The sequence below is a fragment of the Lolium rigidum genome, chromosome 5 (genome assembly GCF_022539505.1).
Source record: "Lolium rigidum isolate FL_2022 chromosome 5, APGP_CSIRO_Lrig_0.1, whole genome shotgun sequence".
Classification (NCBI taxonomy): Eukaryota; Viridiplantae; Streptophyta; class Magnoliopsida; order Poales; family Poaceae; genus Lolium; species Lolium rigidum.
The window spans coordinates 149,875,408-149,930,020 of NC_061512.1; the positions used below are offsets into that span (position 1 = coordinate 149,875,408).

Sequence of the window (54,613 nt, forward strand, 5' to 3'; positions counted from 1 at the left end):
GTTCCATAAGCCGATACGCGGAACAGAAACGCTGCGCTCGCGCCTCGCGCCCGGCGTCCTTGCCCAGGCGGTTTCCAGCTCTCCTGCCGCCGCCGCCCGACTGCTGACCGCCAACGCTGCGAGCCTGCGACGATCTGCTGCCAGGGCCTGTCTCGCTGCCGCTGCTGCCCTGCCTGGTCCGCTGGCCGCCGCAGTCCCAGTCCCCCTGCATCGAATCTGCATAGAAGGTAAGAAAAGAACGCCGGCTGGCCGCCACCGTTCTCCTTGAAATTTAACTATCAGCTCTAATCCAGATGGCGAAGGATGAAAAATCTACAGGTAGTGCTAATTTTCGAATGCATGCAAAATATCAAATAGTCCTCAAAAGTAGTGAATATCTCAATACAATAAAAATAAAAAATATTTGATTATAAGTATAACCTAAAAAACATACCAATAATGCTAACTCAACAAAGAAAGCTTTACATTTTCTTAAAAAATATGATGTAATTCAAATAATCAAGACGTTTGATTATCCCTTCGTTCGATGCGCAACTCGATTTTGATTATTTTTGTTGCTAGAAAATTTCTTTCAATTGTTGATGTCGTCACGGTAAACCCTATGTCATCTTAATGGAGTAATAACGCTGGTCGGAGAAGTATTACTTGTCTTTAAAACATCTAATTTTTTTCAATTCTATAAGTATGTATAATGAATAACTCAAGTTTATCTTGTATATACTAGGGTACATTCAATGATAAATCTCTGTAATACAAGCAATATTATTCACATTGAATCTAGAATACGAGTTTATATTTGGAGGTAAAAATAGTCTATGTTTTTTTGCCTCCGTAACGATTTTGCGCAGTGTTTTTACCGAAACACGCATAAATTTCACATACGGAGTCCGTTTTCGATGTATGACCACTCAAAATTTTCAGAAAAACATGCGCATATAAGTGTATTCACCAAAAATCAAGGTAAGTTGGGTGCCCTACCTAGCCCTACTGAGAGCTCCGCCCCTGCTCTAATCCGTGTTCTAAATTTTGATTAATTGTTGTTCTTATTTGTAGGAGCTAGGTTACCTGATCATGGCGCCCGAATCCGGTGCTAAAAAAAAGAAGGAAACAGCAAGAAGAAAAATTAATTGAATCACAGAGAGGGTCTATGTTTAAATTTTTGAAGAGCAACACTAGCACTTCAAGCAATCCAGATGAGTTGGCGCTAGTTGTTGTGGGGGAACAGAATAATGTTGATGTAGAAGATGATGTCGGTACAGAGGACGACGTTCAGGTTAATGCGGATAGTGACAATGTGACTGATCATCACGATAAATCTGCTAGTGTTGATGATGAACCAGTTCCAGTTAGTGTGGATATTTATGACCCGGCAAATTGGGCTACTCTTGGTAACAAAGAAAGGGACATGTTAGTGGAGAAGGGTCCTATCCGCGAAGAGAATATAACTTTTCGTTCAGATGCTAAGAAGAGACATTTTTCATATTCGCATTATAATAGACAGATGAGCAATGGAGAGGTACGTGATCGAAGATGGCTAGTTTATTCAAGAAGTGTTGACAAAGTGTTCTGCTTTTCATGTAAGTTGTTCAATCCTATCAACTGCAAGAGTTCTTTGGCGCATGATGGGTTTTGTGATTGGAAACATATCACCAACATACTCAAAGAACATGAAGTTAGTGCCGATCATATGACAAGCATGATTTCTTGGAACGAATTGAGAAGTAGACTGAGCAAACATGAAACAATTGACAAGGAGTTGCAGCATGAGATCACAAAACAGAAGGAGCGCTTGAGGCAAGTTTTACTAAGAATAGTTGCTATTGTGAATTTTTTTGGTAAACGCAGTTTGGCATTCAGAGGATCCAGTGAGAAACTTTATGATGATCATAATGGTAATTTCTTAGCTTGTGTAAAAATGATTGCAGAATTTGATATGGTAATGCAAGACCACATTAGATGGATTCAAAGCAAAGAGATTCATTATCATTATCTTAGTCATAAAATTCAGAATGAGTTGATTTCTCTTATGGCTTCAAGCATTACAAGCACCATTCTAAAGGTAGTTAAGAAGGCCAAACATTTCTCGGTTATTCTTGATTGTACCCCGTATGTGAGTCACCGGGAGCAAATGAGTTTGTTGGTCCGATGTGTTAATACGTCCGATGCGCATGTAAAAATTGAGGAGTACTTTCTTGGTTTCTTGGTAGTGAATGACACATCCGGTGAAGGGCTTTTCAATGTAATCGTTGAATCCATCAAGTCACATGGTCTTCTTATTGATGATATTAGGGGTCAAGGTTATGATAATGGCTCTAATATGAAAGGAAAGAACAAAGGAGTGCGAATAGGTTGATCAAGGTAAATCCAAGAGCTTTGTACATGTCATGTGCTTGCCACAGTCTTAATCTTACTCTTTGTGATATGGCTAAATCTTGTGGTAAGGTTGTTTCTTTCTTTGGTATCGTGCAACGGATCTATGTTTTATTTTCTGGGTCTACCAAAAGATGGAAAGTGTTGCTTGACCACGTGGAAGGTTTAACTCGTAAAGTCTTTGTCTAATACTCGTTGGGAAAGTCGGATCAAAAGTGTCGCCGCAATAAGATTTCAAGCTCCTCGCTTAAGGTCTGCTCTTCTTTCGTTAAGTGAAGATGTTGATACTGAATCCAAGGATAGGAGTGATGCAAATAATTTATTTAAAGTTCTTGGTAGCTTTGAATTTATATTTGGTATGGTTATTTGGCATGATATATTATTTGCAGTAAACACGATCGAGCAAGAAGTTGCAATCAGCATCCATGTGCATTGATTCTACAATTCAACAAATAGAAGATATGCACACTCACTTTGAGACATATAGAAATGAAGGATTTGATGTTGCTTTGGAGACTGCCAAGGATATTGCATCCGGGCTAGGTGTAGAGCAATCATTCCGTGTAAAGCATCATGCTTCGAGGAAAAAGCAATTTGATGAAACCGAATGCGAGGAAGCAATCTTTCAAACCGAGGAGGATTTTAAATTAACTATTTTTTGGTTATGGTCGATATGGCGACTGATACGTCTCAAACGTATCTATAATTTCTTATGTTCCATGCTACTTTTATGATGATACTCACATGTTTTATACACATTATATGTTATTATTATGCATTTTCCAGCACTAACCTATTGACGAGATGCCGAAGAGCCGCTGTCGTTTTCTCGCTGTTTTTGGTTTCGTAAATCCTAGTAAGGAAATATTCTCTGAATTGGACGAAATCAACGCCGTGGGCCTATTTTTCCACGAAGCTTCCGTAAGACCGAGGGAGATACGAAGTGGGGCCACGGGCGCCGCCACACTAGGGCGGCGCGGCCTAGAGGGGCCCCGCACGGCCCTAGCGTGTGGGGCCCCCGTGATTCCTCCGACTCCGCCCTTCCGCCTACTTAAAGCCTTCGTCGCGAATACCCCAGCACCGAGAGCCACGATACGGAAAACCTTCCGCAGATGCCGCCGCCGCCAATCCCATCTCGGGGATTCAGGAGATCGCCTCCGCACCCTGCCGGAGAGGGGAATCATCTCCCGGAGGTCTCTTCATCGCCATGATCGCCTCCGGATCGATGTGTGAGTAGTCCACCCCTGGACTATGGGTCCATAGCAGTAGCTAGATGGTTGTCTTCTCCTCGTTGTGCTATCATGTTAGATCTTGTGAGCTGCCTATCATGATCAAGATCATCTATTTGTAATGCTACATGTTGTGTTTGTTGGGATCCGATGAATATTGAATACTATGTCAAGTTGATTATCAATCTATCATATATGTTGTTTATGTTCTTGTATGCTCTCCGTTGCTAGTAGAGGCTCTGGCCAAGTTGATACTTGTAACTCCAAGAGGGAGTATTTATGCTCGATAGTGGATTCATGCCTCCATTGAATCTGGGCAGTGACAGAAAGTTCTGAGGTTGTGGATGTGTTATTGCCACTAGGGATAAAACATCGATGCTTTGTCTAAGGATATTTGTGTTGAATACATTACGCACCATACTTAATGCAATTGTCTGTTGTTGCAACTTAATACTGGAGGGGGTTCGGATGATAACCTGAAGGTGGACTTTTTAGGCATAGATGCATGCTGGATAGCGGTCTATGTACTTTGTCGTAATGCCCTGATTAAATCTCATAGTACTCATCATGATATATGATGTGCATTATTATGCCTTCTTTATTTGTCAATTGCCCAACCGTAATTTGTTCACCCAACATCTCGTTTATCTTATGGGAGAGACACCACTAGTGAACTGTGGACCCCGGTCTAATTATTTACATCCGAAATACAATCTATCGCAATTGTTCTTTATCGTTCTTCGCAAACAACCATCATCATCCACACTATACATCTAATTCTTTGTTTACAAGCAAGCTCGGTGAGATTGACAACCTCACCGTTACGTTGGGGCAAAGTACTTTGATTGTGTTGTGCAGAGTTCCACGTTGGCGCCGAATCCCCGGTGTTGCGCCGCACTACACTCCGCCACCAACAACCTTCACGTGCTCCTTGACTCCTACCGGTTCGATAACCTTGGTTTCTCATCGAGGGAAAACTTACTGCTCGTGCGCATCACACCTTCCTCTTGGGGTTCCCAACGGACGTGTCGACTACGCGCCATCAAGATCTGTTTTCCGGCGCCGTTGCCGGGGAGGTAAGGTAAAGGTATTCACATCCTCCGACTACTAAGCTATTTCCTAGTCTTGTTGCCGGTGTGTGAGTGCTCGAAGCTATTTCCTTTAGATCCTACAATTGCATCTTTTTGTTTCTTGTTTACACTAGTTAGGCTTAATGGAAAACAAAAAAAATATTAGAGATCTTTATAGTATCTATCTTGAGTTAGGACATGAGGTGTTTGAAGAGAAAATTTAAAAACCTATGGAACTTTATATGCATGATAATGCCAATGTTATTAGTATGAATGCTTTGAACACCATTGTTGCTAATGCTATGGAAGAATTTAAGCTTGGGGAAGCTGGTTTTGATGAGCATGATATTTTTAGTCCCCCAAGCATGGAGGAATTTTTTTTCTTTGATGATACTTTGCCTCCTATTTATGATGATTATAATGATAGTGGTCTTCTCGGTGCCGCCTACTATGGAGGATAAATTTAATTATGATTACAATATGCCTCCTATATTTGATGATAGCTACTTTGTTGAATTTGCTCTCACTACAATTAATAAGAATGACTATGCTTATGTTGGGAGTAGTAATCATTTTATGCATGAGACTATTGATAAGAATGCTTTATGTGATAGTTATATTGTTGAGTTTGTTCATGATGCTACTGAAAGTTATTATGAGAGAGGGAAACATGGTTATATGCATCTTAATAATATTAAGTTTTCCCTCTTTATGCTGAAAATTTTGAAGTTACTTGTGTTTTATCTTCCTATGCTTGTCACTTTGTTCTACATGAATTTATTTGTGTACAAGATTCCTTTTCATAGGAAGTGGGTTAGGCTTAAATTTGTTTCATACTTGCTTTTTGATGCTCTCTTTGCTTCAACTCTCATCCTTATGTGAGCATCATTAAAATTGCTGAGCGCATCTTAATGGCTATAAAGAAAGCACTTCTTGGGAGATAACCCATGCTTTTATTTTGCTACTGTTTTGTTGTGTCTTGGAAGTTGTTACTACTGTAGCAACCTCTCCTTATCTTTATTTTATTGCATTTTTGTGCCAAGTAAAGTCTTTGATAGTAAAGTCAATACTAGATTTGGATTACTGCGCAGAAATAGATTTCTTACTGTCACGAAATTGAGCAGCCCCTTCTGTAGGTAACTCAGAAAAATCTGCCAATTTACGTGCGTGATCCTCAGATATGTACGCAACTTTCATTCAATTTGGGCATTTTCGATTCTGCCTTTTATTTCGCATTGCCTGTTTTGCTATGTTTGATGGATTTCTTTGTTCCATTAACTTTCGGTAGCTTTGTGCAATGTCCGTAAGTGTTAAGAATGATTATGTCACCTCTCGAATATATGAATTTTCAATTATGCACTAACCCTCTATTGAGATTGTTTTGAGTTTGGTGTGGAGGAAGTTTTCAAGGGTCAAGAGAGGAGGATGATACAATATGATCAAGAAGAGTGAAAAGTCTAAGCTTGGGGATGCCCTCCTGGTTCATCCCTGCATATTTCAAGAAGACTCAAGCATCTAAGCTTGGGGATGCCCAAGGCATCCCCTTCTTCATCGACAACTTATCAGGTCACCTCTAGTGAAACTATATTTTTATTCCGTCACATCTTATGTGCTTTACTTGGAGCGTCTCTGTGCTTTTATTTTCGTTTTGTTATTTTCATTCTCTCGAATAAATTCATGCTTGTGTGGGAGAGAGACACGCTCCGCTGTTGCATATGAACACCTGGTGTTCTTAGCTTTATTCTTAATGTTCATGGCGAAGGTTGAAACTCGCTTCGTTCATTGTTATATGGTTGGAAACGGAAAATGTCGCATGTGGTAATTGGTATAATGTCTTGAATAATTTGATACTTGGCAATTGTTGTGCTCATATAGATCATGTTTAAGCTCTTGCATCATGTACTTTGCACTCATTAATGAAGAACTACATAGAGCTTGTTAAAATTTGGTTTGCATGATTGATCTCTAGAGTCTAGATATTTTCTCGGTTAAGGTGTTTGAACAATAAGGAGACGATGTAAAGTCTTATAATACTTACAATATGTTCATATGTGAGTCTTGCTGCACCATTTTATACTTGAGTTTGCTTCAAACAACCTTGCTAGCCTAGCCTTGTATTGAGAGGAATTTTTCTCGTGCATCCAAATCCTTGAGCCAAAAACCATGCCATTTGTGTCCACCATACCTACCTACTACATGGTATTTCTCCGCCATTCCAAAGTACATTACTTGAGTGCTACCTTTAAAATTCTATCCTTTGTCTTTGCAAGTATATAGCTCATGGGAAAATAGCCTTAAAACTATTGTGGTGAAGAATATGTAGCTATGCATCTTATTTCTTAATAAGTTGCTTGTTGAGCGGTAACCATGTTTCTAGGGATGTCATCAACTATTACACCTTTGTTGAATATCATGTGAGTTGCTATGCATGTTCGTCTTGTCTGAAGTAAGGGCGATTTTCATGATCATATGGTTTGAGTATGCATATTGTTAGAGAAGAACATTGGGCCGCTAACTAAAACCATGATTCATGGTGGAAGTTTCAGCTTTGGACAATTAATCCTCAATCTCTTATGAGAATTTTAACTCGTTGTTGAATGCTTATGCATTAAAGAGGAGTCCATTATCTCGTTGTCTATGTTGTCCCGATATGGATGTCTAAGTTGAGAATAATCAAAAGCGAGAAATCCAATGCGAGCTTTCTCCTTAGACCTTTGTACAGGCGGCATAGAGGTACCCCTTTGTGACACTTGGTTGAAACATATGTTATGGAATGATAATCCATGTTAATCCAAGCTAATTAGGACAAGGTGCGAGCACTATTGGTAATCTATGCATGAGGCTTGCAACTTATAAGATGTATTATGCATAACACATATGATTTATTACTACCGTTGAGAAAATTGTTTCTATGTTTTCAAAATGAAAAGCTCTAGCATAAATATAGTAATCCATGCTTCCCTCTGCGAAGGACCATTCTTCTACTTTTATGTTGAGTCAGTTCACCTACTTCTTTCTATCTTAGAAGCAAACACTTGTGTCAACTGTGCATTGATTCTTACATGTTTACTTATTGCACTTGTTATATTGCTTTATGTTGACAATTATCCATGAGATATACATGTTACAAGTTGAAAGCAATTGCTGAAACTTATATCTTCCTTTGTGTTGCTTCAACGCCTTTACTAAGAATCTATTGCTTTATGAGTTAACTCTTATGCAAGACTTATTGATGCTTGTCTTGAAAGTATTATTCATGAAAAGTCATTTGTTTACCCCGGTCCAATTCTTTACATCCGAAATACAATCTACCGCAATTGTTCTTTACCGTTCTTCGCAAACAACCATCATCATCCACACTATACATCTAATCCTTTGTTTACAGCAAGCCGGTGAGATTGACAACCTCACTCGTTACGTTAGGGCAAAGTACTTTGATTGTGTTGTGCAAGTTCCACGTTGGCGCCGGAATCACTGGTGTTGCGCCGCACTACACTCCGCCACCAACAACCTTCACGTGCTCCTTGACTCCTACTGGTTCGGTAACCTTGGTTTCTTACTGAGGGAAAACTTACTGTTGTGCGCATCACACCTTCCTCTTGGGGTTCCCAACGGACGTGTCGACTACGCGCCATCAGCGACCACATCTTTACAACGCAAATTTGAAGAACTCCGACTCATTTAAAAGTATATTTGGGTTTTTAATGAGTTCCAAATCCTTGAAGGCATTGGATGGTCCTCAACTCGAACAAAGTGCACTAAATTTGCAAAAACTTTTACTCGGTCGGGTAAATCTGGTAAACCTGATACATGTGATGTTGAGTTGAATGCACTTATTTCCGGGTTAAGTGTTATGAAGTTCACTTTGCCAGATACTGATACACCAATGTTTGCTATGGAGATTTTTGAGTTTGTCAGAGAAGCGGACTGTTATCCTAATATTTCTATCGCTTATCGGCTCTTATTTACTATGCCCGTGACTGTTGCATCAGCTGAAAGAAGCTTTTCAAAGTTGAAATTATTGAAGAACTATTTGAGATCTGTTATGTCTCAAGAGAGGTTAAATGGTTTGGCAACTCTATGCATCGAGAAGAAGTTAGTGGACGAGATTGATATTGATTCCATCGTCGATGACTTTGCTTCTAGGAATTGGCGCAGAAAATTTTAAGGTATCATGTAAACATTATTATTTTTATATGAATATTGCAACTAGATATACTTAAAGTATTTATTTTTCATCATCTCATACATGCGGGTAATTTTTTTATAGTAATTAGTAAGAGGGGCCCAAAATTTTAGTTTCGCCCCGGGCCTTCGAAATCTCAGGACCGGCCCTATCAATCCATGCCTCTTCGGTGTTAAACGAACGAGTCCTCAAAGTTTATTTTTCACCCCAAGCAATCTATGAACTCGTGAAGGTGAACGCTCGAACTACGGGGAGGATGTCTATGGTATTCCTGGGCTGGTTAACTTGTTTGGAACAGAATCCCGTGGTTTGACGTCAAGCTGAAGTTTTGCCATTTTCATTAACTAGATGACACCCCGAACGTTGCTGCCGAAATTCTTAGCAAGATCTAGGAACATTTCTGAGCAGTAAGACAGCAATGAAACAATTACCAAACATGCGGGAATACTAATAATAGCTTCATTACGCAGGTGTCTAAAAATCATAAAATTCAGTAAAAATAGAATGCTAAATGTACCAACAACAACAACTGATAGGCTCGGGCCATATCCAGTACACGGTTAAGCTAGGAATACGATTACGTGTAAAAGATGTGGCTTCTTGTGTTTCGCACAACAATCATTAGTGGATGGTGCCGGTTTCTGATACATGCTTCCTGCAAGAGGAGACATGCCTATCATCAACAATGACAAAGACAATGAGAAATGCAACCGTAAACATCACGCATTATATGTGTCAAAACTCAAGAACTGATTTTGAGTGAAGACTTACTGGACATGGACAAAGCAAGTGTCATGGATATGCTAACTAGATATACCATGGTAGGACCTCGAATGCGTAAGCCCGTGTGACCCGCAGATGGTGGTGAGGCATATGGCCCAACCGAGCGGCCCGGATGCCGAAAATCAGCAAAGGTGGGATCTTGTCTCCGGAACGGATCCCACCTTCGGGGTATGCCAACGACGTAGAGATCCCACCTTTAGGGACATAACAACACAACTCACTGTAATTGCGCACTTATTGCCTTATAGTGAATTATAGCAACACGTATGATCTCGCCGCTCTTGCGAGGTCTGAAGCTGGGTAACTCGTGTGATCTCATCCCGGTGAATCCTCGCCCCATGGCTCCCCCCTCCCCTCCGTGAGGGACCCCTAACCAGAGTACCGTCGAATACGCAAACGACAGGCGGCGAGTAAACATGTCCTAGAAGATGAGATAGAAGTTACATGACTCCATTGCACAACTGCATGAAGAAGACTACCATGAATATTGCTTCTACATTTTGACAATTTTTTAAACACATGGCATACACCTGATTAAAGAAGAGTAGTTGCCTCCACTCCCATTGCTCTCGGTGAAGCCACTAACTCAACCAAATGTAGAAACCGTGGTAGATGAGAGTATGAGACATGGCGGAGAAGATCGCTTGCAAGCCGTTTCTCCCTAGGCGGTGCACAAGAGGTATTTGCCGGGCTAGATGCGCACCAACAAGTGTGCAATAGACCATCGTGGCAGTTGGGATGGTGTGGAGGTCGTACGCCTCCTGCCCTAAGTTGGGTTGAAGCGCCTATTCTCGTGCTCGCCATTTATCTCCACGTGCCATTTGTTGCAGTGCCGAGTGGAGGAACTGGATCGGTTTGCTTAAATGAAGGGAAGCCGAGGGAGGAAGGGGAAGCCGAAGCTGCCTTGTCGATGGGAAGACGAAGTGATTGGAAACATGGAGGACATTGGTGCCTTCCGTTACCAATGAAGGACTTTCGGTGGGGCCACAAACATGAAGTATTGATGCCTTCAATTACTAATCCTTCTTGAATCATGCTGCCTTTACACAATTTTTTTTTATATATAATCAAGCATGCATGCAATCAGCTGGTTGAATTGTGGTGTGTGTCCACCTCATGACGCTGGATGAAGTTGCAGAATGCAGACCATAGATTTCAAATCAGATGGATGAAATTATTGGGATGATGTGGCTGCACCAGATTTCATCTTGCAAACATTAAATGCTTGTTAGTGGGGATGAATTACATAGATATTACAGATATGGAATGAGTTTCATTGAAGATGGTGCCAGATTTGTCGGGGGATTAGAGTAGAATATGCTAAAAACATGCATGCACATTTTTTCTTTTGTTCTCCTACTATGGACTGTAACAACTATTTCTTTTGCCATTTTCTAGAGGAGTCGAGTTTGTGTGTGTGTCTTGCCTAGTGTCCTTTGGCAATTTTCTAGAGGGCTCGTTTTTGTGCATATGTCTGGTGTCTCTAGTTTGACCACAATACAACGTCATTTGTAAAAATAATGTTTCCCACCGTTTTGGAACAAGTATATAAGTACACTCTCTAGCTTTTCTTTGAGTTAGCTAGGATTTGGCTACTTTCAAAATTATTTAATTTCATCATTTCATACTTTGTCACCAGGTTTTTTTTACTAAACTTAGTGCAGCCAAAATAACGTCCAAGACTAAGCAATCTTCTTGGCATCGAGTGCACACCCCTACCAAACCACAATCAACTAGACTTCATCATATTTCGAAGTAAGTTTAGGATGAGGTTTCACATCCGCTGAAGCTATGTTTAGAATATAAAAGTAGACCATCGACAAATAATTTTATTTTACAAGGTTTAGAATATAAAGTTAGAGCACCCCTCCCCCAGGGCCGGTCCTATGTTTTCAAGGGCCCGGGGCGAAACAACAATTTAGGGCCCTAAGTACAACTATTAAAATTATTATTAAATATTGTTAATATATAATAACTATTAAGAGTAAATATGAAAATTATATTCAAACAAATAATTTTATAAAAATTTATAGATATTTGGTTAGATTATCAATATATACATATACGTGCTAGTTGACTTATTTTTTTCACTACTTGATGCATGTGGCCAGCTACGCCGTCTATGAATTTATTGAAGTCTTTTCTAAGCAACTCAGTCTCTTGCCTTTTGACGTGACATTTGTTGCAACTATAGAGCCATCAATTAGTCGCTTCCGCTCTTGTCTAGAAAACAATTGAACACTGCTGACTTCCAATAAAGAAAAAAATGTATTCGTACCTATTTATTTAAGTGAATTCAATTGTTCTGGATTCACGTGTATTTATATGCTAAAACATGTTTATAAGTGAATTCAGAGAAATCTATATCATTTAATTTGGGACAGACAAAGTATTAGAAATCAACACCCGGCAAAAAAGGAAATGCGTCATTTTTGTATTGAAGAGAAAAATGCGTAGATTGAGAGAATCCGGAAGCTTGATTCCCTGGATTGGTCGGTCTAGCCATGGGCCCCACTCCATTTAATCCCTTGTACTTTTTTTAGCGGAAAAGAAAGATTAATCCCTTGTACTTGGGTAAAGTGAAAAAAAAAACAAATTGACCAAACTAATAAGGCCCATCTAATCAAAGGAAAAAAGGCCCAAGATTAGTTCGCTCGTTAACGCTTCCTCTTGTTCCTCCGGTCAACTGTACAGTACGACGGAAAATTTTCCTCCTACCTCTCTAATGGCGCTGCATATGAATAACTAGATGGGACTTGGGGCCCCTTGGCTCCGGGGGCCCGGGGCGCCCGCCCCTCCCGCCCCCCCCCCTCGGGCCGGCCCTGCCCTCCCCCCTCCGAGTTCCTTTGCAAGCTCCGCCACTATTGTAGTGAGTTCGAAAATCGTGATAAAGTGTGCGAGAAGGAGAATATATTGTATTATTAGAAGAGAGGTATCTAAACAATCGAGAAGTAGCGAGAGGATCATACAATTACATCCACGACCTTAGGGGACTAGAAGGTCCCACCAGGATGAAGTACGCTCTTCTAAAGTTGGACATCCGTCGCTTATGGTTGTTAATTGTGATTTGGCAAAGTTTATTTGGCGTTGTATAAAGATAACCAAGAAATCATAACCATTTTATTTACACTTTGATTTTTTATAGGCTCATGAGAGAGTTTTCGTTGACATTTATGTGTCACACAATTTGGCTTGGCACCTTTTAGTTTTGATGCAATAAATATGGAAGGTATGTGCAAGAGTTAATCTCAGCAATATCCATTGTCATGGACTAGGGTTTTTAGGGAAAAGGGGGACACCGGTGGCTTCGTCGACGGGTTAGACAAAAAAAGGTATCCGACGTATATTGATGGTGGGCAAAGTCGCCGAAACAATTATGGTTACAACGGTTCTGCTATGAAACGAATATTGGATGCCCACTCCGACGGCTCCTCCTAGCCTTCAGATAGTAGGTTAGGTCCCGGAGGCCAACTCCGATCGGTTACAATTTACAATGTTGGTTTCTCTTTACAACGTTATTACTTGCCTATTTTATTTAGTTCATGGGCTTCGGATGCTTATGGACTTCAGGGGCTTCGGATACTCCTTCCTGGATCTACCAGAGATAGCCAATCTTGGGGACCAATATGATATCCCCATGTCAGTATGTATGTAAAAAATGATAAATGACTTTGCATCATACATCGAAAAAAAGATGAATGAATTTGCAACATACATACCTTCCATATTTATTGCATCAGAACTAAATGTGTCAAGCCAAATAGTACAAGATAAGTTCATTTTTGGGAATATTAAGCCAAGGGGAAGGACGTCCGTTGGAAAACCGAAAGGGCCCATACCGCCAGATTGCCTCACGGCTCGCTCGCCCGCCCATCCGATCCAATCTCTTTCTTTACTCGTCGTAGCCATTGCCTCTCCTCTTGACGAGGCGAACCAGAAATTCCACACGCCTCCTCGTGCTCGCTCGCTCGCGCGCCGCGTCAAAACCCTAGCCGCCTTCTGCCCGCAGCATGCACCGCGGCAACGACCGCTCCGGCGACCCCTCCGGCCCCGGGGCCGGCGGCCGCAGCGGCGGGGACGGCAGATTCGCGCGCGGGCCCTCACGCTGGTCTGGCGGCGGCGGCGGCGGGGGCGGGGGTAGCCCGGCCCACCGCTCCTCCTCCCGCGACGGCGGCGGCGGAGGCGGGAGGTTCCATCCGTACCGTGCGCCGTCTGAGTACGCCGTAGGCGTTAGTGGAACCGGAGGGTACAGAGGGGGCGGCGGCGGCGGCGGAGGCGACTTCGGTGAGGCGGATGGTGGGCAGAGGAACCGCTACGGCGGCGGAGGCGGAGGCCGTGGTGACTACTCAGGTTGGTTCAGAAACTTCTCTTCGGCGCTTTGACTTTATTTCTAGGTATTGCTGTGCTGTCTCTAGATTCGGAACTTTAGCTTGTTATTTTGGACCGCTGTGGAATAGGCGATGACATTGATTTTGCATGGCCTGTGGAGGATTGTACCTCGAATTCAGTCAGCTACTTTCAACTCGGCATAGCTGGCAAGTCAATGGTGGGGTGCGACAAAATTGCGCGTCCAAGTATGCACATCATGTATACGAACATGGCAAAACCACCCAACCTTGTTCATCAAGGGTGAACTTAGACCGGTCTTAGATGTATGTATGGTGTAATTTGCATGAGGCACGCAGCTGTGTTCCTTCTTTCGGTTAAATCACATAATGATATGGCCTAGGAGCGTATCTCATTCTGAAGCTTCAGACAAGCTATTGCAGTAAAATCAACTCCAGCTTGGTCATATCTGCTTCAGCTAAAACCCGAGTATCTGAATGTTGCGATTTCCCTCATATTATGCAGCTTATTTTTTCATTCACACCCATCCAATCAATTTAGTAAAACTGATGTTTGGTACAGATTCTGGTTATACTGTTTTATCTCATTGAACTCCAGTGGAGAAACGTTTGACCTTAGGCTTACAACCTTTCATCTTCGAGTTAATTGATTTTCCTGTGGAACATTTCCTGCAGATCACGACAACAAAAGCGGCCATGTTAAACTTTTTGTTGGATCAGTTCCGAGAACAGCAAGTGAAGACGATGTGAGTATAACTTTCACACGTAATGTAGTAGCTCCCCTTTCTTACCTGTAGATTTGTCAATACCTCTACTGTTCATTGCATGTTGATTTACCGTGCATAATCTCATGACTCGGAATGTTGCTTGGTTTTACAGTTATTTTAAGTTTGATCTTATTCATGAAACAATGTGAAGATTTGTAGAAGTCCCATAATTTAGCTTAGGAGATAAATGGGGCAATAGGATTTTTTTTTGCTAAGAAAATCTGATAATAGACTATCTACATTTTTTTAGAAAGCTAGCGTAAAGTTTTTAATTAGCTAAAGCTGTTTTTATCTAGCTAACGCTTATTTGCATAACTGATCTTTTTTTTTAAATCTCAGCTCCACTTGGAGCATTGTGCTTAGCCTTAATGTTATTTTGTCACAAGCTCACAAATTTGAAGATGAACGTAGTTGGGCCGTTTATTTACTTTTCTGTCTTTTCTCATTGACATTCTTTTGCTATGTTATTTCTTTTTCTCTTGTTGCTTATGCTTTTCTTTCTCTCGAGGATCGACATTTTTTTTTAATTTTGTTTGTGAAAGACCCTTCTTCTGTCTTCAGGTTCGACCTTTATTTGAGAATCATGGAGATGTTCTTGAAGTTGCTATGATCAGGGACAGGAAAACTGGCGAACAACAAGGTGAGCCAAAAGTATTTTTTCTTATTATATCAACATACCAGTATCTCTTTCTTTTCAGGTCTGAGAGTATCAGAAGCAACAAGGTTGCATGTTCTCTCAGTTAGATTTGGCGGTTGTTGATTTTTGTTAACTGCGCTCCCGTTCTGCTTACCTCCTCTGGGTTAGTAGAAGACAAGAAAGGGATCACCATACTGTCGACTGATCACTGTAACCTAACTAGACCATTCTGCTGCTAGATAAGGCAGCAGATTTGGACAAAACTTTGTTCAGGTCATAGCAATTATATGCATGTTCAATGTAGTTTGACCAGAAATAACTAAGGTTGCTGTTTCAATTTTCATCTATTTCGCTTGAATGTGATGCAGAAGACCAGTTAACCTTCTAATGAATTAAGGCCAACCTGTGATTCTTTTCCTTTCATGGTTTCAGCTTCTTTCTTTAATATACTTGTTATCATGAGTTGCACTGTATGGAATCCCTGGTTGAATCCCTCAATGCACAATTGGTTGCCTGGTTGGATGATGCTGTGTGGTGTTTTACTGACTTATCTAAATTGATGTGATGTTACTCGTTTTATGTTGGGATATTGTGGTTGCATGCCAAATCTGGAGCTGTCCTTTGATTGGCAATATTATGCCTTTGTTCAGTTCAACTATACTTGATCGCTCTGCTGCCAGCCGCTTGGTTGCCCTGAACAAAACGTATCTCCTGAGTTTTGGTTGTTTGGTTGTGCTACGCTGTGGCCCTGTGCAGTTTTGAATGTTTGTGTGTGACAGTGGAAAGTGGTTGATCCACTTACCGTTGGTAGTATTATCTGATACCGCTGAAGTCTGGCTTCTGATGGTTCTGCCGTTCTTGTTCTTTCACCTTACATTGTCGCACAACAGAAATCTTGGTTACTTGATTTTCTTTTGTACCATTACATTATGCTGACATGGACTACCAAAGTTATGCTCACTGTATGTGATTATGTACCCCGGCATAATTTATGTATGTCATTCACGTGGAGTCTTCCACCTGAACTGTTGGGCTCACAGGTTCATGCTGCGTGTAACTGTTGCATTCCGAATTAGCCACACAGATGATACAAATGCTATATCCTATGTGAAGTCCTTGGACTTGACCTGAGGTTGCTGCGTTCTTCGAAATGATTGGTGAAACATATGTCCTTATCTGGGAAAATTTGGGCTGAATCCTGTTTCTGGACCCTTGTCATATGTGTGTGTGTATGGGTTATATCAACACTCGGAGCTATTGGAGCTGTATGGCTGAGCAAAAGATTTCGCTTGAGCTATGATATTGTTGATATATTTTGATTACCATGCATGATTTGGTTGTCATCTTGAGTGTGTCGACTGACAGTTGTGTGTACACAAGTCTTGCTCATGTTATTAACGTACTGCAGCGTAGCTTTGGTTGACTGTGCTTTAGTGTTCAGCATGTAGTGGTATATTTGAGATGCTCTGCTGTGACAGGTTCTTATTATCCTTTGATGTATCAACTTGGTACACCATAAGAAATGGTTTGTACAATTGTGGGTGCCCCTTCACTGTATTTCTAGAATGTGAATATGGGCCAACCTTAGAAGTTTGTCTGGTTTTCCTAATGGCCTGCCTCTTATCTCATGGGAATTTAAGCTTCTTTGTAGCTGATACTGTCTACACGACTGAACAATTTCTGTGCACACACTGTAATTACGGTGGATTGGTTATACATGGTGCTTTATGTGAAGCACACGCTTCTCTTTATTGCGAGTAATTCACTTCATGTTTGTTCTTGTATTCTGGTGACGCCAGTAATGTTTCATCATGGGATCTGGTTTGTCTTCTGAAATCTTAGTGCACCTTGCAGTCAGCTGGAGCGTTGTAAAAATAACACTCGTGTTACGTCTGAAATTGTGCTTGATGTTGCAAAGTACAGCCCAATTGATACGTTGACTTGTCTACATGCTGTTGTATGTTTTTTCTTATTCAACGTTTCTGTGCTTGTTTTGTTGATTGACTTCTGCTTCTGGACATTGGAAGTGGTGGACACTGTTTTTCTTGGTCAATGTGATCTTGAGCTTTATTACCTGTTTGAAAACAACCTCCTTATTTCCTTCTCTTTACTAACTTTACTAGGTTTTTTTTATTGCATCTACATTATATCAAACCGAAACACGCAGAAAATTGTAATGCCTTGTGATGAAATCAATATGTTCGCATTTGCAGGCTGTTGCTTTGTTAAATATGCGACTTCCGAAGAGGCTGAGAGAGCCATAAGAGCTCTTCATAACCAGTGGACTATACCTGGGGTAACTAGTTTTTGTTGGCCATCTGTTTAATGTCATTCTTTTGTCTGCAAATTATTGAATGTATCTGTTTCTGTCAGGCGATGGGCCCTGTTCAGGTTAGATATGCCGACGGTGAAAAGGAGCGTCATGGTAATAATTCAGAGTACCTTTGTTACATATTAGCTTGCCTATTAGTGGCATTTGTGCCATTTCTCCAGTTATTGTCTTGCAACTATATTACAGAGTTTGTTTGCTATGATTTTTCAACATAATCCTTTTGACTGGCTGTTCAAAAAGCAATTAGCAAAAGGAAGCTTGCGATCCAGATTCAGCTGCACTGGATATAATGATATACCTGAATACATATCATGCCTTTTTTCACAGTAGCAGACTTCTCATATTCCTTTTTTCCATTGGTTCAACATCCATACGTTTGTCCTATTCAAACTAGTACTGACTGATAAGAATCTTAATTATTTTATTCCGAGCTTGGCTAAAGAAAATTATTGTGAGAACTAAGTTATGCTTGACTTGTATCTTCAGATCATTTCCTTGATTTACTTATTGATGATTAATTTTTTTGTCCACTAATTTGCTAGGGTCCATTGAGCACAAATTATTTGTCGCATCACTAAATAAGCAGGCAACTGCAAAGGAGATTGAAGAGGTAAGGGACCATTTCTTTTTTACTTGATAGAAGTTTTCTTGGTTGAAAGAATATCTTGGTGTGGGGAACTTCTCATCTATCTGTAACCATTGATGTTTTAGCAATTGCATATTAAATTGAATCTGCGCTCATTTTTTTAATAGATTTTTGCTCCTTTTGGTCACGTGGAAGATGTTTACATTATGAAAGATGGCATGAAGCAGAGCCGAGGTTTATAAGATTCCTTTCCCCGCTCCTTCAATCCACTTTTCTGTTCCAACTTCTGTTGTCACATATTGATAACTTGCAGGTTGTGGCTTTGTCAAATTCTCATCAAAAGAACCTGCACTTGCGGCCATGAATTCTCTTAGTGGGACTTACATAATGAGGGTAAATATTTGTGCCAAGCCGACAAATTGTGCATTTTGCCTTTTGAACTTACTGTATCCATTGTGTTGATAGGGGTGTGAACAACCATTAATAGTTCGATTTGCTGATCCTAAGCGGCCTAGACCTGGAGAATCAAGGTGGTTAAGAATGCATATTTGTTTTGCTTATATTCTAACTCTGCACTATTTCCCGTTGCTGCTGTCTGAATTATCTTGTTTGGTTAGGGGTGGCCCTGCATTTGGAGGTCCCGGTGTCAGTCCTCGATCTGATGCAGCACTTGTTATCAGGTTTGATTTCCTCTTATTTGAACCTTTAAATTGAAGAAGAATTGATTGGTACTAGATTGTAAGTGAAAATAATTTCATATGGTTAACCTGACTATGCGTGCGTTGAGTTTGTATTTCTGACTTGGGCTGCATTTTGCATGTTCTAACTTCTAAGTCAAGATTTAATGCGTATTTTGATTTGATGACAATAATCGCTGAATCTATCCAGTATTCCTCATGTATCACCTATGAAATATGACCTCATGTACAACTTAATAAAACCGTTAGTCCACTATAACTGTCGTTAATTACCAGTACCACACTTAGGGGGCTAGTTGTACTTTCAAATTGCCAAAAGCATTAAATAAATAGTACATGCAGTAATTCCTGAAAGAATTGCAAGAGTCAGATGATATGTATCAGAAGGTAAAGTGTAATGCTATGAATAACGTACTGTTGGATGATATAGAATTGTCGTTTCATGTTTTCTCGCTTTCTAGCTGATGCTCTAGTATAGTCTGTTAGACTAAGAATAATCCTACTTAAAGTCTTAAACCATTCAATTCATTGCTAATCATTTTCCGTACTTAGGCCGACTGCCAATCTTGATGAGCCTAGAGGTCGACATATGCCTCGTGACGCTTGGCACCCTTCAAGCCCAAGCTCAGTGGCATCTCATCAGTTTAATAACTATGGGTCGGACAATCCTATGGGCATAATGGGTGGCACTGGTACATCAGCAGCAGATAATGTACGGTACAAGCCAAACCTTTACTACACTGTTGCCTTTTCGTGGCCCATTTACTTACCTTTAATCATCATAGGGTGCTTTTCGGCCTCAGATGTTTCCTGGGAATGGTCAGACAGCTGTGCCGACGTCATCTCATATGGTACTGGCATATTACTTCTGATGTTTGTGGATTGCCTTTGATGGAAATTGTTCCATGTCCGTGGCCATGACAATTCTTACTTTGTAGGGCATAAACACTTCTTCATTACAAGGGCATCATCTAGGGGGGCAGCAGATCCCGCCCTTGCAAAAGCCACCTGGACCACCACACAATTTCTCTTTACAATTGCAGAATCAGCAGGGGCAGCATTCCTTGGTGCCTGGTTTGTTTGGCCAGAATGTACCATCTATGCAATTACCTGGCCAGCTTCCCACATCACAGCCATTGACGCAGCAGAATGCTTCTGCAGGCGCTCTACAAGCGCCTCCAGCCATACAGTCCAATCCCATGCAATCGGTTCCTGGACAACAGCAACTTCCGTCCAATGTGGCACCACAAATGATGCAACAACCAATCCAGCAGATACCATCACAAGCACCACAGTTGCTACTCCAACAGCAGGCAGCTATGCAGTCCAGTTATCAATCTTCGCAGCAGGCGATTTTTCAGCTTCAGCAACAGCTGCAGCTAATGCAACAGCAGCAGCAACACCAGCAGCAACCTAACCTCAATCAGCAGCAACCTAACCTCAATCAGCAGCAACATACACAGATTTCTAAGCAACAGGTAATTCCTAGGAACTAACCTAATGAGAAGATGCTTCTTTAATATCAGAATCCAAAATCATTTCTGCATGTTTATTTTTCTGTTCTGCTTCCTTTCCTTGCCACTGATGTTCTCCATCTGTCTTTTGTATTATGTGTTCACATTCAACACAAGTTCAAAGTTTTTGTGGACTGTGCAGGGACAGCCAAATCAATCCAGTACCCCTGGTGCTCCAGCTGCCATGATGCCGTCAAACATTAATGCAATTCCACAGCAGGTCAATTCACCTGCAGTTTCTTTAACTTGCAATTGGACGGAACATACCTCCCCCGAAGGTTTTAAATACTACTACAATAGTATTACTCGAGAGAGTAAGGTGAGGGATTAATACTTACCGTATCACTTATCATCTCGAAATTTGAGTTATTGGGATTTTTGTTCTCACGAGCTTTTGTGTTGTAGTGGGAGAAGCCTGAAGAGTATGTACTGTACGAGCAACAGCAACAGCAGCAGCATCAGAAACTTATTTTACTTCAACAGCACCAACAAAAGCTTGTTGCGCAGCAACTTCAGTCACCTCCTCAGGGTCAAACAATTCAATCTATGCAATCTATCCAACAACATCCTCAGTCACATCAAGGACATAACCAGATGCAGATGAAACATCAGGTGCCCATTCAGTTTCCTTAGTTGTAATTGTAGGGAATGTGAACTTCTCCATAAAAATAATAATATATGCTTCTGTGGTGCGTTGCATTTGTGTCCCACAGCACTTTAGATAACAATTAAGGAAATATGATCACATCTTTGTCCTTTCTAATTGTTGCCACAGTTGAAACTTTATTTCTGGGATCTGAATTTCAAAATTCTGTACAGGAATTAAACTATAATCAGTTGCAGGCAACTGGCAATATTGATCCCAATAGGATCCAGCAGGTATCTTTTGTAATATTTAGATTTAGACCGCACAATATCTTTGCATGGATTAAGAATTTCACTCAACATCATTTATTTTGGTGGCTTCATATTAGGGAATTCAAGCTGCTCAAGAGCGTTCATGGAAAAGTTGAGACTGCTGGTGAGCAATATTATCTGGTGCATTCACGTGATAAGCTAGCTATTTGTTTTCTTTGCAAACTACTCCCTCCGTTCTGAAATAGTCTACATTCTAGCCCCAAAATTTGTTCTCAAATACTCTACATTCTAGCTTTTAGTCAACAACAACACTAAAAATGAAGTGGCTTTGCACTCTTTATTGGACGTTGGTATTTTCAATGTAGTTTGGATTGGTTGTTGGCATATTTAAGTAGTACTAATAAATGCAATGCTAGTTTGTCTCATTTTTTCTAGAATGTAGACTAAATCAGAACGGAGGGAGTATCTGTTTGATGTTCTACCCTTCGAAATTTGCTGCTGATCAAAATTTACAATGGATCTATGGCATGTTAAGTAAAATAATCCCTCCGTTCCAAATTAATTGACACAGGTTTGTTTAGATATGCATGTATTCAGACAAATCTGCGTCAATTAATTTGGAACGGATGGGGATCCATTCAGGGAAAAAGTAGAGAACTGGAGGGATCTTAGCTTTACATTGCATTTTCTGTGTTGCGTTCTTGAGCAGATATTGCGCCAAAGCAGTTATGTGCGTCCTCAGGCATTTACATCTCCCATTGATTTTCTACCTTTGCAGGTGAATACATGTTGAGGTGTCAGTCAAGGCTCAGAAATGAGCTCCAGCCAAGCCTGCCGATTCCATGCGTGAGAGTGATGGCTCTTGCGGTCATTGTAACTGGATTTAGCTTAGATCGCAGCCTAGATCGTAGATCCCATCTGTGTAAAATATTTGCAGTCTAGGCCTTGTATCACTGTAACATTGCTGATTAGAATATCATTCCTGTATCTGTTTCCTCGCTTTTCTTTATGGCAGGATGTGCTGTCTCATTTACATTAATTTTTCCTCCACCTGTTATGTTGGAGCTGCGTGAATTGCTGGCTCGTTCTTTTTTTCTTCGGAACACTTGAGTTCTTTGAACAGCCAAATAGTGCTTGGAGAAGGGAACTCAGGCAACCATCTTTTTTATGTTCTATTCGTTCGCAAAACAAGGCCTATGTTGTTTCAGTAAGACAACAAACTAGTTGGGGAAACTAGTTGCGGAATATCCCCTCTCGACATGGACGGGCTAGGTTGGGTCTGCCATATATCTCGAGCCCAACAAAGCAATACCATACTTCATTTTGGTGAAGCTTGGCGGACAACCAAAGTTTCTGTAGATTCCTCCTAAGAGCATGTCTAATAGATCCCCTAAAAGGCTCAACTCCGTAAAATAACCGCATGTCTAATAGACCCCCTAAAAAGCTCAACTCCGTAAAATAACCGCCGATATACGGGGTAGAGTTCTACCTGGCCGTCTAGCAGACCCTGTAAATCATTCTCCCGTATCTAATTTTTTCAGTTTTGACTATGGGGCGGCTCCTCGCCCCCTACAAGTACGGGGTGGGAGGCTGAATACGCGCTGAACTTTCAGGAAATCGCAACTGCTTCCACCTCGTTGACTCTCCTGCACGCACCCAATCGCGCCAGTCGTGATCCTACACGCACCCAATCGCGCCATGCCCTGCACCGGCCTTCGGCCGCGCCCTGCCTGCGGAGTCCCACGCCTGCGACGCCCTCCGGTCCCGCATCCTGGTGCGCCACGCCGCTGTCGATCTGCAGTTGCGCGGGCGTGCTCCGCCATGGAGCCCCGCTGGTGCTCCCATATGCGCGCGTGGTGGGTCTCCCCTGCCTTCGGCGACCACGCCTGGGCGCGGCTGGTGTGCGCACGCGACCCGGGACCAAGCGACGGCTGCTGGCGCTCGTCCGCGCCTCGCGTCGGTCGCGGCAGGGGGCCGAGGCGGTGTCCCGCGACGGGGGCCGTGGCGGGCGGGGGCGGCCGGCCCACGGCCGGTGGCGGCGGCGGTCGGCCGGGGCGGGGCAGGGGCAGGGGCAGGGCTGGAGGAGGAAGGAGAGGAGGAAGAAGAGGAAAAAAAGAAAAAAAAATTAATTTAGAATATGCCCTTTTATAGTTTAGGGATACATGGTTTACTAGCTCAGACGAGTTTTCGGCCGATCGAAATTGAATACAGGGCCCTATACTCGTGTTATGCGGGGCAGGAATTTAGAGGATACATGCTCTGAACTGAAAACGATTTCCACCGAGAGGACATCCCATCTGCTTCCTTCGGTTTCTTCGGTTCCTCTCCTCCAAAGACAATGATCATTTACCACCGCACCAGGTCTCTCTCTCTCTCTCTCTATTACCACCGCACCAGGTCTCTCTCAGTCTCTCTCTCTGCAGATTTTCGCAAAATTGATCCGAAACAAACTTGAATCATTCAGATTATCAGCCAATTCTTTATCCGGTGATTTGAGTTCTCTCTGGAGTCATTGGAACTTGGAAGCGAAAAGATAACTTTTGTTGCTTACCCTCCTATGTACTGCAGTTGGAGATACCCAAAAGTGATCAGGCATGGAAGCAGGCGATGAGGAGAGACCCTTGCTGCATCCCATACCTCCCGATCTTGCACGGGCAAGTATAAACCAGAGTTCGATTTCATATACGCACTCTCTCAGTTGAACTTAGCTTTTACCCTATCGTCAATTCGTCATGCAGGATGGGGATATAAGCCATACTGGTGATGGAACAGTTGATGCTAATGGACTGCCTGCTGTTAAGACGAGCACAGGGAACTGGAGAGCATGCTTCTTCGTTTTAGGTACTGCTGCACAATTAACGCTCATCATTTTTCTTCTCGAAAAGATATCGGTGCTCAGTATTGTGCTCTTTGCTCTAGGTATCGAGTTCAGCGAATGCCTGGCCTTCTTCGCGATATCTAAGAACTTGGTCACCTACCTCACCAGCGTGCTCCAAGAAAGCAACGTCGACGCAGCAAGGAACGTGTCTACTTGGATCGGCACGACATTCTTCACGCCACTCGTCGGAGCTTTCTTGGCAGACACATATTTGGGGAGATACAAGACGATAGTGGTTTTCCTCTCGGTCTACGTCGTTGTAAGTGCATCAGAGAGTCCCGGGGGGCACCATCTCCCCTTTCTGAAGGAAAAGTGTGTGTCCAGCATTTCTGATCATTTTCGTTGCTAGGGGATGCTTGTGCTGACGGTTTCTGCAGCACTGCCATGGATGCTGCAATCCTCCAACCAAGTCCGCCGTGTCGCCGTCTACTTAGGACTCTATCTTACTGCCCTTGGCAACGGTGGCATCAAGCCCTGCACCTCTGCCTTCGGCGCCGACCAGTTCGACGTCTCCGACCCGGCGGAGCGCATGATGAAGGGCTCTTTCTTCAACTGGTACTACTTCTCGATCAACGTCGGCTCCCTTCTGTCGACCACCGTGCTAGTCTGGGTGCAGGACAATGTCGGCTGGGGAGTCGGCTTTGCGGTCCCTCTGCTCCTCATGAGCCTCGGCTTCGGGGTGTTCCTCGCCGGCAGGAGTGTGTACAGGTACAAGAGGCCAGGAGAGAGGAGCCCCATGGCAAGAGTCGCCCAAGTTGTTGTTGCCGCTACCAGGAATTGCCGTCTGGACTTGCCCGATGATTGCTCTGCCCTGCATCAGTTGCCTGCGCCATCAGAGGCTGCCTTCCAGGTTCAGCATACCAATCAGTTCAGGTAGGTTTGAAAGCTCATGTTACTTTTTATGTCTGGAAAATTTATTGTTGCACGGCGTGATGGTGGTGCACTTTCTTGGCGCTATATATATGCTACGAACAAATTGCATATCTTTTTTTTTTAGAAAATCAGTCCTTTGCTTTTATGAAGCAACCAAGTGTTTACCAACGTTTCACACCAGCTTTATTAGAAAGAAACTCAAACCTGGAGCGCAACTCCAGCAAACACCTCCAGGCACACAAGGGACAACCCCACTGACAACAACACTACAACGCAAAGGCACCAGGGCCAGCCTAACAAGATAAGAAACTACTGAACATCAGGAAGCTACACCTGAGCCACGAAACAACACAAGAAACCAATCCCTGAGACAGTCAAGAATAAAAAGACCGAAGCTGAGAACAAAAAAACTCCCATCCACACTAGGATAACAAAACCGAAAAAGGATCACTTAAGTATTTCTTCGATGGAGAAGACAGCAGCCGTTTCTTACATCGCCCCGTCCAGTGGAAAACCTCATGCATTCTAGGCTTCCCACCCAGATAATAATTTTTTCTCCACTTTAAAAATTAAACTCCATGGCCCAATTTGCATCCTAATCTCTGAGACATTTCCTCGGACCTCTGATACAGAAATTACAACAATTAGCTACTGAACCACCACCTTTATAACTATTAAGTAACTCCAACCATTTATAAAACCAGAACCCTTTGAAATCAGCAGACCTGTCTTTGGAGATAAAAATCGGTTTGATTTCTTCTTAATGCTTTCCTCTCCAGATTTTTGGACAAGGCTGCCATTGTCCCACCACCGACGTCGGACAAGAAAGGCCAGTGGAGGCTATGCACGGTGTCTCAGGTGGAGGAGGTGAAGAAGCTGCTGCGGCTGTGCCCCGTGTGGGCATCCTTGGTGGTGTTCTTCATGGCCACGTCGCAGATGTCATCGACCTTGATCGAGCAGGGCATGGCGATGGACAACCGCCTGGGCGCGTTCGCCGTGCCGCCGGCCTCTATGGCTGGCTTCGACGTGCTCGCCACGCTCGTACTGATCCCAGTCTACGAGGCCGTGCTGGTGCCCCTGGCCCGGCGGGCCACCGGCGAGGACCGGGGCCTCTCGCAGCCACGGCGCATCGGCGTCGGCCTCGCGCTGTCCGCGCTCGCCATGGCCTACTCGGCGCTGCTCGAGAGTAAGCGGCGGCTCGCGGCCGGCGCGGTGAGCATCGTGTGGCAGGCGCCGGCGTACGCCGGGCTGGGCGCCGGGGAGATGTTCGCGGTCATCGGCATGCTCGAGCTCTTCTACGACCGGGCCCCGGACGGCATGAGGAGCCTTTTTTTCGATAAAGGATGCTTTATTACTTCAAGAAGCAATTACATCCAGATCTCCGCGATAACTAGTGACGCACACAGCCGCTTGTTTGTCTCAAGTCACCAAAGTTACATAAAACAAAAAGAGGCGAAATACATATCTGAACGATGAATTATATAACGCCTAAGAGCTAGGTGGAGCTTCTATCCGTAGACTATGCTGCCACCCATGTAGGGAAAAAGTATCCCTCGCCGTATCCTCCAACCGTGTACAGACCTCCGTAAACAGGTCTCGGTTCTCCTCCCGCTGAACAGGCATGAGGAGCCTGTGCACCGCGCTCGCGCAGCTAGCTGTCGCAGTGGGGAACTACCTCAACTCGGCTGCACTGGGCGCCGTGGCGTTCGCCGGGTGGATCCCTGAGGACCTCGACAAGGGCCACCTGGACTACTTCTTCTGGGTGATGGCGGTGCTCGGCGTCTTGAATCTTTTGCAGTTCTTGCTCTACTCCTCCGTTCCGGCCATGAGGCACAGCAGTGGTAGCACAACTTCCTGATGTTAAGAGCCAGATAGATCCGCATACACGCACACACACACACACACACACACACACACACACACACACACACACACTCTAGCAGCAGCTATTACAAGGATTTGATAGGCAATTTGGATACAAGATGAAGAAGCAGAAAGAGTACGAGGCATCAAATCCGAGGTGGGAGAGAAGAGCCGCCTGATCCCAATGGATAGCATTGTCTTCTCCCTCCTATACTAGTAGTGCACATGTAATGCACGTGTAACATTAGGATGAATCTACATAAGCCATCTTTCTCAAGCACGATCGACAACAAATAGGCCAGATTAAAAGAACTGTTTGCATGCACACACAAATGTTATCTCACCCCGTTTTATTCAGCCTTCCGGAAAAGAAAAAGAAAGATATTTCCATCTATGCTTGATCTCTATCAAGACGTTTTCAAAAAACAAATATAACATATACTCCTTGATTCAGAAAAAGTACTGAAAGTAACATGTTATTGTTAATACATTTGATTCAGAAATGTATATCCTAAAGTTGGAAATAATTTGATTAGCTTTTTTTTTTTACAATTATGTTCCTGTAAAGGATTCACCTAAGAACAGATTACATCAAAAAAATAGTACTGAACAACATCTTAGAGAAAGGCTTGGAGAAGAATGGAGATAACAATATAACATCAGTAGTGAAAATTTAAATTTCCAAATTATAGCACAACAATCAAGTAGGCATCATGGATGAAATATCAGCACATGAACTTTGGTGTGCACGCACCTATATGCGAAGTCAAAACTTTTGAAATTATTAAAGATACATAGAAGTATGTACATAGCATACGGCCAAAGATAAGCTAGTCAATTATCATTGTCTTTTAAAATCAACGGTGATGCAGGGGTGTTTAAAAATAGAGTATTTTGCTAAAAAAATCACGCCGGAGTCATCTATAGTATCATTAGATAATCTAACAGAAATTATAAACTTACAGAAACATGCGTCTAACCCAAACAATCGACATTGCCTATCCAAAAGCATGGAAAACATGTAAAACAATTGAAAGTATGTCAATATTACAGCACATTTCTCTGAAAAACTGAAGCTAGCAAATGTCATATCAACAGAGGAAGCTAATGCAGCGGTAGAAAACCTGGGACAGACAACTCAATGCAAAATGGTTTGGTGCAACAGGTAGAGATGGTACTTTTGTCTAGCTGAAAACATGGGGTAAAAGACCACTTGAATGGAGCATCAAGAACAACCGGCAATGCACACACATCCAAATAAAAAACCATTTGAAAATATATGCATCAATATAAGAATAATCAGGCAGAAGGGAATTCATCACCATGGTAACAGAAATGGCAATGGAAGGAACAAGAACCTGTGTACCAGATTATAAACCCAATATTGGTACCGATTCCGCAGAATCGCAAACCTGCAGAGAGACACTGCAGCGGTTCATTAGATGGAAATCTTGTTTACTCGTTGAGAGTAAAATATGAAAAGAAAGGGCAATGAACTAAATTAAGTTCCTTATGAGAATAGAACAACTATGCAGGCGTCCAAACAATTTAACCTGGACATAACCAAGTATTCGATCGTGCACACCCATGTTTTTATTCCGATCGTTTGGTTTTGAAGGGAGGGGCACGAAGCTCCGTTCTTTCTTGCCTTCAGGTGATTTTTTGGTCCATGGGGCTATCCAATTGATCATTACATAGATTTTCATGAAATTACAAAGATTAGAGTGACTCACAAATGAGTCAACAATAATCTGTAGTGTCGGGTATAATGTTGGATTGGATCTCTCCAGTCCAGCTGACATGAAGTGCGAGAATAAGAAAATAAAAATACATTTATTGCTGTTAGTGATGTATAGACTCCTTTACTGTATATTTCTACTATATGAGGGATTTCCCTGCATATTGTATCTCCTGTACATGTACTGGCCTTTGGCCCACAAGTGAATACCAGTTGCTCATTCACAACATGGTATCAGAGCTACTGGTTTAGCTGTTTGCACGCTGCAACTCCGTGCTCGATCCGCGCCGCCGCCGATGATCTTTCTGGCCACCGCTGCTCCACTTTCTCCTTCCTCCCCCGTTCTTGCCGGGATCCATTTTCGTTGGTTTTGAGCTCCAAATCGAGCTCGGGCCGTCCCCGCCTCCGGCCAGCTCGCTCCGGCCTGCCACCGCCCCGGCTGGCCCCGTTCCCGGTCGTCCCTGACCCGGCCGGCCTCTTCACCGGCGTGCAGCAGCAGCTCCGGCCGGCCCCATCTCCGGCTAGCTCGCCCCGGCCGGCTCCGCCCCGGCCGGCTCTGCCTCCGGCCGGCCTTGCTCCGCCCCGGCTCGCCCCGCCCCTGTCCGATCTTGCTACAGCCGGTGCTGTCTCTGTCCAGTTTTGCCAGATCTAGATCTGGTTCAAAAAAAAAAATCATGGCGTCCTCCGCGTCTGGCTATGTCAGTATTCCTCGGTGCCCAGTGTCCTTTGACGGCACCAACTATGGGGAGTTTGCTGCCTTTATGCGCATCCACATGCGTGGTCTTCGGTTGTGGGGTGTTCTTACCGGCGAGGTCCCATGTCCGCCGCATCCCACTGCTCCTGTGCCTCCTACACCACCGCCGGCACCACAGGCCCCGGCTGATGATGCTCCTCGAGGCTGCTCGAGAGGCAGCCAGGTCTGCCGAGCTTGCTGGTGATGAGGCATACGGGCAGCATGTACTTGCTTGCTCAGAGACTCTTGGTTCCTATCGGGATAGTCTGGCGGCTTTTACTTAGTGGTGTGATGAGAATGCTAATGCTGCTACTATTCTTTCTCAGAGTATTCAGCCACAATTTGTTTCTGAGTTTATGGGTCTTGCCACCGTTGTCGAGCTGTGGTCTCACCTTCGGCAGCTGGGGATTCTCTCGTATTTATCCGTGTTGCGTCGGAGCATGGTCTTCAGCAGGGTGACTCTACTGTTGATGAGTTCTACACCCAGAGTACGGCGATTTGGCGCCAGCTTGACTCCCTTCGCAGTGCTGTCTGTGATGCGTGCCAGTGTTGCCGGACAGTACGTTCAGATATGGATTTTCAGAGGATCCATGAGTGATCTTGGTCCTCTTCGCTACTTTCTTGGGCTTGAGGTTTCCTCTACCTCCGATGGCTTCTATATCTCCCAGGAGAAGTATATTCAGGTCCTTCTCACTCGTGCCGCTCTTGGTGATGAGCGCACTGTCGAGACTCCTATGGAGCTCAATGTCCGTCTCCGTGTCACTGATGGAGATCCTCTTCCGGACCCGACTCGCTATCGTCACTTGGTTGGGAGCCTTGTCTACCTTGCTGTCACCCGTCCTGACATCTCCTACCCGGTCCACATTCCGAGTCGGCTCATGTCCGCTCCCACTAGTGTCCACTATAGTCATATCCTTCGTGTCCTCCGCTATATTCGTGGCACTATCTCCCGTCGTCTTTTCTTTCCTCGTTCCAGCCTCCTTACGCCTCCGGACCTACTCGAGATGCTACCTGGGCTAGTGATCCATCGGATCGCAAGTCTCTTTCTGCTTACTGTGTTTTTCTTGGTGGTTCTCTCATTGCTTGGAAGATCAAGAAGCAGGTTGCAGTCTCTCGTTCGAGTGTCGAGGCTGAGTTGTGAGCGATGGCTCTCTTGACGGCAGAGGTGACTTGGTTACGCTGGTTACTTGAGGACTTTGGTGTTTCTGCTGACGTACCGACTCCTCTTTTTATCAGACAGTACCGGTGCCATCAACATTGCGTGTGATCCGGTGAAGCACGAGCTCACCACAAACACATTGGTGTTGCATGTAGATCAGGTTATGGCTCTTCATTATGTGCCTTCCGAGCTGCAGCTTGCTGACTTCTGCACGAAGGCCCAGACTAGAGCACAACATGGGTTCTTTCTCTCCAAACTCAGTGTTGTTGTTCCACCATGAGTTTAAGGGGGGTGTTAGTGATGTATTGACCCCTTTACTATATATTCCCACTGTATGAGGGGCTTCCCTGCATATTGTATCTCATGTACATGTACTCGACCTTTGGCCCATAGTGAATACCAGTTGCTCATTCACAACAATTGCAAGAAGATAGAGTTACTTTTACTTGCAAATGATCGAAATTATTAATAGAACAATTTAAATAAAATGATTTTTTTTGATGAAGTAGTCTATGGGATCATTGTTAGGAATTTACGGTGATTGGGCTTCAAGGTGCAACGCGCCTTTGAGGAAATCTTCATGGCAGGGCGGTCGAGTAATAAGCCAATGAGGCAGTGTTAGAACTATGTCAGCGCGTGTTAGTTTTGGATTCGATGAAGCCGAGAAGTATGAAGCCCACACTTACAACGCTGGTCTCTAATACCATGTCGCGAAAGGAAACGTAGCTGCTTGCTTAAAATGCCATGATGCCAATGAGCTACAGGAAAATGTGGGCTGTGGCAATCGCAGGTAAGGCTGGACACGAGCTAGCTTGGTCCATGCTCGGTGCGAGCTGCACTTTAGCTCGCTCAAATTGAGCTCGGCTCGGTCTGGCTCGTTTGGCCAACGAGTTGGAAAATTAGGCTCGGCCCGAGCTTTGCACTAGCTCGGTCCAGCTCGCGAGCCTGGCCTACCCATTCTCTTCGCTCTGTTCTGCTCTTGAGACACTGACGAGTGGGCCCTTGTTCTCTGGTACCGGTGCAGTGCAGGGCTGCTGTCCGAGGCGACGCCGGTAAGTGCTCAGCGACGAAACGACGGAGGTTTGCAGGCCTGCATGATTCGGACTACAACTAGAAGGAGTTTTCATTTGCAGGGTATGGCTGACAGTGTTTGGAACACGAAAATAGTTTCGTTGAACACCTTGTTCGGACAGGATAATGACATATGTAATTTGACCAGTTCGTCAATCTAGCACCACAGTCAAGTTTCGAACTGTGAAGGACATGCTGTGGCGAAATAGTTTGTCATTCGGAGTTGTGAATTGCTGGGAACGCGAGCGGTATACATTTGTCCACGGTGACCGTGCATAGACAGCAGAAATGCGAACTTTCGGGCTGGACCGAGCCGAGCCGGCCGAGCCACGAGCTCGCCACGGTCCAGGAAATTGGGCTCGGCTCGGTCACTCCTTCTCGTGGGCCGAGCCCAACTCGGGGCGAACCGAGAAAAGCTCGGGCCGAGTCAAAAACTTGGCCCGAACGTCCACCCTTAATCGCAGGGGCACTCAACTCAACTAGTAATCAGTATTGCTAACAACAATAAACGCATCATCAAGTGATCTTCACGGCGTCCATGATCTTTTTGCCGTCGAGCTTGGTGGAGACGACGATCTTATAGAACTCCTCGACGCTGACGCTCCTGTAGCGCGGCTCCTGGTCGCGGACGACGTCCTCCAGCGGCCCGTACGTGCTGCCGTACTTGCCGCTGTGGAATGCGGCGATCGACATGCGGTCCTGGCGCAGGTTGACGACGGCCCTTTGCTCGACGCTCTTGTACTTGCCATTGGTGAAGACCTCGACGATGTCGCCGACGTTGGCGAGGAGTGCTCCGGGGAGCAGCAAGACAGGGAGTCAGCGACCGTTCCTCCTGATCTGCAGCCCGGCAACGGAGCCCACCTGTAGCAGCAGGGTGAGCCCCGTGGCGTCGGAGTGCGGCGACAGGCCGAACACCCGGTCCGCGTGAGGCTCCGGGCACCACGAGTAGTAGTTCATCCTCATGGCCTGCACCTCGGCGAGCCTCGTCATGTCCGTGGGGTCACGCACGCCCAGGTTCCCCGCCATGGCCCCGAGCAGCTCGCGGGCCACCCTCTGCACCTCCGCGGAGTAGCTCTCCAGGCAATCCCTGCAGCAGCAAACAAATGGACTGCAGCTATCACAATTGTGATACGCCAGCAGTTAGATGAAAATACTTACTTGAATGTGGATGGGTTGGATGGCCAGACTCTAGAGGCGGGTGTGGCGGTAGCTGGGCGGCTGCGTGACGAGGTAGAACATGTCGGCCCAGTCGAGCTTCTGCTCCTCGGAGACGACGGACGCCTGGCCGTACCCCTCGATGCCTCCAGGCTCCTGGGCGAGAGCTTTCTTCTCCGGCAGCGGGAGGGCGAAGAATCCCATGACGCCCCGCTTCATCTCCTCGACTCCTCCATGGTCTCCTCCGGAACCCCGTGGTTGACGACCTCGAAGAAGCCCCGGCCCTCGCAAGCCATGCGCAGCTTGGCGGCCTCCTTGGCCCGGCCTTCCTCCTCCTGACCGAAGAGCCGGGCGAAGTCGACGACAGGGACATGCTCCTGCTCTTCAGCAGGGGCGTCGGGGAGGGTGGGCTCAGGCCGCAGGTAGCGGTTTAGTTGCGAGTGTTCCAGTTTTCTAGTACTGCGTTTAGCTCTTGGTTTTCGATTTTTATTTTTTCAGAGCTAGTTAGTATTCTTTATTTATGTATGATTAGGTCTCTGGTTCATGTTGTTTTTCATCTCTGAGAGCTATTTTAAATAAGTTGATTGGTGTTGGAGATGAGTAAATGTTTAATGCCTATAGTGATGCAAAAGGAAGTTTGTCTAGACCGTGGCATAGAATTTGACATATCATGTTGGATGTTACTCTTGTCATATGCTTAGCATTTATTGTTTTAGCATGACTTGTCTCAAATAACTGATAGTGCATAATGTGTCATTTAAAGAATCATGTGTTGTTTCCATCATACAAAGCATAATATTGTGGTATTCTCCTTTGATGCTTTATTGGATTGACTTGGCACATACTTATACCATGTTATGACTACAACCAGTCAACTAAAGCCTCTATGATCCTTTAGTTTTGGACTTGTAATATCACTTATGCTTTGTTGATAATGTTTTGTCGGTATGCATGATTATGTCCATTATTGCTCTCTTAGTTGGTCGCTCCCGTTCTTTTGCTAGCCTCCGCATGCTCTAAGTATGAGCTCTACTCGTGCATCCAACCACCAATAATAAAGTTTGCCAATTGTGTCCACCATATCTACCTATTAGCATCATTGCTGTTCCAAGTATATTCATCATGCTTTTATTTATCTTCCAAATTAAATTTTTTCATGAGAAAATTAGTTAGTAAATCTCTCACGAACTTGATGGCACATTTACTTTCTTACACTTAATAAACTTGATCATTGTCAATATCTTATGAAGTTTATATGTTTGCAAATTGCAAGTTGGGAGTTAGCACAACCATGCTTTCATGGGAAACGCTTTCAACATTGCACTTATTCATATTTAGTTGATGTCATGTTCTTTTATTTATGGATGCATAGCAGTGCGAAATAAAATGAAAACTTGTAAGTCCATGAAGTTTGCATATATGTTAGAGAAACGCTTGGGCTGCTAATCTAAGCCATGCATCATTCATGGTGGAAATTTACAGACGAACCATAGTGAGAATTCCATGAAGTATTTTCAATAAAAAAGCTATAACCATAGTAAATAAAAAATTACTGAGAGGCTCATTGTCTGTTTGTCTTGTCATTTTGGCATGGGATTTCTCCTACAAGAATACTTCCATATCATCGGGCAAGAGGTACCCCGTTGGCGGTTCTCGATGATACAGGTATACTTACAATGACAAGAACTTATTTGGGACCTAAGTTGAGTAGCATGAGGTTTAGGTACTCGTATTCAAGGGGCATGAAATTTTCAACTTGTGATTTGTCAAGCATATAGCTCATATTTGTCTCAAATTAACTTTAACCATTCAAGATGCTTATGATAGGGGCAATGAGAGCTCAAAGCTAATAAGTATCATACTTTTTTGCAAGGTTCATAAAACTTGTTAATATTGCTTACTCTGCAAAGAGACTCTCTTTTACTATTATGTTGAGTCTTCATCTTCTACTTTATGCACCAATTAAGAGAGCATAGTTGTCATTCTTAGTGCAATGTGCATAGTCCCAAAATTATTATTGATTGATTCATGATTATAAATATTGCTTATTGTTAAATTACTTGTATCTAGTCACCCTCTGAACTTTAAAGGTGTCCTAGCATTTATGTTTTGCTACTTCATAAAGGACATGTTGAGTACCACTTCGCTATGTTTTCTCTATGCTCATAAACAAACAAGTTGCTTTCAATGCACTATTATTCATTATCATTTGTTTGAGTTACTCTTCATGTTATAACATAGTTGCTAAGTTCTATTGTTAGAATTATATCTATCATGCCTATGTTTAGAGCACTTTGATCCCAGATCACAATTCTTTACATGCTTGATCAAGATTGTGTTGGCTTCATGTCACATCAAAAACTATTTTGTTGCTATCACTTACCTACTCGAGGACGAGCAGGAGTTAGCTTGGGATGCTTGATATGCCTCAAACGTATCTATAATTTTTGATGCTCCATGCTTGTTTTACACCAATTCACATATGATTTCCTCATACTTCGTTGCACTTTTATACATTTTCTGGCACTAACCTATTGACAAGATGCCACGGTGCTAGTTTCCTGTTTTGTATTTCAGAAAAGTTGTACAGGAAATATTCTCGGAATTGGACGAAACAAAAGCCAAAGATCTTATTTTCCATAACAAAGATGAAGTCCGGAGGAGAGACGAAGGGGGGCCACAGGGTGGCCAGACCATGCCTAGGCGCGGCCTTGCCCTGGCCCATGCCTAGGGGTGGTGTGGGGCCACCTGGCCTCCACCGACCTCGCCCTTCCGCCTATAAGAATCCTCCCGACGCGAGAACCCTAAATCAAACGGCCTCCATCCACAAAAAGTTACGTAGCTCCGCCGCCGTTGTAGAGAAGATTCGGGGGACAGAAGTCTCTGTTCCAAGCACCCTGCCGGGACGGGGAATTGCCCCCGGAGCCATCTCCATCGACTCCACCGCCATCTTCATCGCCATTGCTGACTCCCATGATGAGGAGTGAGTAGTTCTCCCCCGAGGCTGAGGGCTTTACCGGTAGCTATGTGGTCTATCTATCTCTCCATGTATGATCTTTATGTGATCATGAGCTTTGTAATCTAGTTGAATAAGTAGATGTTATTCTTCAACTATTGTGCTACTCAAGTTATTTTATTATGTGATCTCCGGGGACACCTTGTCCAACGGTGTGAAGGTGACAGTGTGCACACCGTGTTTGTTTCTTATGCTTAATTTATAGAAATATTTATGAATTGTGGTGACTAGATAGTACCATCTTTATATGATCAAAGTGATAGCATGGGGTGTCCATATATTGGGAATGCGAACTTTGAGGAATGCTTATGCAGACCTACACAATGAATTTGTGTTTATTATCAAACCGGAGAGTGGTTAAGAGTAGCGTAGTGAAGTGATAATATCTATGTATTCAATTATGGTATCATTGTCGAGAGTGTCCACTAGTGAAAGTATGATCCCTAGGCCTTGTTTCCAAGCATTGAAACACCGTTTGCAACCAGTTCGCTACATTTTTTGCTTGCTGCCATTTTTATTTCAGATTGCAATTACTACTTACAATCATCCATATTACTTTTATTTCACTATCTCTTCGCCGAACTAGTGCACCTATACACCTGACAAGTGTATTGGGTGTGTCGGGGACACAAGAGACTTCTTGTATTGTAATTGTAGGGTTGCTCGAGAGGGATATATTTGACCTCTACCTCCCTGAGTTCGATAAACCTTGGGTGATCCACTTAAGGGAAACTTGTTGTTGTTCTACAAACCTTTGCACTTGGAGGCCCAACACTCTCTACAAGAATAGAAGCGTGCGTAGACATCAGTGATGACGGTCCCGATGAAGTCCAGCTCGATGGAGCTGGCGATGGCGACGATTTCCCCCCTCTGGGAAGGAATTTCCCCGGCAGATTTCAGCCTGCTGGAGAGCTTTTCCCTCTCTCCGGTTCTCCGCCCCGTAGTGGCGGCGGAACATTTCTCTGGTCGCTCCCCCAATCTTAGGTTTATCGGGGGGTTGAAATATGCGACGGGGCGATGTCAGAGGTGGCCAGCGTGGCCGTGGCTTGGCCCACGCCTAGGGGTGGTTTGGCCCCTTCCCGGCCCATCTCAGCCTCCCCTTCTGGCTTCCTCCGTCATCTGGAAAAATAGGATTTTCTGTATATTTTCTGGGGATTGTTGTTCTTCAGAAATAGGGTGTCTTGACGGTCCTTTTTCCAGCAGAATCCTGGCTCCGGTGGTTAATTCTCCAATAATCATCAAACATGCAAAAATAGATGGAATAACATAAGTATCACCTCTAAATATGAAATATATCAATGAATAACAGTAAATTATGATAAAAAATAGTGATGCAAATTGGATGTATCAACTCCCCCCAAGCCGAGACCTCGCTTGTCCCCAAGCGAAACTGAACTTAATAAACCAAGCCACGGGTTTATGGAGTGAAGTGTCGATAAAAAAACAGACAAGAAGCATCATACTTACCAATACATAAGTCATTATAGACAACAACTTCTTCTTATATAATTCAACTTGCAGTGAGTAAGGAGTCACTAAATAGAGGTGCATAGAGTAAATCATAATTGGTGATGGCAAACTTTTGTTCTTGGTCAGAGAAAAATTAAAAAATTGTACTTATCTTTCGAGCAGAGTCTTTATATTAGAGCTTATTGCAGAAATCACATGCTCAATCATTACAATCTCTTTTCAATCATAGATACCTTTGAACGTTATATTCATTCAGATAAAAGCATTGTGCTACACAAGGAAGAATAAAATATTTGATTGAATGCATCAACACACATAAATGATTGGATCACAACAACTCAAATGCTTGCTTGAGGTAGAGGGACATAGGTTTACTGACTCAACATAAAAGCAGAAGAAAGGCCCTGCGCAGAGGGAAGCAAGATTACTCATGTGCTAGAGCTTTTTTTTGTTTTGAATGCAATAGGAATGTTGAAAAAATATATTTTGAGAGGTATGCATGTCTATGTCAACGAATAGCATTAAATAATCTATTATTATTTCATATAGTGACCTCAAGAGCGGCTCCCATGTAGTTCTCCATTGCACACCATTATTTAGGATCTCACCAGTACATAATGTGCGGAGCATTATTTGTTTTATTTGTTTATTTTATTTTTTATTTGGGATGGGCACCCGGTTGCCTTGCTATTTTTGTAATATTAAGACTTAGCACATTATTCATGCTAGTCACGGAATGAAGTCATGAAAATATAATAAATCTTTCAATACTTCCTCATGAGCTAAGAACAAAACACAAAACATGTAGTAATGTTTGAAGGTTTAAAGTTAGCACACAAGCAATTCACTTTGGAGTGGCGGTGAAATACCACATATAGGTAGATATGGTGGACACAAATGGCATGAGTTTTTAGTTCAAGGTTTGGATGCACGAGAAGCATTCTCTCTCAGTACATGTATTTGGCTAGGAAGGTTGGGTAGCAAGCATAAGAGTCGAGCAAAACAAGCAAATATACATGTGATGGAAAACAATCATGCAATCTTCCTTGGAAGTACAAATGATTCAATCTTGAGAATACTAAGCTTATGAGCCAACAAGAAAGAAAGATAATGGAACAATATATCTACATGTATTTCTCTCTTTCTACTTAAGCCTCAAAGTAATGTTGCTACTGACGAGTGCTAAGTTTGCCAAGACCAACTAAAATTACTTGATGCTCCCAAAGTGATACCAATACTAACTGACAAGGTATTAACTTGTCAATGCCTACAGATTGTAGACTTGAGTTTCGTAAGAAGTAGAGGGCAAGTAGATCTCGAATGTTTCAGCCGACAAAGGTGTTTCGACTAAAGCTACGGTGGTTTCTGTTGACAATGAACTGATCCTTTTCTCTTCCCTCGGCTCTCCTTTATATAGGAGGCAGAGCCGAGGGATTTCGTGCCGTACAAGTTACAAACTGCGAGAAGGTTTATCGGGCCTTTCCCGTATTGTTACACATTTCCTAATACATCTCTATGTTCCTTATACGAGATTCTCTCGGGCTTCGGGCCTTCAATGCTTTGGGTCGTGGGCCTCCAGATAACCTCGGGTACTTTATTCGGCAGGCCCATTCGTCATGCCTATGTCAGTAGACCCCCCTCCCCCCCCGAGATTTTACTTGAATCGTAGAATCGAGTAAAATCTCCATCGTATAATTGAGTAATATATTTATACATCGTAGAGTCGAATATTTTGCTTAACATCTATTTTGTACAGGGATACTGGTAGATGGGGTTGGTTCATCTGACGGATCAGGTACCACTTAACTGCTCATGTGGCAAACCCGCATAAACCTACTTCAAGCTCAAGTCCCTGGACTTAAACTTGGGATACTGGCGTAATTCGACACGCGCCGCTTAAGGACTTATCGTGAACCGAATCACAGGTATGTTTTATCGAGTACCTAAGGCGTCCGCTAGGATTTTTCTTCGCATCTGTTGATACAGATAAAGTGGGAGAGCGCATTCGGGTGCGATACCCGCCACACAGGATAGATCCCGGGGACTTATCTTCATAAGCTCTTTCAAGTTACAGACATTCGGAGTTTTTACCGCGGCGGACGCGATCCGAGAATATATTGTCGAGTGCCTTTGTCGGCTCGTCGGAACAGTGAATTTCTTTGAGTTGTCTAATGAAAATATCTTGATCTCCCGATGGGAGTACATGACGAGTTATGCGTAACTCGAAGATGTACAACGAAAACTCTTCATATGCAATTCTATTTTGTCTTGTCATTCTCTTCTTTCTTCTTCCTCATATTTCATCGGGTGCGCGACCAGCGCTCCTGATGGGAGTAGCCCCCGAGGCTATAGCCGAGTGTTTACACTTGGTTGTAGGCTCAACTTTTGTTACTTCGAACAACTCTGTATTTTTTCTTTCGCCTCATCATCTTATCAGAAGTATAAACAATACTTCTGATAAGAGTAGCCCCCGAGTATATGAACAGATGCTTGCATCTGAATATAGGCTCTCGAAGTTTTCTTTTTAACCAGGCGCTTCTTTAGATCTCGAATTTTCCTTGTCGCTATATTTTGTTCCACCACTCAAAGTTTTCTTGAATGACGTCGTTGCTGACGACAGCCACGTATACCCACCTTGGGAAGCCACGACTCCTCGTCAACCCACCGGGTCGTGGGTCCAAAACTCTGCACCGTCAACACGTCGTGCAAGTGGGGCGCACACGCCCTCCGGAATTTCCGGCACGCGTGCAGTAACGTCCCTCCGATAGAAATTGGAGCGGTAAGACCATTTTACCCTTTGGACACGCGTAAGGTTCGGAACTCTCCCCCTTTTCATCCGACGGCTAGGAGAGGTCGCAGCTTTCCGCTCAAGACCACAAGCTTCTCGAAGAAGATGGGCCTGCTGAAGAAGGAGGCCATGAAGATGCCCAGAGACGAGAGTTCTGCTCATCCTCTCATTGGATTCCGGGTAACTTTCGTCGACTTCCTCACTCGCGGCCTTGTTGTTCATGTCCACGAATTCCTTCGTGGCTTGCTTTTTTATCTACGGGATCCAGCTGACCCCAAACTCTCTTCTCCACATGTCCATCTTTATCACACTCTATGAATGCTTTCTGGGCATCCACCCTCACTGGGGCCTCTGGAAACGCATTTTCCTCCTCCGACGCAACAACTCGAAGAACGTCATCTAGAACGTAGGTGGCATTTGCATCTGCGTCCGTCCCGATGTTGATTACTTTGACGTGAAGTTCACCGACTCCGTCCAAGGCTGGTGCAGGAAATGGCTTTACATCAAGGATGAGTCTTCTGCCGCCCAAGAATACAGTCTTGCGCCCTTTGACGCTACCGAACAAATTTGGAGGCGCAAATCCTGGGATGCAGAAGCTACAACCGAAGAAAAGGGGGCCACTGACGCTCTGCTTACCTGCATCCACGAACTTCAAAACACCAACGGGGTAGAACTATCGGGTGTGCAAAGTATTGCATATTTCCTTCGAATTCGAGTGCAGCCTCTGCATGCTCGCAAGAATCCCCTCTAGATGTATTCGAGTGCTGAAGATGCCGACCGGATTTCCGATGATCTTTCTGTGAAGGATTTGGAGAAACTCGTCCGCCGCTTCACACCCTTGAACAAAAACCATGAAGTCGCTTCATCCTATCGCGTGGAGCCATTTAGTGGTAGCCACGCCCTTCCCGAAGTAAGTGCTTTCTTTCGAGTTGTATTTCCTTTTTTTCGACTGCTGTTGTTTTTTCCTTTTGTGTATTGATTTTATTTTCTTCTCCTGTTTTGTAACTTGTAGAACCACCAAACTCTCTCCTCTCTTCCCCCACTACCTGAAGGTGGGGAAGTGGATGGGCGGGTCTTTGTTGCCGACGACTCGCAAGATCCTCCCTTCCTGAGAGTGAAACCGCAGGATCTCAAAGATCTGCGGGTTCTTCTGACAAAGACACAGAGTCAGAGAAAACTCGACTCTGCTCACTCCGTCTCTCCTCCTCCCGTCGCTTCTCCAGATGGGTGCAAGAGGAAAATACACGATGACGAAGATTCCGGCGCATCCAAACTCGCCGAACCAGCTGCCGAGGAATCTTCTCCGGATGACCAAGAGGCCTTCGACCCCTTCACCATGACCGGCGCTGTTAGCTCGTAAGTTGTTCTTTCTTGTTTTTTCCTATCTCATTTTATTTTGGTTCCTTTATATTTTTTTACCGCTATATTGACAGAGCTGACGAGGGGGAAGAAGAGGAAAAACCCGAAGCTCATGGGACAGCTCCCACGAGCACCTCCAACACGCTGGTTTTTTCTGAGGAACGGTGTGTTGGTTCAGAAGCCTCGCCTCCCCCGCAGCATAACTCAGAAGCACCGACTCCAGTGCCCAGCCCCCGAGCACCGAAGCTGAAGAAAGCGAAAACCAGGGCTGGTAGCACACAAGAGCTTGCTACTGGGACTACGTCGGGTACTCTCCTTGAGGATGTAAGTTTCCTTTCACTCCTTGTCTCCCTTTTTGTTTAGCCCGAAAGATTTTTCGTCCCCTGACGTTGTTTTTTTGTCTTGTCGATTTATTGCAGCCCTTGATGAAAGAGCTGGTAAACCTTGGCTCCCGATTTATCGGGTTCCGCGATGAGGCCGCCACTTTAAGAGGTAAAACTTTGCTGCCCTTGACATGTTACATATTACTATATTGATTCTGCATCCTCTAACCTTTTTCTTTCAGATGCACTTCGCCATGCCGAGGAACGCGTCGACAATCTGGAAGCCAAGCTCAAAGCCAGCGAGACAACTCGCAAGAAGGCTGAAAAGGATGCCACCGCTATCGAAGATCTTCGCCAAAGGCTTCAAGCCGCGGAAGACGCTTTGAGCAACAAAGAGGCCCAACAAGTCGAGCGCGAAAATAATATAGTGGTGCGCTTCGAAACGCAATCCCGGAGATTTTTGAGTAAGCCGTGCTTTCCTTTACCTTCTGCTTTTACTTGTTTTTAATTATTTTTCAGTAAGCAGTATATAATTTGAACCAAGAATCCGATGATCTTCTTCTGGATGCTCTCGATATTCTTGAGCTAAACTGCGACTTGGCGCGCAAGTGCATTTCTTCCATGCGGAATGCATTTAAGCAGGTCTTCCCCTAGTTCTTGCCGAAGGATACTCAACCGGAGATTTTCTCCCAGCTTGCCCAAGCATTTCTTGGAGAAAGATGATCCATCTTTGGCCTATCTTCAAGCTAGCTTGAAGATTGGAGTCGAGGGGACCATCTCCCTTGATCGCGCCAGCGGCCAAAAAGTCGACTGGGTGAAGGCTGGTTCTGCCAAGGGTTTGAACTTGGAGAAGTGGAAGGCTGTGGTGAAGGACGCCAAGGCTTTCTCGAAGAAACTCATCGCCTTCCTTAACCCAACGTCCTCCGCTTCTGCTAGCACCGCTTGGACGAAGGTCAAGTAGACCAACTCGCGTCTCTTTTTCTTTTTTCCTTTTTGTAGCTACTGCCACATTTTGTTGCTCCCGATGATTTGTATGGGCTCTCGAGGGGCCGTATTTTGTAAGGACTCGCTTTATGTAAATGTGCTGAATATGAATGAAAAGATGTGCCTTGCCGAATGATTGATGTCGATCTTTCTTGTCTTCCAGCTTGATTTTTGATAACTATACTAGAGCTTGACCTTCCAACGCTTCACCCTCTACTTCTCATTCTACGAGAGTTCCTGGCGGCGTTTCCTTAGATGTTTCATCGTGTGCTGAATCAACTCACCAAGAGATGGCCGATCTGCGACAATAGTTGTAAGCAATGAAGAAACATGTTGTAACATTTATGGATCAACCTCGCAAATCCTCGGATCGCGAGCAAGCTGCTCTTCGTCAAGCACAAGAGGCTCTTGAGTTGAAGGAATCAACGACTGCTAACGCCACACGATCTGCTCAACACGAGAGCTATATGCTTGACTTGATGACTGATGCAAGTCAGGATATGGCTGGTATGTTACTTTTATCTTGTTGATTCCTTGATATTCTTCGTATCCCTTCTTGCACTATATTGTTTTTTCCCTTATGTTGCTCATAGGCTCGTTTCTGGATGCTGCCGCCGAAGAACAAAGTGTAAACTCGCGAGTCGAAGCCCTTCTTCAACTTGCCAAGATAAATGATAGTGACTTCTGGGCAGATGAGGATCGCACTCGCCGTATCGTTCAATTCCAGGATCGAGCCACCCAGGAATTCCGTTACTTCTTTGGCAGTACTTTGGCAATGGTGTACAATGCTATGTTTCCTCGGAACCCTCAGCCCGGAAATCTTACCGAGCTTATGGGTATATTTAAACACGTACACAGTATCCACGACTTTGTGAAGGCTCAAATGGTGGCCGGCGGCAGGGTGGCCTTGATTTGGTTGAAGATCTGCCACTCAAAGTTGGATTTTGGTAATGTTGTTGATACTTTTTACCTCAAGATGTCGAAGAGGAGGATAAATGTTGACAAGCATAATGCGGTTGTGTCTCCCGTCGCCGAGAAAATGATCGACGAGCTTCTTAGGGTGGACGCCACTTTCTTCAAGGAATTTTGGTACGATGATTCGAAACAAATTGTCCATGCTACAAGAGAAAACATAAGCATAGATAGATTGATAGAGGAGTTCTTTTTCTTTTCTCCCAAATGCGTTAGGTTTGAACCAAAACACAGAGTTGCATATATATGTAAGTCATATATGTTGTAACTATCATTGCGAGACATGTATAAAGTCAAGGCAAATTCTTGTGTTATGATTTTTTCTTTGAGCCCCCGAGTATCTCGACTGGCGTGACTATGTATATTGTTCGCGAGGTTTTTCATGGAACCAAGGTGTGTAAGTTGATAGATGTTTCGAAGTCGAGTATATTGTAAATTTGTCGGGTTCGAGCCCCCGAGCCTTGCTTGTGAAGAAAAAATTGTATGCCATCACTATTTTTATTTCAACCATGCTATATTGCAGCATCACAAGCCCGTCTCATTAGAAACCTTTCAGCCCCACTCGGTGCCCTGGAAGGAAAAGCGTGCGTCTGAAAACTTGCGAGCTCTTCAAATACAATGTATGCTTACATAGTTGGTACTATATTGACTTCCTTATAAGCATAGAAGCATGGTAGCTACGCCACGTTCCACGGGTTTGGTTCGTCCTTGCCCGATTTCTTGTCCTTCAGCTGATATGCTCCTCCCGGAATAACTTCAGTAACAATATATGGTCTCAACCATGGGGAATGGAATTTGTCGTGTCCATCTTGCTTGAGTCGAAGGACTAGATCGCCAACTTCGAAAGACCTGGGCCGCAAACGTCGGCTGTGGTAAATTTTTAGGTTCTGATGGTACGCGCTTGCTCATGACAACACCGCGTCTCTTGCTTCGTCGAGTGCATCGACATCATCCTCCAGCGCCTTCTGCGAAGCTTCTTCTTCATATTCCATGACTCGCGAGAGTTGTGTTCTATTTCTATCGGGAGTACTGCTTCATCTCCATGGACCAAGAAGAACGGTATTTCTTGAGTTGCTGCGTTCGTCGTTGTTCGTAAGCTCCACAACACGTAGGGCAACTCGTCGACCCAGGTGTGTCGCGCTTTCTTGAGTGGTGTTAGCAGACATTTTTTGATGCCATTCCAGATGAGACCGTTGGATTTTTCGACTTGGCGGAGCTCAATGAGGCTACTCTGATGCACAGGCATACGGTAAGAAAAAAAAATACTAGCACTTAGCGTCAAAAAGTGAGTCGTGCATCAGGCTTGGCCCAGACTAGTGCATCAAGGTCTAGATCATAGCTCGAGCGAACAACCACATCTTCCAGCCACACGTTCGGGCATGCACTCACGCGACAAGGCACAAACCGGCGAGCCACGCCAACGATTCTCGAAAAAAAAGGCACAAACCACACGCACATCCACAAATGGATCAACACATGTATTTTTCTAGTGGGCCTTAGCAACGTCTAGGGATTTTATTCTAGTATTTTAGTTTTTTCGTGCACTATTGGATATAAATCGTGCGCAGAGTGCGGGATCACGTCACAGTCATAAATCTCTCACTTTTTCTACTATAGGTCTGTCCAACAAAAATACAGCGGGCAACCAGGCATCGCCTAGCCGAAGTAGAAACTGCAACTGCAAGTAGGACACATGATTTGGTGAATCTGACTACCCCAACGTGCCGACTACGCAGGCAGGCAAGCAGCTATGATCACCGACTTGCCAGCCAACCGCGATTGACCCCAACCCCAGGCCCTGATCCCTCGCCTCTTCTCTTTTATCGTTTGCGACCACGATAAAAGAGATCTACCTCAGCTTTACATTTTCAATCTCCGGTGCGGTATTTTTAAAACTCCATATTTTAAAATAATTGTGCCTAGAAGATTAAATCTCATGAGAGTTGAGCTAATGTTTGTATAGGGATTGGGTGTACCTATATTACTTCTTTCATTTGGAGTATTTTTTAACAAACATGTGTACACATGGAAAAGTCTATTCTGAAAAACAAAACCAACACCACAAGTCTTACGTGAAAATTTATTTATACATTGTATTTTTTAGCATGTCCTATAATCAATACTAGAAGTAATTAAACAAATTTTTATGTGGTAAAGTTTGCTTCAAAATTGTATGCTACATTAAACTGGTGCATCAGGGTGGCTTGAGAGCCAGCTCCACCCCTGGCGGGTGCGCCACCGATGCGAACTGCAGCTTGATTCCCACGCCTTGAATTCTCGAGAGGTAAAGTTATTGTCGTTATCTGTAACTATGCTGTTGGGGACGCCGAACCGAAAAACTATCCCCTTGATGAAGTTCACCGCTGATGTTGCGTCTGCCGAAGTTACTGCTACTGCTTCAATCCACTTGGTAAATCTACCGATAGCCACGAGCAAATACACGTGGTCTCTTGGCCAGGACTTGTGCAATTTTCCCACCATGTCGAGCCCTCATTGTGCGAAAGGCCAAGCCAATGGTATTGGCATTAATTCTGCTGCTGGAGAGTGAGGTTTTGACGCAAATCGCTGGCAAGCGTCGCAGGTGCGCACTATGTCCTTTGCATCCTCTATTGCTGTCAGCCAATAAAATCTTGCTCGAAAGGCTTTGGCTGCTATTGCTCGACGGCTTGCGTGGTGGCCACATACTCCTTCGTGTATGTCCTTCAGTATAACTCGCCCTTCTTCGGGTGTGGCACACCTTTGCAGCACTCTCGAGATGCTTCGTTTGTATAATTCTCCCTTGACCACGGTAAACGCTTTGGATCATCGAATAACTCGCCTTGCTTCAACCGGATCTTCCGGTATTTCTTTCTCCGTGATATACGTCAAATAGACCTGCATCCATGGAACTTGAATCATCATGACATCTTCCGGTTCCTCTTCATCTTCCGATGTATGTGTTTCTGGAGCTGCTGGAGCCCCCGAGTCTTTCTTGGATTTCTCCTTTTTCTTTGGCTGCTTCGGCACCTTCTTCGGCTTGGTTGATCTTTCACTGATTTCTTCCCAAAAAACTCTAGGTGGTATGGGAAGGCACTGCAAGCCGATGTTTGCCAAAACATCGGCTTCGTCGTTGCTCGAGCCTGCTCATGTGATTAACTTCGCAACCATCGAAGGTTTTCTCGAGTTCATTGTATACCTCCTTATATGCTATCATGTTGTCGTTGATCTGCGTTGCACTTGTTCATCACTCGTTGAACCACCAACTCGGAGTCGTTGAAGATTTTTAAGCGAGTAGCGCCACACGCCTTTGCCATCTTCATCCATGAATCAAGGCCTCATATTCTACCTCATTGTTGGATGCGATGGGGAAGGTCATCCGCAATATATACTTCATCTTGTCGCCCTGTGGTGAGACAAGTACCACGCCAGCTCCAGCTCCTTCCAATCTCTTGGACCCGTCGAAATTCATATGCCAGGTGCTTGATAAATCTGGGGGTCCCGTATTTTGGAGTTCCATCCACTCCGCAACAAAGTGCATCAGAATTTGCGACTTCATTGTTTTTCTTTTTTCCATATGTGATGTCCCGAGGGGAAAGCTCGATTGCCCACAGGGAGACACGTCCTGTGGCTTCGGGATTGTTCAGTATGTTCGAGAGAGGCGCCTCGTTGACCACTATTATCGGGTGTGCCGAAAAATAGTGCCTTAACTTCCGTGCTGACATAAAGACTCCAAAGGAAAACTTCGATATTGCGGGTAACACTGTTTGGACGGTGATAAAACTTCACTGAGGAAATATATTGGCCGCTGAACTGCATGAATTTTCCCTTCTTCTATTCGCTCTACCACGAGGATTGTGCTGACCACCTGGGGTGTGGCCGCGATATATAACAGCAGGGGTTCTTTTTCTTGGGGTGCCACCAGTATTGGTGATGTCGAGATAGTTCACTTTAGATGCTCAAAAGCTTTGTATCCTTCCTCATTCCACTCGATCTTTTCCCCTTGCTTGATGACCGCGTAAAAGGGCAGCGCTTTTCTCCCAACCTGGCGACAAACCTACTCAAAGCTGCAACTCGCCTAGTCAGCTGATGTATCTCCTTGAGTTTGGTTGGTCTTTTCATCATCAAGATAGCATGTATTTTCTCTGGATTGGCCTCGATTCTCCTGGCTGACACTAAGTATCCGAGGAGTTCCCCCGCAGGAACACCAAAGGAACATTTTGTCGGGTTCAACTTAAGACGAAACTTGTCGAGGTTGTCGAAGGTTTCCTTAAGATCATCAATCAAGGATGATCCTTGCTTTGTTGTTATGACGACATCATCGATGTACACTTGGACATTTTTTCCAATCTGCGTGGCGAGGCACTTCTGCATCATCCGCTGATACGTGGCTCCCGCGTTTTTCAACCCGAAGGGCATTGTTCTGTAGCAGAATATGCCATAAGGGGTTATGAAAGTTGTTTTGACTTCATCTTATTCTTTCAAGTGTATCTGATTGTAACTAGAATACGCGTCGAGGAAGGAAAGACGTTAGCAACCTGCGTATCGATAATTTGGTCGATCCTAGGGAGGGGGAAGTGATCCTTTGGACAATTTTTATTGAGACACGTGAAATCGACGTGCATGCGAAGGACTTCAGTGTTTTTCTTCGGGACCAGTACTGGGTTAGCGACCCATGTGGCCTCAGTGTGCAGCTGCTTGATGAAACCCGCTTCTTTGAGTCGACAGATCTCAGATAGCATGGCTTTGCAGTTTGGCTCGGAGAATCGCCGTAAAGATTGTAGAATTGGTCTAGCTCTTGGATCTAGATTTAGGGGGTGCTCGGCAAGTTCCCTGGGTACTCCTGGCATGTCAGCTGGACACCATGCAAAGATTTCCCAGCGCTCACGGAGGAACTCGACGAGCGCGCTTTCCTATGCGCTGTCCAAGTTGGACGCGATGGATGTCGTCTTTTTTGGATCTATCGGGTGGATCTGCACTTCCTTAGAGTTCTTGGAGGTGTCGAAAGCTTGCTCTTGCAAAGATCTACCTCCGTCGGGTAACACGTCGTAGTTGTTGGTGAGCTTGGACGCTTCGTAATCAGCCTGCATCCCAAAAGTTTCGGAAAGCGCGTGAAAGTCCTTGTCGCACTTATCTGCCAGGGCAAAACTTCCTTTAACTGTTATTGGGCCCTTGGGTCCACGGATCCTCCATAACAGGTATGTATAATGCGGCACAGCCATGAATCTGGCATATGCGGGTCGTCCCAAGAGAGCATCATATTGTGACGGCCAGTCGATAACTTCGAATTCCAGCATCTCCTTTCTGAAGTTTTCTCGTGTTCCAACCTGCACATCCGGTGCTATCTTGCCTAAAGGATAATTTCGGGTGCGATGTCGTGGAAACACGTGTCTGTTGGTGTCAAATTTGCTAAGGAAATATTCATCTTCCGCAGCGTGCCCGCGTATATGAGGTTTAGACTGCATCCTCCGTCTATGAATATGCGCGAGACCTCAAAACCTGCGATCACTGCCGGTAAAATCATAGATGATTGCCCTGGTCGTGGAACTTAAGGTGGATAATCCTCTTGAGTGAATCCTATTGCCTGTCCCGACCAATTGAGATACTCGACGGTTGGTGGAGGCGACTTTTTCGCCATGTACACCTGTCGCGAAATCAACTTATGCGCTCTATTGGAGGGCCTGCCCTTCTGTATCATTGACACTGCTCCCGTTGTATCTATGAAGTCACCATTGCTATTGGAGGTGCCGCAAGTTGCAGCTGATGCTGGTTCGCACTGGTAATTGCGGGTGGTGGTGGCTGGTGAACTTCACTCCTTGGCCCCTGCACATATCCCCTGCTTACTGCTTGGGTGTTTGCGTTCTCCGTGTATCTCCGCAAAGATTGGAAAGTTTGCCAGTCCTTCTGAAGGTGACCCGAGTATCTTTTTCCGTCATTGTCGAGGTAAAAATGCATCTGGCATGGCCCATTCAGCAGATCTTCGGGTGACACATTGTATGGCCTTGGAAACCTTGGCCGATTATTTTGTCTACTGGAACCCGGAGCATCTCTATGATCGATGCGCTGATCATTACTCCTCTGGTAATCATCCCGATGATTTCCTCCATTGTTTCCTCGGAAGCCAGCCGCCACTTGGCTGGGACCATCATAATCTGTGAAGTGGCGAAAATGTCGCCTATTTTGATTGTTATTTCTGTTGCGATCCTCCTCGGGTGACCTCTCGCCGTTTGTTATGAACATCATCTTCCCTGGCAGCCCAGCGATTCGCTATCTCCATGAGGTCAATTATTGTTCTTGGGTTGGACCTTCCCAATTCTTCGATTAGATCTCTTCTTTGGATTCCTGCAACAAACACGTCGATTTCCCTTTCATCGGACACGTTCTCAGCCGATTTTTTTATGACGCTCCACCTCTGGATGTACATCCTCATTGATTCGTCCGACTTCTGCCTGCAGGTCCTTAATTTCTCTATTGACGCAGGTTTCTTGCACGTGGAACAAAAATTCCTCACGAACAAGTCCTCGAAAGTTTCCCAGTTGTTGATGGATCCTTCAAATAGCTTCTTCATCCATGATCTTGCGGCTCCAGTGAGGTGGACCTGAATGCTCTGCATGGTCGTTGCCCTGGTTCCGCCCATCAACTTTACTGTTTCCAAGTAATCAACTAGCCAATCCTCAGGATCTTGCAATCCATCGAATTTTTTGTAGCTGTCAGGTAACTTGAAGCTAGAAGGTACTTTAGTTTTACGAACTCGTCGGGTAAAGCAAGGGAGCCCGCATAGATCCTCCTCACTAACTTCCGGTGAGTGTCGATGTTCTCGTGTTCTATTTTCACGGTTCCTCTCCTCTCGTGCTCTATCGACTCGAGCCTAGGTCACCGTATTCCTTGCGTCACCATCTCTTGGAGGGTCTCGCGCCGCCGCTGCGGTGGGTCGAGGACTATTTTGTCTTGGACTGTTTCTTCGCAGAGTACTTTCGGGTTGTGGCGCATCTTCTCTTCCTACTTTTGCTGCCCCCATAATACCGACTCCTGCCATAGCCATCTGGTACAACGACTCTCTGGGATCTCCTTGAGGTTGGATGCCATTATGTAAGCGTGTGTCGCCATATACCCTGCCTCCGGGGTTTTCGGGATGATGTTCCCTCTCATATCTATTGACATGAAGGACATGTCGAGATTCTGGATCAAGTTCTCCCGATCTGCCTCGGGTATGTTTGCTAATCGGGATCTCATTCTTGAAGGATTGTTCCTGTGACTATCTCCCGAGGTTCTTGATTGTCGACTCAGATTGGCCCTGCGTTCACTTGACACAACAGCTGCAGCTCTTCTCTAATCGAGGACTGCCATTTGTTTGTCTAGCTCTCGCTTAGAGCGAGCGATTTTATATTGATAAGCTTGTAATGCCTCTAGCGTAGCTGTAGTGGTCATTGGCTCCATGCCATCCATGGCTTTCTGAGCTCTATACCAATTTTTCTGTCACAGCCGCTGACAAAGGATTAATTTGTCAATGCCTACAGATTGTAGACTAGGGTTTTGCTAGAAGTAGAGGGCAAGTAGATCTCGAAGGTTTCAGCCGAAAAGCACTCGACGATTCTAAAACTAGGGTTGCGTTAATAGTAGATTCGATCCTTGCTTCGTCCCTCGACTCCCCCTTATATAGAGGGTGGAGCCGAGGGTTTCGTAATACACAAGTTACAGAGTTCGGGAGGGTTTCGTACCCAACCCGTAAGATTACAAATTTCTATCTTTCCTAATACAAAATATCTTTCCTTAACACTAAATGGGCTTCCAAGTCTTCTTATTCTTCGAGTCCTGGGCCTTTAGTAAACCCCGGGTACGATCTTTGGCAGGCCCATTGGGGATGCCTATGTCAGTAGCCCCCGAGATTTTTCTTGAATCGAAGAATCAGGGAAAATCTCCAACTTTACTCATTACATAATCTTTCGATATGCAAATACTATTTTGTACGGGGATAACGGTAGTTGGGGCTAGTTCATCCGACGGATCGGGTACTAGTTAACCGCTCTAGTGGCAATCCGCAAAAACCTACTTCAAGATCACGTTCCGGACATGATCTCGGGATACTGGTGTAAACTTCGACGAGTGCCGCTTAAGGTCTTACCATTCCGTCGAGTCCCGGTCATATTTTATCGGGTACCTAACGCGTCCGTTAGGATTTTCTTCGTATCCGTTGATACGGAAAAAAGTAGCAGTCCGCCGTCGGAGACGGTGCCACGCCGCTCGAACGGATCCGGGGTCTTACCTTCGCAAAGTTTTGCGGCATTCGGAGATTTATTCGCGACTTTTAGCGCTCCGAGAATATATTGTCGAGTGCTTTTCGACTGTTGGAATAGCACATTTTATCGAGTCATATTTGATGACTTATTTTGTCTTCCCGATGGGAGTATATGTAGAGTTATCTGTGTAACTCGAAATATACTCACTTCTACTTCTTTCTTTTAATAAAAATTCATCGGGCACGCGAACAGCGTTCCCGATGGGAGTAGCCCCCAAGGCTACAGCCAAGAACTTGTGCTTGGGTGTAGGCTCCACAGATTAGTATCCTTTGCCGCTATATTTATAATCCTTCTCGATATTTTTATATCTATCGGGTGCGCGACCAGCGCTCCCGATGGGAGTAGCCCCCGAGGCTATGAACAAATGCTTGCATTTGGTCATAGGCTCTCGCCATTTCTATCTTGTCATACTCGAAGTTTTCTATTTTTCCAAAGTAGCCCCCGAGCATTTGGGCAAAAACTTGTATTTGATCAAAGGCTCCCGAAATAATCTTGCGTTGTCGATAATCTCTCCCAGCTTCATAGTCGAGCTTTTCTTTTACTATGATGACGTCATTGCTGATGATGGCCACGATTTCTGTTTTGGAAACATGCGAAAACCGCTCCTCTCACTGCCTTGTGGGTCCAAATTCCTCATCTGATTGACACGTCGTGCAAGTGGGGGACACATGTTCTCCACTTTTTCTGGCACACGTTCCGTAACCTCTCCAGTGTTAAAATACTTTTTTACCCTTGTATTCACGTGGTTATCATCTACCACACCTCTTTTCCATCCAACGGTCCAACGTTTCGCCGCACCCCTATATAAGATCTTCTTCTTCTTCCTCGAGCACTTCTGCTCACGCCGTTCTCCCCTCTGCAAAATCTTCTCCTGCGCCCCACAACTCCTTGAGCTCATCTTCTCCAAGCTGTACTCCTGCGCCATTGTTGATGCCACCGCGTCGGTTGATCAAGCACATCACGCCTGAATCATCAATGGCCGCCGCAGATCTGGGGACCGCGGAATGGGAAAGGTCCAAGATCATCAACCAAGACATCAATCTCTTGAAGAAGCTGGGGATTAGCAAGAAACCCAAGGCGGTGTGCTTCTCTAGTGAAGAAAGCTACCCAACCCCTCCAATGGGGTATCGGGTAAGTTTCGTCGATCATCTCATCCGCGGTCTTTCCGCCCCCATTCATCCTTTTCTCCGTGGACTGCTTTTTGTCTACGGTCTTCAACTTCACCATCTTACTCCTAACTCAATCCTCCATATCTCTATTTTCATCACCCTCTCGTGAGGCCTTCCTTGGTGTCCAGCCTAACTGGGCATTATGGAAGCGCATTTTCTTCTGTCGCCGTAATGGCTCTTCCAATGTCGCCTATAATATAGGCGGCGTTGTTATTTCTGTTCGCTCCACAGTCAATTACTTTGACGTCAAACTCCCTGATTCAGTTCAAGGGTGGCGCAAGAAGTGGTTGTATATTCGGGAGGAGAACCATGGATGTGCTGAAGACAATATCCCTCCTTTCGATGGTGCCGAGAAAATCCTTCGCCGCCGTTCTTGGGATGCAGAGGCTACCGAGGAAGAAAAAGCTTCGACAGAGGCCTTGATGACTTGCATCCATGAGTTGCAGAATACTCGTGGCAAAGAATTGTCAGGTATCCAAATTACAGCGTATTTCCTTAGAACCAGAGTACAACCTCTTCAGGCTCGCAAAAACCCTCTCTGGAATTATGCTGGCGATGAAGACACAGATCGTTTGTCGACGAATCTGGAAGTCAAAGACTTGGAAAGGCTTGTCCGAAAAATCTCCTCTCTCAACAAAAAAGATCCTATCCCTTCCTCTTGTCGTGTAAAACCATACAGCGCCACCAATGCGCTTCCTAAGGTAAACATTGTCGCTTAATTTGTTATTTTCTTGCTATTTTTGTTGTAACTCCTTTTTTTGACATCTTCCCTTATTTTTATATAGAACCATCCAAATCTTGTTTCGCTTCCTCCCCTTCCTGAAGGTGGAGAAGTCGAAGAAAGGGCCGTTATCTCCGACGATAACCAAGATGCCCCCTCTTTTGTGAATGAACCCGCGATTCTCGAAAATCGCGGGATCTGATGAAAAGGAGGCTGCCTCTGAAGCCACTGCATCGGCACAATCTCCTCCTCCTGCTGTTTCTCCAAAGAACAAAAGGAAGAGGAATGATGTCGAAGATTCCAGCACCTCCAAGCCCGAAGAAGCTGTTCCTTCACGCCAGAAGGCAACTTATGATCCATATCTTGAGACCCTCATCAGTTCGTACGTTCCCTCTCTCTTTTTTTTTATTTCACTTGAAGATTTTTGTCTATCTTGCTTTTTATGTTGCCAACATTTAATCGTAGTGATGATGAAGAAGAAGTACCAGCTTCTGATGTGGCTTCTCAAACAAGTACGTCACATACACTAGTCGCCTCGGAGACGCCAGTTGAAGGAGAGGAAACTTCGCCTCCTCAACAAAACGTCGGCGCTGCTACTCCTCCTTCAAGCCCCCTTGTCCCTTCACCAAAAAGGGCAAGGATTGAAACAATCCCGGAGCCTACTCTCCAATTGAGTAGCTCCTCTAACCCTC

General features: G+C 44.5%; 3 protein-coding genes and 1 pseudogene across 4 annotated transcripts; 3 read left to right on the top strand and 1 right to left on the bottom strand.

Annotated features, from left to right (window-relative positions):
• The first annotated feature begins 1,147 nt into the window (after window positions 1-1,147).
• On the top strand, window positions 1,148-2,539 carry LOC124656534 (zinc finger MYM-type protein 5-like). The gene is made up of 2 exons (XM_047195256.1): window positions 1,148-1,959; window positions 2,431-2,539. The coding sequence occupies exons 1-2, from the start codon at window positions 1,148-1,150 to the stop codon at window positions 2,537-2,539; spliced, it is 921 nt and encodes a 306-aa protein (XP_047051212.1).
• Window positions 2,540-13,648: 11,109 nt separating this feature from the next.
• Window positions 13,649-22,385, top strand: LOC124657977 (flowering time control protein FCA-like). Of its 2 annotated transcripts, none has more exons than XM_047196433.1 (18): window positions 13,649-13,988; window positions 14,660-14,730; window positions 15,313-15,391; window positions 17,602-17,684; window positions 17,762-17,813; window positions 18,263-18,330; window positions 18,474-18,540; window positions 18,620-18,699; window positions 18,772-18,836; window positions 18,924-18,986; window positions 19,557-19,716; window positions 19,790-19,855; window positions 19,943-20,482; window positions 20,661-20,837; window positions 20,924-21,130; window positions 21,338-21,397; window positions 21,493-21,539; window positions 22,155-22,385. In XM_047196433.1, the coding sequence occupies exons 1-17, from the start codon at window positions 13,649-13,651 to the stop codon at window positions 21,529-21,531; spliced, it is 2,217 nt and encodes a 738-aa protein (XP_047052389.1). In that variant the 3' UTR covers window positions 21,532-21,539; window positions 22,155-22,385. The 2 variants fall into 2 exon arrangements, with proteins under 2 accessions (XP_047052389.1, XP_047052390.1); XM_047196434.1 differs by having other exon boundaries at window positions 19,808-19,855.
• A 1,265-nt stretch (window positions 22,386-23,650) lies between these two features.
• LOC124657841 (protein NRT1/ PTR FAMILY 8.5-like) lies at window positions 23,651-27,024 on the top strand. The gene is made up of 6 exons (XM_047196328.1): window positions 23,651-24,004; window positions 24,092-24,217; window positions 24,296-24,513; window positions 24,604-25,127; window positions 25,907-26,442; window positions 26,747-27,024. The coding sequence occupies exons 1-6, from the start codon at window positions 23,971-23,973 to the stop codon at window positions 26,983-26,985; spliced, it is 1,677 nt and encodes a 558-aa protein (XP_047052284.1). The 5' UTR covers window positions 23,651-23,970; the 3' UTR covers window positions 26,986-27,024.
• Window positions 27,025-32,207: 5,183 nt separating this feature from the next.
• LOC124651444 lies at window positions 32,208-33,157 on the bottom strand (annotated as a pseudogene).
• Between the last annotated feature and the right edge of the window lie 21,456 nt (window positions 33,158-54,613).

What these genes read in the sequence shown, in the direction of transcription:
- LOC124656534 (XM_047195256.1), top strand. Translation starts at nt 1,148, where the DNA reads ATGTTTAAATTTTTGAAGAGCAACACTAGCACTTCAAGCAATCCAGAT. An exon ending in ATGCAAGACCACATTAGATG is followed by an intron (nt 1,960 to 2,430) that starts GATTCAAAGCAA and finishes GATATGGCTAAA; the next exon opens with TCTTGTGGTAAGGTTGTTTC.
- LOC124657977 (XM_047196433.1), top strand. Translation starts at nt 13,649, where the DNA reads ATGCACCGCGGCAACGACCGCTCCGGCGACCCCTCCGGCCCCGGGGCC. An exon ending in CTGCAAAGGAGATTGAAGAG is followed by an intron (nt 18,331 to 18,473) that starts GTAAGGGACCAT and finishes TTTTTTTAATAG; the next exon opens with ATTTTTGCTCCTTTTGGTCA. An exon ending in ATCCCAATAGGATCCAGCAG is followed by an intron (nt 21,398 to 21,492) that starts GTATCTTTTGTA and finishes GCTTCATATTAG; the next exon opens with GGAATTCAAGCTGCTCAAGA.
- LOC124657841 (XM_047196328.1), top strand. Translation starts at nt 23,971, where the DNA reads ATGGAAGCAGGCGATGAGGAGAGACCCTTGCTGC. An exon ending in TGAGGAGAGACCCTTGCTGC is followed by an intron (nt 24,005 to 24,091) that starts ATCCCATACCTC and finishes CTTAGCTTTTAC; the next exon opens with CCTATCGTCAATTCGTCATG. An exon ending in CAGCATACCAATCAGTTCAG is followed by an intron (nt 25,128 to 25,906) that starts GTAGGTTTGAAA and finishes TTTCCTCTCCAG; the next exon opens with ATTTTTGGACAAGGCTGCCA.